This window comes from Dendrobates tinctorius, unplaced genomic scaffold (genome assembly GCF_039654945.1).
Source record: "Dendrobates tinctorius isolate UK_male_01 unplaced genomic scaffold, ASM3965494v1 ptg000022l, whole genome shotgun sequence".
NCBI classification, from domain to species: domain Eukaryota; kingdom Metazoa; phylum Chordata; class Amphibia; order Anura; family Dendrobatidae; genus Dendrobates; species Dendrobates tinctorius.
The window spans coordinates 98,814,862-98,886,950 of NW_027361690.1; the positions used below are offsets into that span (position 1 = coordinate 98,814,862).

The window sequence follows — 72,089 nt, forward strand, 5'->3', positions numbered from 1 at the left end:
GTCCCGCGCTCTCCCTCAGCAGCCCCACTGTCTCCCTCCGCAGCCCACCACTCCATCCACCATCATGCTCTCTCTTTCCTCTGCCCCACTCTCCAATCGCCGTCCCTCATTCTCCCTCCACAGCCCCGCTCTCTCCCTCAGCAGCCCCTGTCTCCACTGGCCGTCCCGCTCTCTCCCTCCTAAGCCCTGCTGTCCACTGGCCATTCCGCTCTATCCATCTGCAGCCCTGCACTCCACTCACCATCCCACTCGCCATCCCACTCTTTCCCTCCGCATCCCATCTCTCCACCCGAGTCCCACTCTCTCTCTTAACAGCCCTGCTCTCTCCCCACCCTCACGCTCGCTCTCCTTCCGCAGACCCGCTCTCCACCCGCCATCCCGTTCTCTCCCTCAGCAGCACAGCTCTCCACCAGCTTTCCACTCTCTCTCTTAACAGCCCGGATCTCTCCGTGATCATGCTGTCTCCTTCTGCATCCCTGCTCTTCACCCGCCATCCTGTTCTATCCCTCCACAGCCCCACTCTCCATCCATGTCCCACTCTCTCTCCAAAGGCCTGCTCTCTCCCTCCACAGCCCCACTCTCTCCCTTCACAGCCCTGCTCTCCACGTGCCGTCCCACTCTATCCCTCTGCAACCCCGCTCTCCATACGTGTCCCGCTCTTTCGCTCCCAGCTCCGCTCTCTACCTGCATCCCGCACTTTCCCTCTGCAACCCCACTCTCCAGCCGCTAGTGGGTGGGGCTATGTGGAGTGGGTGTGGCTTGATACATACACACACACACACACACACATACTTACACTCAGCTTTATTTATATAGATAGAATAGGCACTACAATAATAAAAATTGTTATGCTTGTGCATACATACCCAAAGGATATTAAGAAGATCTGTAAGTGGCTGTTGATTCGATTATCTCATACAATAAACATGCAAAACTAAAGAGCTGTCTTCTAACTGAACCTAAGCTTGGTAAAAGAACATAAGCTTGGCAGAATAATATCATACATTGAAAATACACATGTAGAATGCATAATTATGAAGTAAGCAAATATTAAAGTCTGCACTGCTCAGCTGATGAAGATGAATAATAGGGTAGATCAGGGGCGGACATACCGCATGTGCAGCTGGTGCGGCTGCACAGGGGCACGGAGATGCAGAGGAGCCCCTGCAGGGCAGCTAACACTGAGGGCAATCTGGCCTGTATATCTGGGCCCCTGGCCAGATTGCCCTCATGTATGCCAGGCAGGGAGCAATCCCTGCAGCTCTGCTGCCTACATGAGACTCCGCTGCATACAGGAGAAAATGACAGTGGAGCGGAGCTGCAAGGATCCATCCTGTTTCCTGCCTGCACTCCTGTCACAGTTGCACAGCTGGATGACGTCATCATTCAGCACGCTTCTGTGTCAGAGAGTGGAAGATGCCTGCGACGAAGATGCTGCTGCTGTGGGGAATGTGCTTAGAGGTGAGTTGTGCTCTGTGTGAGTGAGTGTGTATATGTGTGTGTGTGTGTGTGTGTGCGCGCTGCAGCTGGCGGGTATTGTGCAAAGAGGTTAGTGGTACTCTATGTGTGTCTGTGTGTGTGGAAGTGAACAGTGGTGTGTGTGTGTGTGTGTGTAGGTGGTGGAGAAGGCAATGATGAGGGTGGTGAGGGAGGAGGCAGTGACGGAAGTGGTAGAATGGGCAATGATGGGGTGGTGGAGGAGAAAGCAATGATGGTGGTGGTAGAAAGGACAATGATAGTGGTGGTGGAAAGGGCAATGATGGAGGTGGTGGAGAGAAGGCAATGATGGAGGTGGTGGGGAGGACAATTATGGGAGTGATGGGGAGAATAATGATTTGGATGTTGGAGATGGAAATGATTGGGTGGTGGAGAGGAAATGATGGAGGTGGAGAGGGCAATGATGGGGTGATGTGGGAGAAGGCAATGATGCAGGTGGTGGAATGGGAAATGATTGGGTGGTGGGGGAGAAGGCAATGATGGAAGTGGTGGAAAGGGCAATAATGGGGGTGGTGGAGGAGAAGGCAATGATGGAGGTGGTGGAAAGGACAAAGATTGGTGGGGGAGAACAATGATGGGGTGGGGGAGAGGATGATGATGGGAGTGGTGGGGGAGAACAATGATTGGGGTGTTGAAGAAGGCAATGATGGAGGTGGTGGGGAGAAGACAATGATGGAGGTGGTGGAAAGGGCAATGATGGGGGTGGTGGGGAGAAGGCAATGATGAAGGTATTGTATTATTATATAAGATAACAATGGTGTGGTGGGAGAGAGGACAATGATGGGAGCGGTAGGGAAAATCAATGTTTTTGGTGTTGGAGAGGGCAATGATGGAGATGGTGGGAGAACAATGATTGGGGTGGTGGAGAGGACAATGATGGAGGTCATAGAGAGGGCAATAATGAGAATGGTGGAGAGGAGAATGATGGATGTGGGGGATTGGAATTGGAGCAAGGGAGACTTATAATGGACTTATGAATAGGAAGGGGACATTAGATATGGATGTGAAATGAACTGAGTGGTGGAGGAGGGCGCTAAGCCCCTGATAGTGTCCTCCCCCATCTCACAATTCATTTTGATGCTATCGGGGAATTAAAATTTATTAGGGAGAGGAGGTGCTAAGGTGCATAGGACACTTTATAATGAATTGAAAGGTGGAAAAGACGCTGTCAGGGACTATGATACAGGAAAGATGTATATCTTTGCACCGTGTTAGCCAGTAGTAATGTATTGGAAGGTGGCAGAGGATGCTCAGTACCTGATTGCATCTGTTCCCACCCCCAAATTGATTATGATGTTATCAAGGACTTATACTGATTGGAGGGACACAGGACATGGACTAAGGCTATGTGCACACGTTCAGGTTTTGCAGGAGAAAATTCATATCCTAATGTGTTGGCAGGAAGGACAATGCATAAAACACATTTATTTTTTGGCAATGTTTTGTCATGCTTTTGTTACGTATTTTCCCCCATTAGTATGGGTAAAATACGCTGCAAGAAATGACATTATGCAGATGTGAATTTGCTGCAAATTTGCAAAGGAAAAAATAAGCAGCCCGTGCATGAGACTTCTAGGATCTAAATCACTTTGCATGTACTATAAGCCTTGCATATTTTCCATGTGCACATAGCCTTACATTTAAATAGTCAGAAACAGACTAATTTATATTATTGGGCGGAGGAGATTACAGTTAATGGGGAGCACATCGCTGCTTACCACTTTATATTTTTAAAAGTGAGGAACATATCTGTATTAAGGGGGAGGCACAAGTATGTATACAATGTATGTGACCTTGTTATTTTCAGGGCTGTGACGATCATTGTGACAAGACTGAGTCATGGCTGGGAGATGTCGACATGAAGGCCTGACCAGATGGAGAAGAAACAGGAGAAAGCTGCTCTAATTAGGTGAGATGTCAGCAGTAAGTGTCTGGATGTTGATATTATTCTGTATCTGCACTCTGTGATATGGAGAGATAATGTTATCTGTAAAATCCTTTATTCTACATTCTCATATTTGTGTGAAATGTCCATGTGCTTCTAGATTTTTTTATCAGATGGCACACGGACTCGTAGAGTTTTATAGGTCCACTCACACATACATGAAAATCACAGATCTGAGAATGTTATGTTCTGGTTTGATTTTGAGGATCAGCATAGGACATTCTTGCTGTGTCTATAAAAGTGGGTAGCACACAGACACTGCACATGGATACATAGAATCATAGAATCGTAGAGTTGGAAGGGACCTCCTGGGCCATCTGGTCCAACCCCCTGCTCAAAGCAGGATTCGCTAAATCATCCCTGTTAGATGTCTGTCCAGCCTCTGTTTGAAGACTTCCATTGAAGGAGAACTCACCACTTCTCGTGGCAGCCTGTTCCACTCATTGATCACTCTAACTGTCAAAAAGTTTTTTCTAATATCTAATCTGTGTCTCCTCCCATTCAGCTTCATCCCATTGCTTCTAGTCTTTCCTTGTGCAAATGAGAATAAAGTTGATCCTTCTACAATGTGACAGCCCTTTAGATATTTGTAGACAGCTATTAAGTCTCCTCTCAGTCTTCTCTTTTGCAAACTAAACATTCCCAAATCCTGCAACCTTTCCTCATAAGACAGGGTTTGCAGACCGGTCACCATTCTGGTCGCTCTTTTCTGAACTTGCTCCAGTTTGTTGATGTCTTTTTTAAAATGTGGTGCCCAAAATTGGACACAATATTCCAGATGAGGTCTGACCAAAGAGGAGTAGAGGGAAATAATTACTTCACGTGATCTAGACTGTATGCTTCTGTTAATACATCCTAGAATTGCATTTGCCTTTTTTGCTGCTGCATCACACTGTTGACTCATATTCAGTCTGTGATCTATTAGTATACCCAAGTCTTTTTCACATGTGCTGTCACTTAGCCCTATTCCTCCCATTCTATATATGCTTTTTTCATTTTTATTGCCCAGATGTAGTACTTTGCATTTCTCCCTGTTAAAAACCATTCTGTTAGTTGCTGCCCACTTCTCCAGTTTATTTAAATCTTTTTGAATCCTCTCTCTCTCTTCTCTAGTATTAGCTATCCCTACAGGAATGTAGCCTTATTATTTATAGCACAGTCCCTTAGTATATAGTGTACTCACTTATTATTTAATGCACAGTCCCTTAGTATATAGTGTACTCACTTATGTATAACACAGTCCCTTAGTATATAGTGTACTCACTTCTTATGTATAGCACAGTCCCTTAGTATATAGTGTACTCACATATTATGACATATTGTACTTCATGATAGTGGTAACATTTATTTGATATGACTTGCATTTATTTCTGAAAAAATGAAATTTGGCAAAAATTTAGAAATTTTTGCGATTTTCAAACTTTTAATTTTTGTGCCCTTAAATCAGAGTCATGTCACATAAAAAAAAGTTAATAAGTAATATTTCCCACATGTCTACTTTACATCAGCACAAATTTGGAAACATAATTTTTTTGTTAAGTTATAATGGTTAAAAGTTGACCAGCGATTTCTAATTTTTCCAACAAAATTTACAAAACCATTTAATTTAGGGACCACATCACATTTGAAATTACTTTGAAGGGTCTATATGATGGAAAATATCAAAAAAATCACACCATTCTAAAACCTGTACCCCTCAAGGTGCTCAAAACCACATGCAAGAAGTTTATTAACCCTTCATGTGCTTCAAGAGAACTAAAGCAATTTGGAAAGAAAACAATTAACATTTAACTTTTTTCACAAAAAAATTACTATAGAGCGAAACTTTTTTTTATTTTTACAATGGTAACAGGAGAAAATGGACCCCAAAATTTGTTCGACAATTTATCCTGAGTACACCAATACCCCATATGTGGGGGAAATCCACTGTTTAGGTGCATGGCAGGGCTCAGAAGGGAGAGAGCACCGTTTGACTTTTTTAACTCAAAATAGGCTGGAATTGATGGTGGGCACCATGTCGCATTTGGAGACCCCTGATGTGCCTAAACAGTGGAAACAGTTTCTAACTCCAACCCTAAAAAAGTCCTGAACCCAACTCTAACTGCACCACAACCCTACCCCTAATCCCAACCTTAACCCTAACCCTTACCCCAACACAACCCTAACCCCAACCACTAACCCTAACCCTAACACAACCCTAACCCCAGCTCTAACCCCAACTCTTACCCCAACCCTAACAATAACTGCAAAGAATGTGAAAAAAATGTAAAAATGTATTTTATTATTTTTATCTAACTAAGGGGTTGATAAAGGGGCTTGATTTTCTATTTTTACTTTATTTTGATCACTGTGATATGGTCTATCACAGTGATCAAAATAAACCAATAGGAAAAATCTATTTTGACCAGGTAATGGCTGGCAGATCTCAGCGGGAACAGTGAGCATGCTCCCGCCATTTTCATCCAGGCAGATGATGTGGTGGGGACAAAGCAGGAGGATCTGGGGATGGTGGAGGTACTGGATGGGCTCTGGAGACCCCATTTCTTTCTCCTTTTGTATGGTAGATCATATCAGAGGAGAGAAAAATGAATGGAAAATCTGACTTTTTTTGTGATTGCCGTTATTCAGTGAATAACAGAGATCATATAGATCATGTGACAGAGAACAGTAAAAACCAACCCGAATCATGTTCTCTGAGATCTCAGCTACCCTCAGTAGCTGAAACCTCAGAGATTTTCCGATGCTGGGGGTTGCTATCCACTTATTTCTCAGCCGTTAAAAAGCGGCAATGAGGAAGAAAGCCCTTAACTGCCACCATTAAAAGGCATATCGGCAATCGTTAAAGGGTTAAAATCAGTGAAGATTTAAGGCCCTTTAACACAGACAGATGATTGGCTGAACAGTCATTCATATAAATGCTTGTGCACGATCATTGGCTCAGGAAACATATAACTGATCAATTTATGAAAACGCAAACACTAGCTCGTAAACTGTGTGGTGTAGTGACCACTGTGTCCGCTAGGGGGCACTGTGTGGGTTCCCAGGACAGGCATATAAGCATTTCCAGTGTCCTGATAGGAGTAGGATGCTGAATGAGCGTAATGTATCTCAAGGTGGGTGGCCTTGAGATGAAGGCTTGATTATGTGCTGATCAGCAGAGCTGATCATTCGTGCCAATGTGTTAGGGAGAAGCCTTCAGGTGGTTGGTGTGACAGGCGAGACCAGCTACCTACAAATCCACCCAGGGGTGTGTTTAAGAATGCCATAGTAAAGTGTATATGAGTGTGTGAAAGACATGTGATGAGGTCATAGCCATGTGACCTGGTTGGCGTGGCTACGGACCATATAGCGTGGCCAGGGTAGGTCACATGGAGTGAATGCTGGGACCCGGTTGGTCCTGTTGTGGAAGGTCTCGTCTGGAGGACAGGGCTGCTTTCCTGACAGCACGTGAATGCTGTGAGTAATGGCTGCAAGTGTCTGACAGTTCCCGGGGAGAAGGAATGAACGTCTGCAGTGAGCTGAAGCAGCCATGAGGTAACCCTGACGGGGTGAGAACTGTGAGGCTAGAAAGCCTGCGTATTGGACACTGGATAACCTGTGTGAGTACAGGCTTAACAGAGTGGAGCTCTGTCATGGACGCTATGCTGTTGATATGAACTTTCTGTGGCTGTTTATGGTTTGTGATGCCTGAATAAACCGCATGAACTGATGATGATTTACGGAAAACCTGTGCTGGATCTGATTATTTTGCTGCTAAGCGAGTATCCCCTACCCGAATAACAAGCGCTACCTTACAACTGATTAGACCATTTACGCAGACCCTAAAATCATCATAGCTGGCAGAACATCTTCCAGTCTAAACAGAGGATATGTTGGTGACAAGATGCAAACTGTACAGCGATTGTTCAGTCCCTGAACTATCTGCATGGTCCCTCTGATCAACTTTTTTTATTCTTTATCCACAAACAAATCACTTTTGGAGCAAATTAATCCAGACAAATAACTCAAAGCAAGGATCACCAAGCTGCGACTTGCCAAATTTGGACACATCATACAAAGAGAGCAATCACTGGAAAAGGACATCATGGTCGGAAGAATAGAAGGATCATGATGAAGAGAAAGACCAGCAATCCGATGGCTTGATGCGATAAATATAGCTGAGGAGAAGACCCTGGTGGACCTAACTAGGATTGCACAAGATTGACCTTCCTACAGATCATTCATCCATGCCCAGAGATCTAGCCGATAGCCGTTAAATAATAATTCCTCATTACAGGTACACATCTGTGCATGCACACTAAGATGTGGAGCCACAAATTGTTATTAAGTACCGTAAATGATATAAATTGAGGTTGTAAGAAGTTTGACTGAACAGAACTTGATGACAGAAGGCAGCTTAGTACATCTTATGGCTCAAGGGAAATATTCTCAAAACGAGTAATTGGTTAGCGTGGTATCCAGATAAGATGAAGCTCTGAAAGGCAAAGAACTCTGAAAAAGTGGTTTTACACACTGAAGAAAGGAAAGGCAACAAGACCCAGTGGAATAAAATCCAGACTACATGGTAGGACGGGGAGTGAAATTTTCAATGTCAAGGACAAAGTAAATAGGCACATAAGAAGGATTAGGCCAAATACATACAGTAAATTGCTGCCATACTTGCCGTCTGGGCAGGATTGCTATACGCAAGATATGGACATTTTCCAATTAAATGTACAAAAACTCATATATCTGTTGTAGCAGTGTAATTTCACCTAGAAACTTTAGACATTTCTCCACTTGGACTGGAATAACAAATAATCCATGGAGTCACCTGACGCCTGCCTCGTTCTCTGAGTGTAGATGGTTTCCTCAATCTATCATACTGCAAGAAGACAAAATTACTTGTTCATTTGTGCAGAAATTTCTATTTGTAATACTGCGTTTTCACACAAACATGGCAATTAGATCGGTGCCCCCTGGGGCAGCCAGGTTCCACATTCAGTACTTCTGTCTCCTCAGAACCTTTTATCACCTTGTAGCAGAGGCAACAACTCTTTGCCTCCAAGTTCTGCCTGAATAATTGCACAAGCGTCTTTATCTCATATTGCCATGGACAGAGTAAAATCCCATAACTTGAACTATTTAATAAATCGCAATGAGAGTTCTGCTTACATTTTCAATATATTTGGATATGTCTTTTCTCTAAATTTATAGATGGCCTGTTGTAATAGTCAACTGATTTGCTGTGGAACAGCCTGATAGATGCGATATAGGGTAGGACTATAAAGGTGAAAATGACAATCATGGCTGGAAAAATAAAATCCGCATTATTCAGGATATATGTGTATTTATAAAGCTAAATTCTCATTTCCCATGTAAATTATCACCTATAACTGTAATTTCACTTGTACCTATACGTGTTGGCCTTATGTCCATCTGAATGGAAGAAGATCAACCAACAGTTCTTTATTTACTTATTAAAGCACTTTGCAATAGGAAAACTTTTTTTTCTTTTGCTTCTTCTTACTATTTATTACTATTTTTAAACAATATTTCTAACTTTTTTTTTATACTCTGGGTTGCTGTGTATTATACCTGTCAGGCTAAAAGCTGCATTAAGCACTGAAATAAAAGACTTTAGGGTGATTGTTAGGCCTCCAGTTGTCATGGAAATCCATCCGCAGTTCACAAATGCACCACGGGGGAGCCAATTATGTGACAGAAGGACCTTAGGTAAAATGGTCACTATTGATCTCAAAATCTAAGGGGTTAAATGGTCAGATTTTACTGTGAAGGTTGCCGGCTCGTCCAAGACACTTGTCATATATTTACAGTAGCTTGGGTTGCCGACACAGCACAAATGCCACATATACTGCATACAAAGGAGCCATAATATAGTACAAAATATCCAGCAACACATTCACAGGGAAAACGTAAGTTAAAACCAAAGATTTTATTGGATCATGCTAAAAATATGATGGAAAAAGTTTTTCCCGGAAACTGGTCTACGCATTTCGAACAGATTTGAGGTTCATCTGCAGGTTAATAGCATTTTTAGACGCCCGTCTGCTAGCCTGAAAGCCCTGCTACTAGGAAGAAATTAACTTTTTTCCCCCCGGCAGCCTATGGCTTTCAGTCATAAAGGCACGGCTAAGTACATAGTGAGCAATGAACTCGCATCGGGGACAGACTGGGACAGAGATTTAGCCCTGGCATTTGAAAGCACACAGGCCCATGCTGTCCCTGCACAAGATCCTTAAATGGGATTATCTATTAATATTACGTTGCCTGGAGGTAACCAAGATTTACTACAAGACCAATATACTACTATATAAGACTGAATAATAATGATAGAGCAACATATCAGACAAATACCAACAAGCCATAACCAAATATTACCAGCATATACAATATTGATAACCCCAGCATTCCATCTCAAAGCACCTTTTATAGTATGATGTTCCATCTAATAGCTCTCTCTATAGTATGATGTTAACCTCACAGACCCTTATGTAGTATGATGGTCCACCTCACAGCACTTCATATAATGTTATGGTCCAACTAACAGCCACATATAGTATGATGGTCCGCTTACAGTCACTTATATAGTTTGGTGAACAGCTTCTCCTTATATAGCATGATGGCCTGCCAACAATACTCTATATAGTATGATAATCTACCCCACAGACCCCTATATAGTTTGATGATCCCCTCTACAGCCCCTATACAGTATAATGGTCTCCCAATAGCCCCCTATCTAGTATGTTGGTCCACCTAACAGCCTCCTATATAATATTATGGTCTACCCAACAGTCCCCTATATAGTATAATGGTTTCTCTAAAATTCCCTTACATAGTTTGATGGTCCACCTCACAGCCCCTTATATAGCCTAATGGTCCACCCAACAGCCCCCTGTCTAGAAAGGTGGTCCCCCACACCCTCCCATTAATATAAATATATATCCTTATACTCACCTAATGTAGACTCCTTGTCCACTGTAGCCACCATGTCATCTTTTGTCTGGCCTCTAATTGGATGCTGGTGGTGTGATGCAGTCATGTTATTGTGCGGCCAATGTCCCCTGAGTGGCTCTAATCTCCAACAGACAGCAGTCAGAAACAAGGCCTGCATCCTGCCTGGTTAAATGATAGAGCACGGAGCTGGTGGCACACTGTTACTGTTAACAACATAGCAGACAATGCAGCCCATGGCCAGCCCATCTAGCATTTGCCAGATGGTCAGTCCAGCCCTGTTTGGCACTGACTGACAACCTGCTCAGCAGTGCATCAGTAGAGTGCTGGCTATCAGTCAGTGACGGGATGGGGTTGCAGGAGTCACTCACTACGTACAGAGAAGTGGCTGAAGCCGCACCTCTATTATTGAAAGCCAGAGGCTGTCGAGAGAAATAAAGTTAATTTCCTCTCAGTAGCTTAGCTTTCAGTGCAGTTGCTTGGGCAGATTTGGTACCCTACTAACTTGCAGATTAACTCCATATCTGTAGGTTAATAGCATTTTGGGACATGACAGGTTCCCATTAATTTGGAAACATGATCAATAGATATACATTAAATGTATACATTAAATCTTATTTTATATATCGATCTCCTCCCTGTTTCATCTAACAGGGGAAGATTTGTGGATATTTAAACTCGATAAAAAGACTCCAGTAGGAATGAATATAAAATTAGATTACATGTATATCTATTGGTCATATTTCAGAATTAAGCTCTTTTCATTATAGATATCTCATCTAAATTGTAATTTACAAAAATTAACTAGATGAGCATTTCCTGAAGGAAATACATGGTGCTTGAACAGCGCTGCCAGCTTTACAGCAGTGTATCAGGTGTTGACTGTAAGAAAGTAAAGGTAGAATATGAATAATCCCCACAATTTTAAGCGTGTCCTGAAAACGCATTTATTCAGACTGGCCTATCGCCTCAACACATTAACCTAACCTATCCCTGTGTGGCACAGCCAAAAGTTTTACCATAACCAGGTTCCCAGCATCATGTTCCCACATGCTTTATGCATCCATTAGCCCTCTGTGTCTGTACTGTTACACACTTAACATTATGGCAGGTCCATACAATCAGGGCAACTGTTACCACCCACCTTTCGTGTCTACCTCTTTCCTCATAGACTGTAAGCTTGCGAGCAGGGCCCTCACTCCTCTTGGTATTTGTTATAATCTACTTTATGTGATTATTGTTATGCTGTAATGTCTATTGTCTGTACAAATCCCCTCTGAAATGTAAAGTGCTGCGGAATATGTCGGCGCTATAAAAATAAAATTTATTATTATTATTATTATTATATGAATATGAACATTCGGAACCTCAGTAGCCACTTTGGCCACTTGGTAGCCACTTTGGCCACTTGGTAGCCACTTTGGCACATTCGGCACCTCGGTAGCCACTTTGGCCACTTGGTAGCCACTTTGGCACATTTGGCACCTCGGTAGCCACTTTGGTCACTTGGTAGCCACTTTGGCACCTTTGGCACCTCTGTAGCCACTTTGGCCACTTGGTAGCCACTTTGGCACATTCAGTACCTCGGTAGCCACTTTGGCCACTTGGTGGCCACTTTGGCACATTCCGCACCTCGGTAGCCACTTTGGCCACTTGGTAGCCAATTTGGCACATTCGGCACCTCTGTAGCCACTTTGGCCACTTGGTAGCCACTTTGGCACATTTGGCCCCTCGGTAGCCACTTTGTCCACTTGGTAGCCTCTTTGGCACATTCGGCACCTCAGTAGCCACTTTGGCCACTTGGTAGCAACTTTAACATAGTAACATAGTTATTAAGGTTGAAGGAAGACTTTAAGTCCATCTAGTTCAACCCATATCCTATCCTAACTTGCCCTAACATGTTGATCCAGAGGAAGGCAAAAACACCCCATGTGGCAAACAGTAAGCTTCACATTGGGGAAAAAAATTCCTTCAGGATGCTAATAAACGTCTCCCATTTTCTTTGTGTATTTTTATGTCTCAGGATATCGTCCCAGTTAATTGCACCAAGATCATCTCTCATCCGTTGGAAATTTGCCTTCTTGAAGTTTAGTGTCCTTGTAACCCCTCTACTACACATCTTATTATAGGATACATGAAAACTTATTAATTTGTGATCGCTATTACTCAAGTGACCCTCAACCCTTACATTTGATATGCGGTCTGGCCTGTTGGTTAATATTAGGTCTAGCAGTGCCCCCCCTCTTGTTGGGTCCTGAACCAGTTGGCCACTTGGTAGCCACACTGGCACATTCGGCACCTCGGTAGCCACTTTGGCTGCTTGGTAGCCAATTTGGCACTATCGGCCCCTTGGTAGCCACTTTGGCCACTTGGTAGCCACTTTAGCCATGTTGACTCATGCTGCCACTTTGCATCGGGGGCCACTTTGGCGCTCCGGGCCACTCAGGGTCCACTTGGGAACACTGGGTGTCAGGAACACCGCACTCTACTCGCTCACTGAGCCTCTGCGTGTGTCCTGAGTACAAAAACAGTGCACAAAGATGCAGGGAAACTCCTAGAAAGGTAACTACGGGACAAGTTACCAAGGGGCATAGACAGGGGCGGAAACCAGATCAAGCCGGGGTCAATGCACGAGATAGCAGGACAGTACCAAAGGGTTAGACAGAGCGGATAGTCAGGACGTAGCAATAGATCAGAAAACCAGAACGGGCAATAGACGGTACAATACGGGGCAAATGGCAGCGGAGTAACAATAGCCAAGCCAGGAGGTCAGAACCAGAGAAGACAATAGTACCTAAAACGTGAGACGGAGTTCAGAGTGAGGGGACAGGCCGGGTCATACACGGGAATCAAACAAGCAATGCAGTACACGCACACCAGGGGGGTCGGTCAGACACACAGCCAGAATAACAGTATAGCTGACAGAGAATTCTAGTCTGGAGTGAGTATAAATACCCCTCCCAGATCCAAAGAGAGGCCGGCAAAAGTTAACCCTGTGAGAACAGGACATTAACCATGTCCTAACCATGACACTGGGCTTCTAAAGCCACTTTGGCATACGACTGCAGTGATGGCGAACCTTGGCACTCCAGCTGTTGAACTACAACTTCCAGCATGCCTCAACTGCTGCCTCAACTGCTGCAGGTTGCAAGGTCATGCTGGGAGTTGTAGTTTTACAACAGCTGAAGTGCCAAGGCTTGCCATCACTGGGTGGGGCTTTTCAGAAGCCATTGGCGCACTGCGCCTTTAAGACCTTGAATCAGCGATCTGTCAGCTTCTATTAGTTAATACGGGTCATGTGTGGAAGCTGCATTTGCATAGCTGCCATCTTTGTAAGGTCACTGCACCTGCGCTGTGGCTTCAATCGATGTCAGTTGGGGGTCATGGAAAGGTCGCCATTAATTCCTATGGGAAAATTTTTGCTTAAAATGCGATTTTTTTTTAAAAAACTACAAATTGGATTGACTCCAAAAATACATAGCACACCTGTCCCCACCGAGGGCTTCAAAACGCCGCCTGAACGGGGTCGCATTAATTGCAGAAAACGTGGAGTAGAAGTACTGTAGAATAATAACTAGATGGGCATTTCCTGAAGGAAATACATAGTGCTTGAACAGCGCTGCCAGCTTTACAGCAGTGTATCAGGTGTCCGACTGTAAGAAAGTAAAGTTAGAATCTGAATGTTGTGTATAGCGATAGCACAACCTGGGATGGGTTGTATATGAAGTCAATGGGGGTGATGTAGTGATGTCACCATCATATAATATCGGGTGCAGGCTAAATTACCTGTGTGATGTCACCCCCATTTGCTTCAAGGGGATGCTGGGACCCACAATGATGAAATGAACGGGGTCCGGACACTTGTGAAGAACAGGCAGACTGTCCTAGGCAGTCTGTATGTAAGACATTGTGGCTGCTCAGTTTGATTTATTGATTTCACTAGAAATTCTGATTGCAACGAATAATCTCTCTTGCAGCAAGTTCTCACAGGTAGACTCTGCTAATGAAAAGTCTGTCTGCTTTTGGCAGATTTTAATAGAGACGGCCATAATGGAAACAAGCTATTTTTATGTAGCTAATGAAGTCACATTTAGGGCTAGTACACACAGTCAGAACAAATAATCGGTCGAATTCGGATGCAAAAATCGGACTGTGAGTACTAGCCCTTATAAAGCAGTGTATAAGTGTACACATACTACAGTAAGATTACTTACATTTAGCTTTACAATCAAAGGAAAGCGAATTAGAATGTTTTATGCCAAGTCAGAGAACAGGAAGCCTGGGCTAGTCCTGCACCACACACCAGATGCTTGTACGCTTCATGCCCCTTTGACAATATGAAGTAAAAACACAAACAACTTTGTAAATTGTAAATGGGTGGTGGTGGCCACAGCTTTTAATAAATCAGAAACTCTCACATTTTAAAAATTAAAACCATTGAAATGGAACAGGAAGCAGGGTGCCACACAGGCTTTTGGCGTGGACTAGTGCCTTCCCATATAATTGTATCCACTCTGTTAAAATATACCGTCAGCTGTGACTTAATAACAATACATCAAGAATAAACACCCAAAATGAAACAACATGTAAACTATATATATATATATTTATTTATTTTCTTTTTTATATTATCATATATTCTTTATATAATATATACTTTTTTTTTTCTTTTTTTTCTATAAAGGGCAGTTACAATAAAATCCATAAATACAGAGTTCATAACAATACAGGGGTTGGAGGGTAGGACAGAAAACACACCTGGTGGGAAGAGAAGAATTCTTATGCTGTACATGCTATATCCAATGTCGGGAGCGGTGTCAAAGGACGTGACAAGATCTGATTAGTCCTTAACCCCTTAACCCCCAAGGGTGGTTTGCACGTTCATGACCGGGCCAATTTTTACAATTCTGACCACTGTCCCTTTATGAGGTAATAATTCTGGAACGCTTCCATGCATCCTGGTGATTCTGACAATGTTTTCTCGTGACATATTGTGCTTCGTGTTACTGGTAAAATTTCATTTAAATAACTTGAGTTTATTTGTGAAAAAATGAAAATTTGGCGAAAATTTTTAAAATTTTGTAAATTTACAACTTTGAATTCTTATGCCCTTAAATCACAGAGATACGGCACACAAAAAACTTAATAAGTAACATTTCCCACATGTTTACTTTACATTGGCACAATTTTGGAACCAAATTTTTTTTTTGTTAGGAAGCTATAAGGGTTAAAAGTTGACCAGCGAATTCTCATTTTTGCAACACCATTTTATTTTTACGGACCACATCACATTTGAAGCCACTTTGAGGGGTCTATATGATAGAAAATACCCACAAGTGACACCATTCTAAAAACTGCACCCCTTAAGCTGCTCAAAACCACATTCAAGAAGTTTATTAACCCTTCAGGTGCGTCACAGGAATTTTTCGAATATTTAAAAAAAATGACCATTTAACTTTTTTCACACAAAAAATACTTCAGGTTCAATTTTTTTTATCTTACCAAGGGTAACAGGAGAAATTGGACTGCAAAAGTTATTGAGCAGTTTGTCCTGAGTACGCTGATACCTGATATGTGGGGGGAACCACTTTTTCGGTGCATGGCAGAGCTCAGAAGGGAAGGAGCGCCGTTTGACTTGTTCAATGCAAAATTGGCTGGAATTCAGATCGGACGCCATGTCACGTTTGGAGAGCCCCTGATGTACCAAAACAGTGGAAACCCCCCACAAATGACACCATTTTGGAAACTAGACCCCCCCAAGGAACTTATCTAGATATGTGGTGAGAACTTTGAACCCCCCGTGCTTCACAGAGCTTCATAACGCCCGGGCGTGAAAATAAAAAAATCGTATTTTTTCCACAAACATGATCTTTTAGGTACCAATTTTTTTATTTTCCCAAGGGTACCAATAGAAATTGGACCCCAAAAGTTGTTGTCCAATTTGCCCTGAGTACGCTGATACCCCATATCTGGGAGAAAACTACTGTATGGGCACACGTCAGGGCTCGGAAGGGAAGTAGTGACGTTTTGGAATGCAGACATTGATGGAATGCTCTGCGGGTGTCATGTTGCTTTTGGAGAGCCCCTGATGTACCTAAACAGTGGAAACCCCCCACAAGTGACCACATTTTGGAAACTAGACCCCCTAAGGAACTTATCTAGATGTGTGGTGAGCACTTTGAACCCCCCCGTGCTTCACAGAAGTTTATAACGCCCGGGCGTGAAAACAAAAAAAAACGTATTTTTTCCTCAAACATGATCTTTCAGTCACCAATTTTTTTTATTTTCCCAAGGGTACCAGGATAAATTGGACCCCAAAAGTTGTTGTCCAATTTGTCCTGAGTTTGCTGATACCCCATATCTGGGAGAAAACTATTGTATGGGCACACGTCAGGGCTCGGAAGGGAAGTAGTGACGTTTTGGAATGCAGACTTTGATGGAATGCTCTGCGGGTGTCATGTTGCTTTTGGAGAGCCCCTGATGTACCTAAACAGTGGAAACCCCACACAAGTGACCACATTTTGGAAACTAGACCCCCTAAGGAACTTATCTAGATGTGTGGTGAGCACTTTGAACCCCCAAGGGCTTCACAGAAGTTTATAACGCCCGGGCGTGAAATTAAAAAAATCGTATTTTTTCCACAAACATGATCTTTCAGTCACCAATTTTTTTTATTTTCCCAAGGGTAACAGGAGAAATTGGACCCCAAAAGTTGTTGTCCAATTTGTCCTGAGTACACTTATACCCCATATGTGGGAGAAAACTACTGTATGGGCACACGTCGGGGCTCGAAAGGGAAGTAGTGACGTTTTGGAATGCAGACTTTGATGGAATGCTCTGCGGGTGTCATGTTGCATTTGGAGAGCCCCTAATGTACCTAAACAGTGGAAACCCCCCACAAATGACACCATTTTGGAAACTAGATCCCCTAAGGAACTTATCTAGATGTGTGGTGAGCACTTTGAACCCCCAGGGGCTTCACAGAAGTTTATAACGCCCGGGCGTGAAAATAAAAAAATATTTTTTTTCCACAAAAATGATATTTTTGCCCCCAATTTTTTATTTTCCAAAATGTGACAGGAATAGTTGGACCCCAAAAGTTGTTTTGCAATTTGTCCTGAGTAGGCTGATACCCCATATGTGGGGGTAAAACACTGTTTGGGCGCATGGCAGAGCTTGGAAGGGAAGGAGCACCATTTGACTTTTTCAGAGCAGAATTGGCTGGAATTGAGATCAGATGCCATGTTGCATTTGGAGAGCACCTGATGTGCTGAAATAGTGGAAACCCCCCAATTATAACTCCAACCCCAACATACCCCTAACCCTAATCTTAGCCCTAACTCTAGCCCTAACCGTAGCCCTAACCCTAGCCCTAGCCCTAACCCTAGCCCTAGCCCTAATGGGAAAATGGAAATAAATACATTTTCTTTTAATTTTATTATTTTTCCCTAACTAAGGGGGTGATAACGGGGGGTTTGATTTACTATTTATGGCGGTTTTTATACTTGGCAGCTGTCACACGCTAAATGACGCTTTTTATTGTAAAAATAGTTTTCGCATCACCACATATTGAGAGCTATAATTTTTCCATATTTTGACCCACCGAGTCATGTGAGGTCTTATTTTTTGCGGGACGAGTTGACGTTTTTATTGGTATCATTTTCGGGTCACGTGACATCTTTTGATCGCTTTTTATTCCGATTCTTGGGACTGAGAATGAACAAAAACCAGCATTTCATGAATTTCTTTTGGGGGGTGCGTTTACACCGTTCCGCCTGCAGTAAAACTGATAAAGTGGTTTTATTCTTCGGGTCGGTACGGTTACAGTGATACTTCATTTAGGTTTTTTTTATGTTTTGGCTCTTTTATGCAACGAAAACAATTTTATATAAAAAATAATTATTTTTGCATCACTTTACTCTGCGAGATATAACTTTTTTATTTTTTCGCTGATGATGCTGTATGGTGGCTCGTTTTTTGTGGGACAAGATGACGTTTTCAGCGGTACCATTGATATTTATATGCATCTTTTTGATCGCGCGTTATTGCACTTTTTGTTTGGCGGTATGATAATAAATAATTATTTTTTGCTTAGTTTTTTATTTTTATATTTTAAGGGGTTCGCTAAAGGGGTTAACTAGTGGGACAGTTTTATAGGGCGGGTCGTTACGGACGCGGCGATACCAAATATGTGTACTTGTTTTCTTTTTATTTCCAAAAAATGAATTTATTAGGGAATATTGGGAATATTTTTTTTTCTTAATTTATTTAGCGATTTTTTAAAAATTATTTTTACACTTTTTTTTTTTTTTACTTTATTACATTGTCCCAGGGAGGACATATCTGTCATGTGACAGATCGCTGATCTGTCACATCACAGATCACTGTGACAGATCAGCGATCTGTCACAGGCAATGCACAGGCTTTCCTCATGCCTGTGCTTTGCAGGCAGTGAGGAAGCCAGCTCCCTGCAGGCCCCCGAAGGTCCCTGTCGCCATCTTGGATTCAGGGATCTGCAGGGATGGAGCCCCCCCGCAACAGCGTTGCACATTGCGCTGCTGTGTGGGGCTCAGGGAAGCACGGAGGGAGCCCCCTCCCTGCCGATGCTTCCCTTTAACCCCTGGTACACCGCGATCGTGTTTGATCGCGGTGTGCAAGGGGCTAACGTGTCAGGGGCGGTCCGTGAAGACCGCCCCTGACACATTGTGCGGGGTGTCAGCTGTTATAATCAGCTGACACCCGGCCGCGATCAGCGGCACTCACCACGTGGGCGCCGCTGATCGCTGTGATGTACTATCCCGTCCCTGGGAATTAAGTCCCAGGGCACATGAACGGGATAGTACGTCACATGACAGAAAGGGGTTAAGGGTACTCTCACACACATCAACAGTCTGCAGATACTCGGCCAAGCAGCTGCTGTCCGTGTCTGTACCCTCATAGACCGGACACTGAACAAGTGCTCGGTCAGTTGAAGAGATACTGCACCACTGTAAATTAGTCATTTCAGTATCATGCTCGGCCATTCATTGACGCTAGCACTCAACCACGGCAATGAAGGTCTATGGCCATGGCCACTCACTCAGTGGATGCAGCAGCCGCTCAGCGTAAGGGCGGCTTTCAATTGACAGCCACTCAGCCACAGCAGCGACCGACCACGGCTGAGCGGCTGTCAATTGACAAGTGTGAAGGTACTGTATGGGAATATACCAGGCCATGACAGCGGGAGGTAAGCTAGCCATATCAATTAAATTTAAATTAACGGAAAAGCATGCAAGGACACCCCAGCGATGAAAACGGCCGGGACTGGGATCTGCCATGCTCAGGAATGCCCCCTGCGATGTTGTATCCCACTGTCACACGCAGCAATTGCCGCCGTCACAGCGGGGTATTGCTGAAACGTCATGGATTGGATGCTCGTTCAATGTGATGGGGACCTTAGTAATGATAGCAACCATGTAATTGCAGCTGTACCCCTGAAAAATAAAAATGGACAAAAGCGCATGTCGCGTTTTCATGGAAATATTTTGTGGACATTCTTGTGGTGCGAATCATCTTAGGTTGGTAAAAGCCAGAGCGACTGGCATAGTACAGCCCCTCACAAGCCACTTTGGCATGGTGTGGCCCCTCAACAGTCACTATGATGTCGGAGCCTTTCAGGAGCCAGTCTGGCATGTGAGGCATCTCAGGGGCCACTTTAGTATGTGAAGCCCAAGACCCACTTTGTTGTGCGGGCCCCCTCAGGAGCCAGTCTGCTTCCCAGGGCCCCTCAGAAACCACTTTGGTGCCAATGGACCTCAGGAGCAAGTCTGGCATGCAGGGCCCTGCCCCTGGGTAGCCATTTTGGCCCCTTGGTAGCCACTTTGATGTCTGGGGCCCCTTGTTAGCCACTTTGGCTCCTTGGTAGCCATTTTGGCACATTCGGCACCTCGGTACCACTTTGGCCACTTGGTAGCCACTTTGGCATATTCAGCACCTTGGTAGCCACTTTGGCCACTTGGCAGCCACTTTGGCATATTTGGCACCTCGGTAGCCTCTTTGGCCACTTGGTAATCACTTTGGCACATTTGGCACCTCGGTAGCCACTTTGGCACATTCGGCACCTCTGTAGCCACTTTGGCCACTTGGTAGCCATTTTGGCACATTCGGCACCTCGGTAGCCACTTTGGCCACTTGGTAGCCACTTTGGCACATTCGGCACCTCGGTAGCCATTTTGGCCACTTGGTAGCCACTTTGGCCCATTCGGCACCTCGGTAGCCACTTTGGCCACTTGGTAGCCATTTAGCCACTTTGGCCACTTGGCAGCCACTTTGGCCACTTGGTAGCCACTTTGGCACATTCGGCACCTTGATAGCCATTTTGGCCACTTGGTAGCCACTTTGGCACATTTGGCACCTCGGTAGCCACTTTGGCCACTTGGTAGCCACTTTGGCCACTTGGTAGCCACTTTGGCACATTCGGCACCTCGGTAGCGACTTTGGCCACTTGGTAGAAACTTTGCCCACTTGGTAGCCACTTTGGTACATTCGGCACCTCGGTAGCCACTTTGGTCACTTGGTAGCCACTTTGGCACATTTGGCACCTGGGTAGCCACTTTTCCCACTTGGTAGCCACTTTGGAACATTTGGCACCTCGGTAGGCACTTTGGCCACTTGGTAGCCGCTTTGGCACATTCCGCACCTTGGTAGCCACTTTGGCCACTTGGTAGCCACTTTGGCACATTCGGCACCTCGGTAGCCACTTTGGCCACTTGGTAGCCACTTTGACCACTTAGTAGCCACTCTGGCACATTCAGCACCTCAGTAGCCACTTTGGCCACTTGGTAGCCACTTTGGCACATACGGCACCTCTGTAGCCACTTTGGCCACTTGGTAGCCACTTTGGCACATTCGGCCCCTAGGTAGAAACTTTGGCCACTTGGTAGCCACTTTGGCACATTCGGCACCTCGGTAGCCACTTTGGCCACTTCGTAGCCACTTTGAACACTTGGTAGCCACTTTGGCACATTCAGCACCTCGGTAGCCACTTTGGCCACTTGGTAGCCACTTTGGCACATTTGGTACCTCAGTAGCCACTTTGGCTACTTAATAGCCACTTTGGCACATTCAGCACCTCTGTAGCCACTTTGGCCACTTGGTAGCCACTTTGTAGCCACTTTCGCTCATTAGGCACCTTGGTAACCAGTTCAGCCACTTGGTAGCCTCTTTGGCACATTCGGCACCTCGGTAGCCACTTTGGCCAGTTGGTAGCCGCTTTACCACATTTAGCACCTCGGTAGCCACTTTGGCCACTTGGTAGCTACTTTGGCACATTTGGCACCTCTGTAGCCACTTTGGCCACTTGGTAGCCACTTTGGCACATTCGGCACCTTGGCAGCCACTTTCGCCACTTGGTATCTACTTTGGCATATTCGGCACCTCGGTAGCCATTTTGGCCACTTGGTAGCCACTTTGGCCCATTCAGCAACTCGGTAGCCACTTCGGCCACTTGGTAGCCATTTAGCCACTTTGGCCACTTTGTAGCCACTTTGGCCACTTGGTAGCCACTTTGGCACATTCGGCACCTCGGTAGCCATTTTGGCCACTTGGTAGCCACTTTGGCACATTTGGCACCTCGGTAGCCACTTTGGCCACTTGGTAGCCACTTTGGCACATTCGGCACCTCTGTAGCCACTTTGGCCACCTGGTAGCCACTTTGGCACATTCGGCACCTCGGTAGTCACTTTCGCCACTTGGTAGCCACTTTGGCACATTCGGCACCTCCGTAGCCACTTTGGCCATTTGGTAGCCACTTTGGCCTCTTGGTAGCCACTTTGGCACATTCAGCACCTCGGCAGCCACTTTGGCCACTTGGTAGCTTCTTTGGCACATTCGGCACCTCGGTAGCCACTTTGGCCACTTGGTAGCAACTTTGGCACATTCAGCACCTCGGTAGCCACTTTGGCCACTTGGTAGTCACTTTGGCACATTCAGCACCTCGGTAGCCACTTTGGCCACTTGGTAGCTACTTTGGCACATTCGGCACCTCCGTAGCCGCTTTGGCCATTTGGTAGCCACTTTGGCCACTTGGTAGCCACTTTGGCACATTCAGCACCTCGGTAGCCACTTGGTAGCCACTTTGGCACATTCGGCACCTCGGTAGCCACTTTGGCCACTTGGTAGCCACTTTGGCACATTCGGCACATAAGTATCCACTTTGGCCATTTGGTAGCCACTTTGGCCACTTGGTAGCCACTTTGGCACATTCAGCGCCTCGGTAGCCACTTTGGCCACTTGGTAGCTACTTTGGCACATTCAGCACCTCGGTAGCCACTTTGGCCACTTGGTAGCCACTTTGGCACATTCGGCACCTTGGCAGCCACTTTGGCCACTTGGTAGCTACTTTGGCACATTCGGCACCTCGGTAGCCATTTTGGCCACTTGGTAGCCACTTTGGCCCATTCTGCAACTCGGTAACCACTTCGGCCACTTGGTAGCCATTTAGCCACTTTGGCCACTTGGTAGCCACTTTGGCCACTTGGTAGCCACTTTGGCACATTCGGCACCTCGGTAGCCATTTTGGCCACTTGGTAGCTACTTTGGCACATTTGGCACCTCGGTAGCCACTTTGGCCACTTGGTAGCCACTTTGACACATTCGGCACCTCTGTAGCCACTTTGGCCACCTGGTAGCCACTTTGGCACATTCGGTACCTTGGTAGCCACTTTCCCCACTTGGTAGCCACTTTGGCACATTCGGCACCTCCGTAGCCACTTTGGCCATTTGGTAGCCACTTTGGCCTCTTGGTAGCCACTTTGGCACATTCAGCACCTCGGCAGCCACTTTGGCCACTTGGTAGCTTCTTTGGCACATTCGGCACCTCGGTAGCCACTTTGGCCACTTGGTAGCAACTTTGGCACATTCAGCACCTCGGTAGCCACTTTGGCCACTTGGTAGCCACTTTGGCACATTCAGCACCTCGGTAGCCATTTTGGCCACTTGGTAGCTACTTTGGCACATTCGGCACCTCCGTAGCCGCTTTGGCCATTTGGTAGCCACTTTGACCACTTGGTAGCCACTTTGGCACATTCAGCACCTCGGTAGCCACTTTGGCCACTTGGTAGCCACTTTGGCACATTCGGCACCTCGGTAGCCACTTTGGCCACTTGGTAGCCACTTTGGCACATTCGGCACATAAGTATCCACTTTGGCCATTTGGTAGCCACTTTGGCCACTTGGTAGCCACTTTGGCACATTCAGCACCTCGGTTGCCACTTTGGCCACTTGGTAGCTACTTTGGCACATTCAGCACCTCGGTAGCCACTTTGGCCACTTGGTAGCAACTTTGGCACATTCGGCATCTCGGTAGCCACTTTGGCCACTTGGTAGCAACTTTGGCACATTTGGCATCTCGGTAGCCACTTTGGCCACTTGGTAGCCACTTTAGCCATGTTGACACATGCTGCCACTTTGCCTCGAGGGCCACTTTGGTGCTCCGGGCCCCTCAGGGGTCACCTTGGCACACTGGGCCTCTAAAGCCACTTTGGCGTCTGACTGCAATGATGGCGAACCTTGGCACTCCAGCGGTTGGATAACTACATCTCCCAGCATGCCTCAACTGCTGCCTCAACTGCTGCAGGTTGCAAGGGCATGCTGGGAGTTGTAGTTTTACAACAGCTGTAGTGCCAAGGTTCGCCATCACTGGGTGGGGATTTTCAGAAGCCATTGGCGCGCTGCACCTTTAAGACCTTGAATCAGAGATCTGTCAGCTTCTATTAGATAATACGGGTCATGTGTGGAAGCTGCATTTGCTTAGCTGCCATCTTTGTAAGGTCACTGCATAGGAACCATGTTGACACTTGTCCAGTCTGTCCACCAGCAACTTGACTGTCTTGAATCTGACATACAGAGGCCTGCACATTATTTTTTAACGGCCATTGAACGGGACATGGCGGAAAAACGTATGCCTGAACTTCAGCTGAATGTGATGCAGGCCTGCAATGCTGCATCGTTCAGGCTACGCAGCAGACTCGGTTGTACTCGCTGGCACCGGTATTTCCCATTGTGCCATCAGTTACCCGGTTCACATCTCTACCGAGTTCTACTGCATATCCCTGTATGGCCACCACCATGCCCAGTCCTGCCGCACTCCACTACAGCGCCCCGCCAAAGCGCTGCCTTTTCGATCAGATCTGACTTACACTGGTATGAAAATGCCAAAAGCTGAAAAATATTGGTGCGACTGCCCATTGTGCAAACATTTTGTGACTTTTCAAAGCTTTCCCAACACTTTAGCATAAAAGCTTTGATGATTTGACCCCCATATGTCAAAATAATTGCATTTGGAAAAAAAGAAAAGTATAATTCCCTTCAAATCACCATGTCAATTGAGGCAAAGCTGTATTTGGAGACTGATGGCCCAATGACACTTTAACCAGTATTTGAAGGCAAAGTTTCGGCGTTTTCATAGTCGTTTCCAACAATATAACCTAAATTCTTTTAATAAAATGTGAAAAGTTGGAATTTTCTAAGCATATATTTGTAATGGATTCTCATTGATCAATTCCTGGAAAATGTCTCTGAGCAGGGTCATGGTTAAAATGGTATGATGAGGTCTTAACTAATGGGCCATGCGGGAGAAACAACCACTAATTTATAGTGTCTTGACTCTCCATGCCCTGGCCCAGGCTAACTGGATATACTGCCTAATGATAACCTGTCAAACCACTGTGATTATCTCCCAATAGGAAGTGACTCTTTTCTGCTTGTCTGGGGAATGAATGTTTCCAATGCATTGCAGTAATAAGGCTTACTCTCTAATGCCTGAGTCACTGATGAGTCACTAGTGGAAAGGACACACCAGCGATCACAAAGGAGCTTCTTGTATCGCTGAAGATTGATCTGTTTGATCATTTTGATTTTACTGAAGTGTTAGAAGAATACAAACACAAAAACAATTGACAGATGAAGAGATTCCTGTTATAGAGATATCTGTAATACGCAGATGAGCAGAATTATTTCTAGACAGATAATGTGAAGGTGTTAAGGTACTGTCACACTTAGCGATGTACCAGCGATCCCGACCAGCGATATGACGCGGTCAGGATCGCTGGTACATCGCTAAGTGGTCGCTAGTGAGCTGCCACACAGGCAGATCTCACTAGCGACATCGCTGGGGACGGGGATCGCTACTTACCTGTCACACCAGGCGATCCTGCGTCCTCCCGCCCGGCTCCACGCGTCGCTCGTCCTCACAGCAGGAAGCGCCACAGGAAGCTGACGACGAGAAACAGTCCAGGACGTTCTCGCACGATCAGCGATAACCAGCGGGGGAGCGGGTCGTAGGTAAGTATCAGACACAGAGATATCGCTAGCAATATCGCTATAACGTCACTAGTTATAGCGATATTGCTAGCGATATCTCTTAGTGTGACAGGCCCTTTACCTGCTATGCTCTCTAACATTACAGAAAACATAGTGATGACTCTTTGAGTACAGATAATACAATAGGTGTTAACTGCAGTCCTATCTAAGGCTGGATTCACATTTGCGGTTGTGTCCGCAGCATTTTTGCCGCATTCATTTGCATGCATCGGTTTTTCCTATCTATAACATTGTGGACGCAGGTATATGCGTTTGTATGCTTTCAGCCGCGTTTCACTACACATGCGTCGTTTTGGCTTTTGCGGCGGGGCACGGCTAACGCAACATGTTGCAATTTTGGAGGCTGCAATTTGCCGCCACCATACCCATGCGGCTGCTTGCGGAAGGAATGCGTTGAAACAATGCATTACAGTCTATGAGAACGCATGCTAATGCTAGTATCAGGATTCTGACAGCGCCGGCGTACAGCCTCCGCTGAGCAGGGACTCACCCACGCTCTAGGGACCCCTGAGGACAGGAACAGCCAGAAAGTACAGATGCACAGGACCTGAACGCTGAAGGTTAGCAAGCCGGCACAGGACCTACGGTCATGTGACTGCAAGGGGGCGGGGCTTAGCATCCAGCTTTCAGAGAAGATAGAAAACTCAGAGTCGGGCAAAACGGAGTTCATACACAGTACGGGCAGACGAGGTACAGGAGGGATAAACAGACGGGAGGTCAGACAAAGCCAAAGGTCATACACAAGAGGGCGGTGCGGTACCAAAGGGACGAGCAGAGAGTAGTCGAGTCACAAGCAGAGAGTCATACAAGAGAGAGCGGTGCGGTACAAGAGGGGCAGGCAGAACTCGTAACAGGGACAGAACTGGATCACAACCAAACAAGCAACAAGTTATCAGGCACAAGGCACACGTACACAAGAGGTCAACTAACTCAGCCAAGGGCAGGAGTATAACTGACACCGGACCTAGGTCCAGTGAGCATTAAATAGCCACCCTCTGCCAGAGAGAGACAGAACAATTAACCCCCAGACTGACCAGGATGGGTCAAAGCGAAACCCCGTCCTGGATCATGACAGCTATTACACGCATTCGCTAGCGTTTCCGTATGCATGTGTTTTTCCTGATTAAACCTGTCCAGACACTGGATAGCCACCCCCCACACAAGATAGATAAAAAGAGGGGCTGGCCAGTCATTGTCTATTACTCTGCTAGAGACAGCAAGACAAAAGAAATCACTGCGACAGCAAGACTTTAACATCACTGAATTCCAGGCAAATGTAAGTATAAAACCTAATGTCTCTGTGTCTTTTGTAATTTTACTCCGTGCAGTCTGTAATGTTCTGTCTCTTTCTTGCAGCATTCTTCATCATAGCCTCTAGCCCTGAGCAGGCAGGACAGGATTCTGAAGTGAGTACCTTTGCAACTATGGTTGGTAAGTATCACTGTACATATGTGCCAAAATCATGTTTTCTCTTTTACAGAGCACTTCATCAAGTGCCCAGGAACTAGACCAGCAGGAGCAGGACCAGCAGAGGGAGGCACAAGGACCGGTGGGCAGACAGCGTGTAAGTTTTTTTTTTTCTTTGAGTGTTGCTAGTTTTTCTTGCTTTTTTTTGGGGGGGGGATTTTCCTTATTTTATCTTGACAACAGTAATGTTTTTATTTCATTTCTTGGTTCCACAACAGGAGGAGGACTATGTTGATAATGACTTCCTCATCTCCCTCGCTGAGGAGAAAGTCGCCCTGTGGGACACCCGGCTTGGTGACCACTTGGACATGGGGATGTTTCAGCAGCAGTAGAATAAGGTGGCCAAACAGCTGATGGATGACTGGGACAACGCTACGCCAAGAGCCAGAAAGGACTTTCATAAGTATTGCAATGTTGTCTGACGCGGCAGTGAACCTGTAAAGGCTGGGATCACACAACCGTGCGTGATGTGATAAACTCCTGCGAGTTTCTCGCATCACACACGGTTGTGTGATCCCAGCCTATAGTGCATTGTTTAATTCTTTTTTTTTATCCCCCTTCACAGTGAACAAAGTCACCGGTGGCGTTCAATGAAGGATTGCTTCAATAAGGACCTCAGACAGAAGAATCAGGCTCGCAGTGGCAGTGGTAATGGTGCAGCAAGACTCAGGAAGTACAAGTATCACTGTATGCTGGCTTTCCTGAGGCCTGTCCTTGCTCAGAGAACGTAAGTATTTTTGTGTTGTATTCCATGGTGTTTTGTTCCCTAATCTGATTTTTTCTATTCCACAGGAGATGGCGCTTTTACAATTTATTGTTTTGTGGTACTAATGTTTGGCTTTTCTTTTCACAGCACCTGGAGCAGCACCCTGGAACCTGGTTTGTCCTCTGGAGCAGTCCTTCAATGAACAGCCTCGGAGCAGTCCCAGCCATCCACCAGCGACGCAGCAAGTAGGCCGGCGTCACAGGCTACAGAACAGGCAGCTGGCCCATCAGGTCTTCCCCTGTCCCAGACCTCCTCCACCTCTTTTTTAATGTTAGTTCTTCCCGACAGCGGCAGAAGGCCTCAGACAGGACACTCATGCCCAAGTTTCTACATTTGAGCTCGGTTTTCCAGGATGTCATGAATTCGATGGTAGATAGACTGGATAATGTTAGGAACCATGTTGACACACTTTTTCAGTGTGTCCACCAGTGACTTGACCGTCTGAAATCTGACATACAGAGGCCTGCACATCATTTTTTTATGGCCATTGAACGGGGCATTGCAGAAAAACTTATGCCTGAACTTCAGCTGAATGTGATGCAGGCCTGCAATGCTGCATATGTTCAGGCTATGCAGCAGACTCGGTTGTACCCGCTGGCACTGGTATTTCCCATTGAGCCATCAGTTACCCGGTTCACATCTCTACTGAGTTCTGCTACATATCCCTGTATGGCCACCACCATGCCCAGTCCTGCCGCACTCCACTACAGCACCACCACCATGCCGAGTGCAGCTGACAGCCACTCCGCCACTATGCCTAGTCCTGCTCCTGCATGGATTCCCACCTGCCACAAGAACGCAGGTTCCTGCTACATCAAGGCCATCCACCAGCTCACAGATTGCAGGTCCTACTGGGTCCACCTCCACCACGCCTTCTAAACCCACCACTCCAAGGAGAAGAAGGTCAAACAGCCACTCAACACATGGGAGACAGAAAAAAAGAAAAGGTAACAGAGGTGGGACAGGACAGTCGTGCTCCCTCCACCACCCTCACCTCCCAATGTGTCTGTTATGTCAAATTTGTCTATCCCTTCTAATGTGTCTCTCCCGTCCTATGTTTCCACTCCTAATGTGTCCACCTCCATCATTGATCTCCCAGACACCACAAATCTATTAAGCCCTTCCCCTGGAACCACTTCAGCATCCATCCCAAGCCAATCCTCCCATCTGCACACAACCCTGGTCCGTAACATTTCCCCCACAGTATGTATTAAAAAATATTATTTTTTTGTAAATAAAATTTTTTGTTGTTTGCCCCTTACCACTGTTTGTTCTTTGTCTCTTTCGTCACCGGCAACATACACCGTGCGCCGTCACCACACACAAATCGCCGTATACATATGGGTCGCCCTCCCAGGGCTGTGGGGTACTCGGTACCGGGCCGGTCTCTCTCAGAGGGAGGTGTCACAGCAGCAGTGACCCGGTCCATGGCCCTGGGCGCCCATCTAAAAGGGTGAATGTTGAGTGATGGAATAAAGTTTATTAATGAATGTTTCGTGACGCCACCTGTGGTATTCGGCAATGAAGATGATAAGCCGACGCTGCAGACAGATCCTCTGGGACAGATGGTGTGGTGCAGCAATGATAGTGTAGCCCTCCACAGGCAGGGCTGTAGTCCCAGGGCAGTGTAGATCGGTGTTGGGGAAGAGGGTGCAGTGTCTGGCACAGAGATGTAGCAGTGCTGGAGAAGTTGCAGAAAGAAGGCAAGGACACAGCGGAATGTAGTTTCTTTACCTTTACTTTGTAAGTGCAGTCCAGGGTCCAGATTACAGATGGCACAGGAGCTGATTAGCCTGGAAGCAACTCAGGAATCTCTCTATGCAGATATGTTGTGTAGTCTTCTTTCTAGCGCTTACTTGAGATACATGCAGTACTGTATTACAATGAAGTTCCTCCTTCCTGTTCCCTCTCAGATCTACCTGGTATGGCAGACAGCGGTAGCCTTCTATCTCTTCTCTTGGCTCACACTTTGCTGTTGTGCCTCCGAGTGTTAGATGGGAATAAAGCATTTACAGCTTCCTATTCCTCTGGTTTCTGTTGCAGTACCTTCCGTATCCATACAACCGTGGAGACCAGGATCCAGTTCATGCGCTCCAGCTGGGAACGAGCCTCAACTCTGCTCAGTCCCCCAGCTTCTCTCTCCACATCTACACACTTCGGCCTCCTCACAGTAACTGACTAATTTCCCTTCCTGGCCCTCAGAGAGCACTCCTCCCCCAAATTCTGGTTCAGAGCTCCCGCTGCTGGCCCAGAGTGGGAACTGTGTTGCATGTTATGGTTAACTGCTAGAGAGACCCTTCATTGCTTCCAAGCCTGACATCATCCTTCCTGGAGGAAGGCAATGACACTGTGGCGACCATACTCCTACGGGCTCCACATTCCCCCCTAGTGCAATTCAGTACCCCTGGTCTGATAAAAAAAACATATGAACATATAAACAAATGAACAATTATAAATGTGCAAGATTTAAATAAAAAAATGAAAAATACAAAAACCAAAAGCTCCAAAAATAGTCCTGTGACGATTAGTCCATGTGTCAATGTCCATGGTCCATTCCTGGGCAAATGGTGAACTACATACAAAAGAAGTTTTTGACCACACCTAGTCCTGTGGCCAATTGTCCATCAAAACAAACTGGAAAATTCAAAAAAAGGAGATTTCTTACAGAGTCTCTGTAGGCACAAATCTTAAACATTACATATATACATACAATTTAACATTTACATGAACTAATTTATACACGATATCTGAAGGGTGGAAAAGCTGGGGTACTACGGACAGACCTACGTAGCACTGGTGTTGTTGGGGATCTCACAGGTTGTCTGGTGCTAACCACTGGGGTAGTGTGTACTGTACTGGCTACAATACTGGTGGTTCTGCGTAGCACAGGGATACTAGATTTCCTAGGACCACTTCTACTCACTGTGGGTAAACTGGGTAGTAGCTGTCTGCAAACTCTTAGACTCACCATGGGCATGACAGATTCACCACTGGCAAGGCGAGGATTCTCTGGCTCCACTGCCGGTGTGGCATCTGCTACCTGAACTTCCTGATTTTCAGAGTTCTCTTGAGTCATATTTTCTTGTACTACCAGTTGGGGAAAGGTCAAAACTGGCACCACTATGGCATATCTAGTCCAATTTGCAGGGAATTCTCCAAGTACAGTGCTGACCTTTTCTTCTTCCTCTATGGGTTGGATGTTGTTTTGCTCTTCCATTCTTTCATTTAACTGGTCAGGGCACAATTTCAAATATTCCCTTTATACTTCTGCTGAGGTTTCTCCCCCATCCTTACTGATAAGGCACACCTTGGTGTTATCGAAGTTTGATGGTAAGATGGTGTAGGGTTCAGCTTCCCATTGGTCATTTAATTTATGCATCCTCCTCTTCCTTTTTAGGACTTGTTCTCCTGGTGACAAGGGAACTACAGGTGCATGGTGATTGTAGTGCCTTTCTTGTTTTTGTCTTGCCTGAGCTAGACTCTTTTCTACACACTCTTGTACTCTTCGATACTGTTGCTGCCGTTCTGTATCCCAGTTGGCATCTGCTGATGTTACCTCAGGTGTAAGGACTCCCATATCCAAATCAATAGGCAACTTACCAGGCCTCGCTCTCATTAGGTAGGCTGGAGTGCAGTTGGTGGAATTCACAGGAATGTGGTTGTAGAGGTCTACCAGATCTGGCAACTTTTCTGGCCACAGATTCCTCTCTTCCAAAGGCAAGGTCTTCAGTAGGTCGATCACCAGCTGGTTCATCTTTTCACACATGCCATTGGTCTGTGGATGGTATGGTGTTGTCCTGATCTTCTTGCAACCGTACAAGTTACAGAATTCCTGGAACACTTCCGCCTTGAAGGCTGGACCTTGATCTGTAAGCACTCACTCAGGGTATCCGTGTGGTCGACAAAAGTGCTGTTGGAAGGCTCTGGCTGCTGTCCTGGCTGTTTGATCCTTGACAGGCACAACTACCAAGAATCTTGAGTAGTGGTCAACAATGGTAAGAGCATAAATGTAGCCTGAATGGCTTGGGACCAGCTTCACATGGTCCAGGGCGACCAACTGGAGTGGCTGTTTGGTTACTATTGGCTGCAAAGGAGCTCGCAGGCTGTTACGGTCCTTCCTGCGCAGGTTACATTGTCCACACTCCCGGCACCACTTTTCAATGGCTTTCCTCATACCAGCCCAGTAGAATCTCTCTCGAAGCAAGGCCTCCAACTTCTTCCATCTGAAGTGTCCAGCTCAATTGTGGTATGCTTCCAAGACCATTGATGCTTCCCTCTTTGGGACTACCACCTGCCAGACCAGCTCATGAGTGCGGGCATTGATACTCCTCCGGCACAGCTTTCCCTCATAGATGAACAGCCTGCCTCTCTCCTTCCACAACTGCTGGGTTTCTTCAGGAGCATCCAACTTTGGGCGTGAGTCAGCTTGTGACAGTAGCTCCTTCACCAGGCGGACTGCGGGGTCGCTATCCTGTGCTTCTGCCCAGTCATGATGAGGCAATGGGTTTAGGGTGGCCTCTTTCAAGAGAGACCGTCTGTTTCTCACTCCTTGGGCTTGTTGGGCCGCAATTGGCCGGTAGATGGCAGGTAACTCTATTTCTTCAAGTGCCTCAGGGTCTTCTCCTGTATCTGGCAGATTAGGCATTCTGGACAGTGCATCAGCATTGGCATTCTTGTGCCCTGCTCGGTACTTGATGGTGAATTCATTGTTAGACAGCCGAGCCATCCATCGCTGCTCCAGTGCACCTAGCTTGGCAGTTTCCAAGTGAGTCAACGGGTTGTTGTCCGTGAAGATGGTAAACTTGGCTGAAGCTAGGTAATGCTTGAATCATTCAGTCACAGCCCAGACTATGGCAAGGAACTCCAGCTTGAAGGAACTGTAGTTGTCAGGGTTCCTTTCAGTAGGACGAAGCTTCCTGCTGGCATAGGAGATTATTCTTTCTTTGCCATTCTGTACCTGTGACAGTACTGCTCCAAGTCCCACGTTGCTGGCATCAGTATACAACACAAAGGGTTGGTCATAATCTGGGTAGGCCAAAACTTCATCTCCTCTGAGAGCCACTGTGACGTCTTTGGTAAGAGCTACGTTGGAGAGTGGAGCCTCAGGATCGCGGATCTGGAGCCCCTGGGCCGAGCACACCAGGTGAAGACCGACCCCTATACAGGGATTGTTTGGGGCAGGACCACAGGGGACGGAAGCGCGACAGCCGGAACCAAGAGGGACGGCTCCATGGACAAATAAGGACTAGGGAGGAGGTTGGCTTAGACACGGGCCCGGGACTGACGGACAGAGGAATGTGACACAGGGCAAGGCAGTGAGTCAGAGCGTGGACAAGAGGCACTACAGTGGCATGTAACACAGGGCACGGAAGGGAGACAGAGCATGGACAGGGGGAACTACAGAGGCATGAAACACAGGGCACGGCAGGGAGAAAGAGCATGGACAAGAGAAACTACAGATGCATGTAACACAGGGCACGGCAGGGAGACAGAGCATGGACAAGAGGAACTACAGAGGCATGTAACACAGGGCACGGCAGGGAGACAGAGCATGGACAAGAGGAACTACAGAGGCATGTAACACAGGGCACGGCAGGGAGACAGAGCATGGACAAGAGGAACTACAGAGGCATGTAACACAGGGCACGGCAGGGAGACAGAGCATGGACAAGAGGAACTACAGAGGCATGTAACACAGGGCACGGCAGGGAGACAGAGCATGGACAAGAGGAACTACAGAGGACTGTAGCGGCCAGAGGGTGCAGGAGACTATGCGATCATCAGGCGTCCTCCTCACAGCGAGGACGCCTGAAGTATCCTAGCACCCGGAAGTGCGTCCCCCTGTCCTGCCCCTCAGCGCCACCCACCGCTGGAGGGAGAGAGCGGGAGGGGGCGCGCGACAGAGAGCGGGTACCAGGAGCTGCAGTGAGGAGGAACGCAGGACGAGCGCGCCTGGACGGGGGCGCGTAGGTAAGGAGACGCTGCGGCGTGCACTGCTGCTGGAGGTGCATCGGCGGGCATAGCCGTCGATGTCACAGTACCCCCCTCCTTGGGGTGTGGCTTGAGCTCTGCCCATGTGAGCAGCAAGAGCTCAAAGCTCCTGCATGGATCCACACAAAGCGACACTAAGCTTATTAGAGGAATTTTGTTCCTGTCCAAATTTTATTGGATCACCTTCCTGAAGCTGGTCTCAACATTTTGACACCAGGATTGCTTATTTTGGGTGAGGGAAACCCATTTTTTCAGCCTTTTACATGCTGTGACTGGGAAGGAGTGGAGAGGAGGCGGAGGGATCTCTCACTTTCTTTGTCCTCTCACTGCCCTGGCTTGAGAGCCTGATACAGGATTTTTACCTAGAAGACCACTTTGAAATACCTCTGGATTACCAAGAAGTGCCCCCCAGATTGATTTGGTGCCTGTGCTGCTGCTTGGAGGTGAGACACACTGAAGATTTGCTGGCAGGGGCTGATGGTGCAGAGAAGGTCATAGCTACACTTCACTCAGCTGTTTGGGAAAAGAAGTTCCAGCTGTCCACCCTGCTTTGCACTGTTATACTATTGCAGTGGTGGTCCTGGTCTCAGGAGTGTAACTGGGTGCAATGGAGACTCCAGCATTGCTCATATCCTGACTGCTTTGCCGCTGAGACATGAGCCTGGAGGACAGTTGTTCTGAGACTGCTAGGTCCTGGCTCGAGGGAGTCCCCAAGGGAGTTGTGCTGGTCACTATACTGTACTTGATGTGGCCCACTTTATGAACAGTGACACTGTGCGTGGTCTAGCTCTGAGAGCAGACTGAAGTGAAGTGTATGTTAGCTGACTGGCAAAAGTTGTCCAGGCTGCTCTTGTAGCACCTCACTAGCTTCCCTGCTACAGCTGATTGACACCTTAAGATTGCTGTGACCTGGTCTGGGAGGAACTCTCTGGGGAGCTACACCGGCTCCTGCATTGTTGAACCTGCGGTCTGCATGAGGAAGCGTGACATCCGGTGCTAACGTGGACTGAGCATGGGCTGGAGAGACATACATACCAGCTGATTGTTGAAAGTAGTCCCGGCCTATCTCTGCTTTCTATTGCCACCCAGCCTCAGCTGTGAAGTCAGTCTGAGGGAAATACCTGGTGCCACGCCTGCTCCTACCTTCTCCTGTACTACTGAGGCTGCGCTCATCTTACAGAGCAGAATAGCGGGAGCTGACATATATCTGGAGAGTGACGGGGGGTTACCCGGAACTGTCTGAGATTATACACCCCCAGTCACATCAGAAGCACCTGTATTGTTCCTGTGTTGTAGCAGAGGACCCTGTTTAAGGGAATCTCTGGTGGGTCAGACACGTTGTTACTAGTGCTGCAGTTTATAATTCAAAGGGACATAGGTGGTGACTGACGGCTATCACTTACAGTCTTCAAGAGATTGGTTTGTTAAGTGCGGTGCTGCTGTATTTGCAAACCATTCGTAAGCAACACTTGTACAATGCTTCCTGGGAGATGTGACTCCTTTCTAATTATGCAACTTTTTATTGAACTTGGTCTCCAAAACACGTGTCAATCTGACAACTAGATATTCCTGTTGAACCGGTCTTATTTTTACAAAACATGCTGAACTGATAGGGGTCCAGGGTGCAATATTACTATAGCTATAAATAGTGTGTGTAATTTGTTACTAGTATTAGTTTATATACCTCCTCCTTCTCAGAGGAGTGGCTATATTCTGCATTTCATGTAGATTTTATTTGCTGGCATCTTTTATACCTCACAAAAGTTAAATCATGTTCACAGAAGGGAAATCAAGCTATAAATCACAGAAGGGTAGACTCACATCCCAATACAGCTCAAAATCTTGGGGGGATGTTGCTAATTTGGTAAGTCCAGTGAAGTCAAGGTCCCCTTTAAAGAAAGACCCACCCAAAAGTGACCCTGCAAAAAAATCCCTCTCCACAACTTATAGCAATGTTGCTAAAGGGGGGGCCATTTCCAAGGTGACCCCCTCCTCATCTCAGTTAGCTGGTGGTAATCAGAGGGAGACCCCCATCACAGCTCTTGGGGAAAATTTTGATGTGACTGAAGAAATGGACATAACAAAATCAGCTAAGAGGGGGGGCCCGGAAAATAAAGATAATAGGACACATTCGACCGCAGAAGACTCGGACTGCCCTTCTGATGACTATTCCCCTAATGTAAGTCCAGATAGGCAGAGAGCTAAAAGAATACACACAGAACTCTCTCTTCCAACAGTAACTCCACACCCTGCTATTAATTATGAGGAATTTGTGGGTTCCTCTAAGCAGACCACGGAGGGTTTTATGGCCAACCTTTTTAAAGCTTTCAACGATTCCATCAGATTAGGTTTCGAGGCACAGAACAAAACCCTTAAAGATACGTGTGATGCAATAAACAGGAGACTTGATAAAGTTGAGAAAAGGGTAGAGGCAATGGAAAAAAATACAGGATTTCTTTCTAAACAAAACTCATTACTACAGGCAGAAATCAGCACTCTTAAATCAAAGTTAACCGATTTAGAGGACCGCAACAGGAGAAATAACCTAAAGATTAGGGGGATCCCTGAAAGTGTATCCCAGAATGAATTCTGGATACGCAAAAGATATGTTTAAAAAGGCAGTACCGTCACTTTCAGATTTGGAGTTAAATATTGACAGGATTCATCGTCTTCCTCGTCCCAAGGGTTTATCTCAAGATAAACCTAGGGACACAATACTACGCATTCACTTTTTTGAAGCCAAAGAGAGGATTTTACAAAATATCAGAGAAAAATGCTCTTTTCCAGAACCTTACAGAGACATCAAAATCTTCTCGGATTTTTCGAAGGAGACGATGGATGCCAGGAGATCTTTTAGAGATGTTACTGCCAAACTAAGAGACCTTAAAGTGCCTTACCATTGGGGTTTTCCAACAAAGCTGTTAGTTTGGTACAATAATAGAAACCACGTAATTAATACAGCTCAGGAAGGTTCCAGATTTGTAAAATTCCTTCTAGAAGAACCTGAGTTTAAGGACAGAGATTGAAACAATTGTTCATAATCTATGTATGTTTGCTTACATACTTAAACTAGTGGGGATCCATGGGGGAACTTTGCCACAATTTTAAATTTTTTTACCCCGCAAATAGGTGAGACTCCAATTTTGGAAGTCCGCCAGGAGGACTCTTACAGTCTTCACTTTTGTTTAATAGACCTTGTTAGGCCAATTGTTGCTTGACTGCTTGATTACTTTTTTACTCGTTTTCTTTCCCTTTCATTGTGCTTAATGAAAATTCTATCATACAATGTTAGGGGTCTTAACAGTCCCAATAAAAGATATGCTTTACTGAAAGAAATTTCCGGTACACATGCTGAATTGATATGCCTGCAAGAAGTCAAGCTGGCGAAGGATAACCAACCGACTTTTAAACATAAATCTTTTCCACACTTGTTTAAAGCACTTTCTCCATCAAAGAAGGCAGGAGTGATTACAATGATCGGTGGCGCTGTCCCATTTCAATTTGTCAATGAGGTAGCAGACCCATTGTGCAGATTTCATATTCTCATCTGTGTATTAAATAATTCGCCTTGCACAGTAGTGAACATTTATGCTCCAAACAAAAACCACATCTCCTTTCTGAATAAGTTACTAAAAAAAGTTAATGAGGTTAAATCAGGAGATGTCATTTTGTTGGGTGATTTTAACATCATTCCTGACAGTACAATTGACTCATCCTCTACAGTCCGTTACAAAGCTCCGGTGCTGAATAAATGGCTAAAACAAAATGAGCTTTTTGATGTTTTTAGGTGTCTGAATTCTTCCTCTCGAGAATACTCACATCACTCGGATGTCCATGGCACAGCCTCACGCATTGACTTAATCCTTACGAATGTCTTTACGTTGAGCAAATTTAAGAGCTTTAAGTTCCTCAAAAAAACATTATCAGATCATTGCCCTGTTTTGGCAGATTTCTCTTTAGGCCCGATTTCCGAAAATACACACCTTTGGAAATATAATCCAAATTTACTTAAGACTCCAGAATACAGGCAGGAAATTGAGGACCTAATTACTAATTATTTTAGAGAGAATGCTTCCCCCGAAATAGACGCTTTCACTTTATGGAACGCGCATAAGGCAGTTATCAGAGGTGGCCTTATTCAGATTGTGTCCAGAAATAAGAAGAAAAGTAGAGAAAATATCTTTAATCTTCAGGCCCAAATCAGTAAGAAAGAACAACAACAGATCAGTTTACAAACTCCTTCCTCCTCTATCCAAGCGGAGATTTTGGGACTTAGGCAAAAACTGAGGTCTGAAATTACACTGGAATACGACGCTATGATTAGGGCCTCTAAATTCAAGTTTTACACATCCCTTAATAGACCTACTAAATTCATAATGGCTAGATTAAAGAAGGAGAGAATCAATAGGAGAATTAACAAAATTATTACACCTGCAGGTAAAACCCTAATACACCCTAAGGATATAGTCAACTCCTTTGCAGAGTTCTTTCATAATTTGAACAACTTAAAGGAAGACCCTAGTACTCCCAGTGTGGACACAGGATCTATTAATGCTTTTCTTTCTAGCATTAATTTGCCCAAGATATCTTCGGCAGATCTTGACTTTGTTAATGGCTCTTTTAATGAAAAAGAAGTGCTTGACACCATTAACAGACTCAAGACCCAGAAAGCTCCAGGACCAGATGGTTTTTCTAATGAATATTTTAGGTCATTTTCAGGTCTTCTCGCTCCCCATTTGGTGTCGGTCTTTGAAGCTGCATCCTCTCGGGGCTCGTTCCCAAAAGAAATGTTGGAAGCGACAATTATCATGATTCCCAAGGGGGGGGATCCTGAGAGGATTCGGAGTTATAGGCCAATATCATTGATCAATAGCGATGTCAAAATTTACTCTAAAATTTTAGCAGACCGTTTAAAGAATATCTTACCATCTCTACTTTCAGATGATCAGATCGGCTTCATAAAGGGGCGTCAGGCTTCGGATGGGACAAGGAGAGTGATAAATCTGATAAATAAAATTGAGTTATCTGGCTCTCAAGCGGTTTTTTTGACACTGGACGCTGAAAAAGCATTTGACAGGCTGAATTGGTCATATCTCAAAGCCACCCTTGAAAAATTCGGTTTCGACCATAGGTTTCTGTCTTCAATTTTTGCACTTTATTCGGCGTCCAGTGCAAGAATATACGCCAATAATTTCCTGTCTGTAAAATTTGCCATTTCTAACGGCACAAGGCAGGGCTGCCGTTTGTCACCTCTTCTGTTCGTCCTGGCCATTGAACCCCTTGCTGAGAGAATCAGATCTAATACTGATATTCAGGGTTTTACAACTCAACATCGTGAGTATAAAATTGGTTTATTTGCAGATGACCTGTTTTTGACTCTACTCGATCCTGGAAAATCCATCGCTGCATTGACTTTGGAATTGGAGCTCTTTACTAAGGCCTCCTATTTTAAGGTCAGCAAAATAAATCTAATTATCTGACTTTTAATTTGGACAACCTGGAGATTGAAGAGCTTAGGAAGGAGAATGAGTTCACCTGGGAGGAAAAAGGGGTAAAATACCTGGGGATAACTATAACTAGTAATCTACCGAATATTATTAAAACAAACTAGAATGAGATCCTCAGGATTGTCTCTCTCGACACTTCTTTCCATGCTCGACTAGCTCTTTCTTTATTTGGAAGAATATTAACTATTAAAACTATTACTTTGACGAAGATTCTCTACTTCTTTAGGGCTTTGCCTTTGACTATCCCTCATAAATTCATCAATAAGATTCAAAATTTGATTAATTCTTTTATTTGGGGAGGGAAAAAGGCTAGAATCTCGAGAGACTTACTGTATAAAAACAAACGTAATGGAGGCTCAGGTTTGCCAAATATACATGCGTATTATCAGGCGCTCTTAATCAAACAAAGCTGGTTCTGGTTTTGTGACAAGATTCGACCTGCCTGGACTGACTTGGAAGATGATGTGGGTAGACATGTATCAGCAAAAGAGCATTTCTTTAATTTTATATTCCTTTACCCGAGGCTGATCTCATCCCACCCAATTTTTAAGCCAATCATACTTGCATGGAGAATATTCTTAAAGCCTTCAAAAATGTACAACAATCGGGTCCAATTCAGGAAATTGCCTTTACACCTAGTTGTCTCTGTATACAACATTTTTCTGTCGGAGTCTTGGCTTAGTTCAGATATTAAAAGAGTTGGAAGCCTCTACGAGGGAGACGAATTTCTCACCTTTAGTAATGTTAAATCTAAATATAACTTGCCATCTTCTGAATTAGTGCCCTTTTTAATCCTAAAGGAGTACATTCAGAAACTTAAAAAAATCAAAAATATTAACCTGGAGATATTGGTATCATTGCTGTGCAATGCTAATAACAAAAATATTTTGAGTTTAAAAAATTTATATAACTTCTTCATTGGTGATGTGGTTAGCTCCAAAAATGCATACATGAGGAGGTGGGAGTCTGAATTGAATGTGGCTATAGAAGACGGGCAATGGGATAGCGCCATCAAATATACCTACCAGTCTAATATTTCAATGACTCTTCATGAATCATATTTCAAGATTCTAACCAGGTGGTATTTCACCCCTATTAGATTATCGCATATAAACCAGGAGCATTCTCCCCTTTGTTGGAGGAACTGTGGTCAACAAGGAAACCTTTTTCACCTGTTCTGGGGCTGCCCGAAGATTAAAGATCTTTGGAACAGAGTGTCACTGCATATCAATTCCTTTTTCCAAAATTTCAAAATCACTCCCCAAAGAGCTTTGCTGTCTCTAGACTTGGAACTTGTTGACCCGTCAGTTAAATTTGTTATCATACATATCTTTCTAGTAGTAAAGAATACAATTGCTTACTGGTGGAAAAAATCTGACCCACCATTATTTTGTGAAATTTTGGACAGACTTCATCAGCATAGTTCCATAGAAAAGAGATTTGCAACCGTTAATGATGGATTAATCAGATATTCCAACAAATGGAAGGTTTGGAACACTAAATTCTGTAACACTTAATTATACTTGGTGCGGTTTGAATTCGCTAACTTGGCTTCAAATATATGTGCATTGTATAGGTTTTGATACATTACTTATGTATATTCATGTACTTGTATGGCATTGTTAAAAAGACTTGAGTTCTCTACTTTTTATTACCTTAATCCTCTTTCCCACCCTTTTCCCTTTGTTAATTCCTTTTCTTTCCCTTCTTTCCCTCCCCTTTTCCCAACCCTTGTTATTTACTAAAATCCAATAAAAATGTTTGAAAACAGTACCCCCCTCCTTACGTCCTCCCCTACTGAGATTGGCCAAAAACCTTTTCAGAATCAGGGGGGCATTGATATTCTCTCGAGGCTCCCAGGACCTTTCCTCGGGACCAAAGCCCTTCCAATCGATAAGAAAATGGGTCTTTCCCTTGACTCTTTTCATAGCCAAGATGTCTTTGACCTCAAAGACGTCGTCCGAGCCAACTGGTGAAGGAGAGGCGATGGAAACTGGTTGGAACCGATTCAGGACTACGGGTTTCAAGAGCGAGACATGGAAGGCGTTGGGAACCCGGAGCGAAGCAGGCAACCTCAGCTTATAAGCCACTTCATTAATGCGTCCGATCACTTCAAATGGCCCAATGTACCGAGGGCTCAACTTGTAAGAGGGAACTCTCAGACGGATATGTCTGGTTGAAAGCCAGACTTTGTCACCCGGATGGTACGGAGGCACGTCCTTTCGTCTTTTGTCCGCATGTTTCTTGATTCGGTTATTGGCACTCTTGAGCGCTTCCCTGGTCTCCCTCCAAATCTGCGAGAATTCCATTGCGAGTGAATCTGCTGCAGGCACTCCCGTAGACATGGAAAAGGGTAGCGGAATACCTGGATTCTGACCGGTTACAACAAATAATGGTGACTTGGCGGTAGATTCGCTGGGATGGTTATTGTGCGAGAATTCAGCCCAAGGTAGGAGCGCGACCCAATTGTCCTGATGGGCGTTGGAGAAGTGACGTAAGAAGGTAGTTAACACCTGATTAATTCGCTCCACTTGCCCGTTGGTCTGAGGATGGTATGCAGAGGAAAAGTCGAGAGATGTACCCATAAGCCGGCAGAGAGCCCTCCAGAAGCGAGAGGTAAACTGGACCCCCCGATCCGACACAATCCACTGAGGAAGACCATGCAGCCTGAAGATCTGGTGGATGAAAATCTCGGCCAACTTCGGGGTGGACGGCAGTCCCGGTAAGGGAACAAAATGGGCCATCTTGGAAAAACGATCTGCTACGACTAAAATGGTGGTACATCCAGCTGAGCGGGGTAAATCAGTCACAAAATCCATAGCAATTTGCTGCCAGGGTGCCTCTGGAACTGGTAATGAGTGAAGAAGACCGGAGGGCAAAGCCCTAGCCACCTTGTTCTGGGCACAGGTTGTGCACGAGGCTACATAGTCCATCACATCCTGGCGAAGCGTGGGCCACCAGTAATACCGGGAAAGCAGCAAGAGAGTCTTCTTAGTCCCAACGTGCCCAGCAACTTTGGAGGAATGCCCCCAGCACAGCACCTCCGAACGTCTGCCTTGAGGGCCGAAAGTTTTACCTGGCGGAGGAGTGGAAAAATTCACAGGAGCCACTGTGATCATCTTAGCAGGCTCGATAATATAGGATGGGTCTTCATCCTTCTCTGGTGACTGTAACGACCTGTAAAGGGCATCGGCCTTGATGTTCCTATTACCAGGTCGAAAGTGAAGTTGAAAGTCAAAGCGGGAGAAATACAGGGCCCACCCGGCTTGCTGGGCATTGAGTCTTTGGGCAGACTGCAGGTAAGCCAGATTCTTGTGGTCTGTAAGGATGGTGAAGGGATGTACAGCCCCCTCGAGTAAATATCGCCATTCAGCCAAGGCCATCTTAATGGCAAGTAATTCCCGGTCTCCAATGGAGTAGTTGCACTCCGCAGGCAAAAATGTTTTAGTGAAAAAACCACAAGGGACCAGATGCCCGGATGAGGTCTGCTGGGACAGGACCGCCCCAGCTCCGGTGGAGGAGGCGTCCACCTCTAGGACGAAGGGCCTGCTGGCCACTGGCCGATGCAAGATGGGTGCAGATGCAAAAGAACGTTTCAGAGCCAGGAAGGCGTCTTCAGCTTCGGGGGATCAGCTGTTGGATTTCGTTCCCTTATGGGTCAAGGCCGTGATGGGTTTGGTAACCGTAGAAAAATGAGGCACAAATTGACAGTAATAGTTTGCGAACCCAAGGAACCGCTGGATGGCCTTTATCCCCACTGGACGGGGCCACTTGAGTACCGCACTGAGTTTTTTGGGATCCATCTTCAGACCGGAATCGGTGACGATATATCCCAAGAAGGGCAACGACGTCTGCTCAAAAAGGCATTTCTCAATCTTGGCGTAGAGTCGATTCTCTTGAAGGCGATGCAAGACCAAGCGTACGCTCTTGCGATGGGAAGACAGATCGGGCGAGAAAACGAGAATGTCGTCTAAATACACCACCACACAGGAATAGAGCAGATCCCGGAACACCTCGTTAATAAATTCTTGAAATACAGCTGGTGCATTGCAAAGACCAAATGGCATGACTAAGTATTCATAATGCCTGTCAAGGGTATTGAAGGCCGTTTTCCACTCATCCCCTGCGCGGATCCCGATCAGGTTGTAAGCTCCCCGCAGATCTAACTTCGTGAAGATCCGAGCTCCTCTCAGCCGGTCAAAGAGCTCAGGAATCAACGGAAGGGGATATCAGTTTTTAACGGTGATATTGTTTAGGCCCCGGTAATCTATGCAAGGTCGCAGTGATCCATCCTTCTTCCGGACGAAGAAAAAACCCGCGCCCGCAGGGGAAGAGGACTTCCGGATAAACCCCTTGGTCAGGTTTTCCTGAATGTATTCCGTCATGGCAGAGGTCTCGGCTGGGGAAAGAGGGTACGTTCTTCCTCTGGGAGGGACAGCTCCGGGAATCAGGTCGATAGGGCAGTCATAGGACCGATGTGGTGGCAGGGAATCTGCTTCTTTCTTGCAGAAAACATCAGCGTACGTGTGATATGGAACAGGAAGGCCCGGGAGATCGGTTGGCCTAGGCAGAGAATGGGGACGAACAAGGGTCCGCAAACAGCGTGCATGGCAGGCGTGCCCCCAGCGCAAGATCTCCCCGGAGTGCCAGTCGACAACTGGCTCATGCCGCCTGAGCCAGGGTAACCCTAAGAGAATGGCGTGGGATATTTGAGGCAGGACATAAAAGGCAATCTTCTCGAAGTGAATTGCACCAATTTGTAGCTCAACTTCGGTGGTAACCGTGGTGATGAGTCCGGGCAGAGGTTTGCCATCGACGGAGGTGATTGCTCGCGGGTTTCTTAGGATGACCACAGGAATCTGGAGTTTGTCCACCTCTTCCTGGCGGATGAAGTTGCCTGCTGCGCCCGAGTCCACATACGCCTCCACGGAGCCACGCCCCGACCTGTAATAAGCAGAGCTGAAAGAGTAAGTGGAATAGAGGAGGTCTGATCACCTAGGAGGCCCTCTCCTTCCTGGACTAGGTGGATGCATTTCCCGGTCTCTCAGGACAAGTGCGTACGAAGTGGTTGGCCCCTCCGCAATATAAACAGAGTCCATTAGTCATCCTCTCCCTGCGCTGTTGTGCGGACAGCTTGACGCGATCCACCTGCATAGACTCAGGAGCAGAGTTACTAGAGGGTGCAACAGAGCGCGGAGTGGGGGCTTGGTATAACCTAAAGGGCCTTCTCTCCCTGGCTGACTCTCTGGCGCGTTCCTGAAAACGCAGATCAATACGAGTAGCCAGAGAGATGAGATCTTCCAGGGTGGTTGGAGAGTCACGCCCGGCCAACTCATCCTTGATTTTACTAGAAAGACCTCTCCAGAAGGCACCTACAAGAGCTTCATTATTCCACCCCAGCTCTGAGGTCAGGGTCCGGAAATGGATGGCGTATTGCCCTACCGTCAGGGATCCCTGGCGAAGGTTAAAGAGGGCCTCCGTAGTGGAAGCAAGGCGCCCGGGTTCATCAAATACCTTGCGAAATGTTTCCAAAAAACTCCGGATACTGGTGACCACCGGGTCATCCCTCTCCCATAAGGGATTCACCCAAGCCAGCGCCTCTCCCTCTAGATGGGACACTATAAAGGCCACCTTAGCGCGGTCCGTGGGATATTGTTGGGGCTGAAGCTCAAAGTGCAGTCTGCACTGGTTTAAAAATCCCCTACACAACTTCGGGTCCCCACTATACCTGGGTGGCTTTCCAAGGCGGGGAGGGGGAGATGGGACAGCGTCCCAGGGTTGGGTAGCAGCGGACGCGGAGGACTGTAGAGCAAGCAGTCGATCATCCACGGACGCCATGTACCCCAGAATGTGAGATTGAGCGTCGCGCTGCTGCGCGAGCTCCTGCTGGAGACTGGCTAAGAGAGGGGCGTGCCCAGGGTCAGCGGTTTGCAGGGCGGAAAGCCGGGTTTCCATGGATTTCAAGAAGGACATAATCCGGGTCTGATTCTCCCTTAAGAACAGCAGTTCCTTTTGAGTGGCAGCCGCGGCACTGGCGGGGTCCATGGCCTGATGATACTGTGACGTTTTTGGTAAGAGCTACGTTGGAGAGTGGACCCTCTGGATCGCGGATCTGGAGCCCCTGTGCCAAGCACACCAGGTGAAGACCGACCCCTATACAGGGATCGTTTGGGGCAGGACCACAGGGGACAGAAGCACGACAGCCGGAACTAAGAGGGACGGCTCCACGGAAAATAAGGACTAGGGAGGAGGTTGGCTTAGATACAGACCCGGGACTGACGGACAGAGGAATGTGACACAGGGCAAGGCAGTGAGACAGAGCGTGGACAAAAGGAACTACAGCGGCATGTAACACAGGGCACGGCAGGGAGACAGAGCATGGACAGGGGGAACTACAGAGGCATGAAACACAGGGCACGGCAGGGAGACAGAGCATGGACAAGAGGAACTACAGAGGCATGTAACACAGGGCACGGCAGGGAGACAGAGCATGGACAAGAGGAACTACAGAGGCATGTAACACAGGGCACGGCAGGGAGACGGAGCATGGACAAGAGAAATTACAGAGGCATGTAACACAGGGCACGGCAAGGAGACAGAGTATGGACAAGAATAACTACAGAGGCATGTAACACAGGGCACGACAGGGAGACAGAGCATGGACAAGAGGAACTACAGAGGACGGTAGCGGCCAGAGGGTGCAGGAGACTACACGATCATCAGGCGTCCTCCTCACAGCGAGGACGCCTGAAGTATCCTAGCACCCGGTAGTGCGTCCCCCTGTCCTGCCTCTCAGCACCGCCCACCGCTGGAGGGAGAGAGCGGAAGGGGGCGCGCGCGCGACAGAGAGCGGGTACCAAGAGCTGCAGTGAGGAGGAACGCAGGACGAGCGCGCGCCTGGACGGGAGCGCGTAGGTAAGGAGACGCTGCGGCGTGCGCTGCTGCTGGAGGGGCATCGGCGGGCACAGCCGTCGATGTCACAGCCATCTTCAGTTGAGTGAAGGACCTCTCCAGCTCCTCATTCCATTCGAATGAATGTTTACTGAATACCCGCTCATACTCCTGAGTCACTCGGTAAACCCCATTCTTTTGGTATGAAGGGGTGGAGTCAGTCCCTACCTGCAGTTGCTGGCACCATTCCTCCAGCTGCTTTACAGAGCCATTGTCCTCCACCTGGTCGGATGAGACCAAGGGCTCTGCTGCCTGCATTGCATTGTTACTGACAGTGAGCAGCTTAGCAACTGTGGCATACCGAGGTATTGTGGCCTCCTCCTCCCCACAATTCAAGAGGCGTGCAGGTACCCTCCCTTTACGGACATCAACTACCCCTCTGGCTGTCAGGACAGTGGGCCTGCTATCAGAGTACACTGGTTCTACCATTGCCTGGTAATCTTTTCCTCTGAGGCCTATGGCTGCCCGACACCAAATCAACAATTCACATCTGGGGGGTATTGCAACTGGGAAAGAATAACTCACTCTGATGCTGCCAATTTCTCCGCCAGAGAGTTCTACCTGCTGTCTTTGCATCAGGGCTCTGATCTCCTTGTGCAGGACTCATTGTTCACTGGAACCAGCAGTCTCAGCCACCTGCTGCAACAAGACAATAACCTCGGAAAGACAATTTTGAATCACATTGGTACCAAGAGTCATCATTGGGTTACATTTTCATCGATCAATATCCACAACTATCAGACCTTGAGATTTTAACTCTACTCGACCTACTTTAACAGTAATTTCTTTACATCCCACTTGCGGTAAAGACTGACCATTACTGGCAACTACTGTGAGTTCATAATTTGGGCCGCGAGTAAGTTCAGAATCAGCCCAATATCGCTTGTAAAGGATATAGGGCATAGTTGTCACCTGGGAGCCAATGTCCAGCAAAGCGTTCATGGGGATACCGTCAATCACCACAGGGAGGACCGGTCGCCCTCCAACATACTTGGCTCGCCAATTCTTTGGGCCTTGTGGTCCTACTCCTGGGGGTTGGCCCTCTGCCCCAGGGGTTGCTCGTTTAAATAACAGAATCTTGCGATATGGCCTGCCTTGTGGCAGTGACGACAGATGGGACATCCGTCCTGGTCATAGCAATCATTGTTCCTTCCTTGGAGTGGCGGGATCCTCTTCTTCATTAGCCACGGGACAGCCTCTGGACTGGAGGCGAGCTGGATGTTCTCCTTGGAGGATACCTGCAGGGACTGCACGGTTTTAGCAAGTGCAGCCATACCCTTGGTCAACTCCTCAACCTGAAGACACAGTTCTGCAGATGGATCTTTGTCCAGAGTCTGTGCATCAGCCTCCACAGGGATGGAAGGGAAAGATGTTGCTTCCTGGTGGTATGTAATCGCTGGGCGCCTAGGGGACGCTGGACGGCTGACATTTGGTTCATGCAGCACCCGGATAGCCCTGTCTTTGAAATCAGCAAAGTCTAGGTCAGGGTTTTGTAGGGCTATGATGCGCAGCTGTGCTCTGTGGGTACTGGATAGGAGTCCCTCAATGAATTGCTCCTTTAACAGTCCGTCTCCATCTTTCACACTGTCTGGGTCAATCTGCTTGACGGCTCGCACCGCCTCCTGCAGGTTAAGAGCATAGTCCAGTATACTGTCCTGCACTTTCTGCTTACACCCAAAGAATCTCATCTTGATTTCAGCGGCAAGACGGGTGTCAAAGGTGCTTCTTAGCTTAGCCAGGATCTTTTTAACAGTCTCCTTATCAGTGTCCAGCCAGGCTTTTACTTCTCTCTGTGCTGCACCTGTTAGCTTCCCAATAAGGATGTTCACCTTCTGGCTTTCGGACAGAGGATACACTTCAAACAAACTGCACAGTCTCTCTTTGAAGTCACTCAGGGTATGTGACTCCCCTGAATACTGCCGTAACCATGCTGCTCCCGGTATGTAAGGCATAGACAGCGGCATCATGGGGACCGCTGCGGTGGGTGCTATTGGAGCCGCAGCCACGTTGGGCCCTGCATCTTGCGGCACTGAGGGGTTGGCGTGGGCGTCCGCCGCTGCATCGGCGCATGCCTCCGACATTCTCTTCCCACCTAGTTAACGTTAGCCAGGCCCCGGGGTTGAGCAGGCTTACCGGCTGCAGCGTTGCAGGCTGGATGATCGGAGCTCAAGGCCTCTGCTCCTCCCACCTCTCGCGCGCTGGCCTCTTCCCGTGCAGCACTTCACTTCTTCATGCTCTTCGGCTGGCTCCGCCCATGACAGCCCGCCTCTTTGGGTTCCTGCGCACGCCAAGCAGCGGGATAATGGCGGCAATGATACAAACAGTCGAGTGCACACAACACAGTCTCTGGCACACAGGACCCGGTGACCTCGGGCTCCGTAAACCCTGTTCTTGACGCCAAAATGGGTCGCCTTCCCAGGGCTGTGGGGTACTCCATACCGGGCCGGTCTCTCTCAGAGGGAGGTGTCACAGCAGCGGTGACCCGGTCCGTGGCTCTGGGCGCCCATGTAAAAGGGTGAAGGTTGAGTGATGGAATAAAGTTTATTAATGAATGATTCGTGACCCCACCTGTGGTGTTCGGCAATGAAGATGTTAATCCAATGCTGCAGACAGATCCTCTGGGACAGATGGTGTGGTACAGCAATGATGGTGTAGCCCTCCACAGGCAGGGCTGTAGTCCCAGGGCAGTGTAGATCGATGTTGGGGAAGAGGGTGTAGTGTCTAGCACAGAGATGTAGCAGTGCTGGAGAAGTTGCAGAAAGAAGGCAAGGACACAGCGGAAAGTAGTTTCTTTACCTTTACTTTGTAAGTGCAGTCCAGGGTCCAGATTACAGATGGCACAGGAGCTGATTAGCCTGGAAGTAACTCAGGAATCTCTCTATGCAGATAGGTTGTGTAGTCTCCTTTCTAGCGCTTACTTGAGGTACATGCACTACTGTATTACACTGAAGTTCCTCCTTCTTGTTCCCTCTCAGATCTACCTCGTATGGCAGACAGCTGTAGCCTTCTATCCCTTCTCTTGGCTCACCCGTTGCTGTTGTGCCTCCGAGTCTTAGGTGGGAATAGAGCATTTACAGTATCCTATTCCTCTGGTTTCTGTTGCAGGACCTTCAGTATCCATACAACCCTGGAGACCAGGCTCCAGATCATGTGCTCCAGCTGGGAGCAAGCCTCAACTCTGCTCAGTCCCCCAGCTTCTCTCTCCACGTCTACACACTTTGGCCTCCTCACACTAACTGACTAATTTCCCTTCCTGGCCCTCAGAGAGCACTCTTCCCCCAAATTCTGGTTCAGAGCTCCCTCTGCTGGCCCAGAGTGGGAACTGTGTTGCATGTTATGGTTAACTGCTAGAGAGAACCTTCATTTCTTCCAAGCCTGACATCACCCTCCCTGGAGGAGGACAATGCCACTGTGGCGACCATACTCCTGGTGGCGCCACATTTACACACTCTGTTTTCTTCCACCTCATAGCTTCATGAAACACAATTTTTTTGTTGTTGTTGGGTTATCATCTCTCTCTGTCATGGAAAAACTATGAGGTGGGAAAAAAACAAAGAGGCCTGATACTCCTCACCCCCCAGAAAAGGTAAACAACAGAAATGACCAGGGGACTGTAATACTCACCTGCCTAGGTGTCAGTACTATTACACTCAGGATGCTGTTTTTTGCATCCTGAGTGCAGTAATTCTGACACACGGGTTGGTGAGTAAACATATGAGGTACATTTCCTCCATCATCTCTTCAGTGTGCATTAATCTATTGGACTATAGATTAATGCAAACTGAAGAGATGATGGAGCTCATGAGAACCAACCATAGCACTGACACATAGAACAAGTGAAGTGTAAAGCATGGGGACATAAACAAAGTAAACAGGTGTTGTACAAATTATTTTTATGTAACATAAAACATTTAAAATACAGGTAAACATTCAAAGGCCATAACTTTACATACAATTTAAACATTAAACCATTGCATCTTGCCATGCCACACGTCCAACCTCAGAAATAAAGTAGTCCTCAAAGGTATCCCTCATTTCGCCAACTACCCTTGTTGTCCTCAGAGGGTGATGCTGGTAATCGGGCAATGGGTTAGCAACTGGTTTGTCTAGTTCAAAGGATGGTCGCTCTTTAGCCATTATGTAATTATGGAGAATCACACACGCCTTGACCACCTCATCGACTGTTTGAATTTTTAAATTAATTGCTGTCCCTATAATGCGCAATTTTGAGACCAGAATACCAAAGGCACACTCAACAGTTCTATGGGTCCTTGTCAGTCGGTAATTAAAAATCCTTTTTGTGTGGTTCAAGTCCTGACTGGAGTATGGCTGGGTAGGTTTCCAAACATCTGAAAGGCCTCATCCCCTACCACAACAAATGGTATTGGCAGGCCTTAAGTGTTGTGAAGAGGTCGTGGGAGGGGGAAATTAAAAGTGTTGGTATACAACCGTTGGCCCATGTCTGAGTTTTTAAAGGTTTGGGAGTCAGTTCCACAGCCAAAAGAACCTATGTCGACAGCAATGAAACTATAGTCTGCAGCTGCTATGGCCATGAGCACTATAGAGAAGTATTTTTTATAGTTAAAGTACTCTGATCCAGTTTGAGCCGATTTTGTTATCCTAATATGTTTCCCATCCATTGCTCCCACACAGTTGGGGAAATTACAAATTTACCAGAATTTTTCAGCATTTTCCTGCCATATTTCCGTGGTGGGTAGAGGGAAAAATTCATGACGACGCACGTCCCACAAAGCCTGGCAAGTGTCTACAATAATCCCAGAAAGGGTGGAAAGGCCTATCCGGAATTGGAAATGCGGTGATGATAGGCTCTCTCCAGTAGCCAGGAATCTGCCAAACAGAGAAAGAAATTTTTTTTAGGAATAATAATATTAACGACAGGGGTTTTGCCCCCCCAAAAAAGGGACATTGCAGAACAATACTAATTATGACAGGTGTGCCTTTATTTTTAAATATTACGTACCTTAGTGTCACCAGCAGACGTTCCTCAGCTGGAATTGCTCTACGGAGCTGGGTGTCCTGCCTGCTGATGGCTCCTTCTACACGACCCGTCAATTCCTGGAAGCTCTCTTGAGACATCCTCATGTAATCAAAATATTTGTCCGAGTTTTCACGGAGCTCACTAAATAAGGAGTGATAGGCTCCACAGCTCTCCCGGACTTCAAGAATGGGGTGTTGCCAAAAGTGCCGACGCCGTCTTCTTCTCCGTCTTTCTCTTTCCCTTTCTTGTTCACAAGTAAATGAAAAGGCAAGAGCCGAAATCCCATGAGACACGCCCATTGGGTGTGGCTTGTGTCCCAGAATATCTCTTGTAAAAATTATTCCAAATGGGAAGCATGCGCATAAAAAACGCAAACGCATGCAAAAATGCATACAAACGCATAAAAATGCAGCGTTTTTTTGACGTGTAGAGTAAGATGATGTGGCTAAAAACCGCTGCGCTTTTAGGGATTTGCATGCGTTTTTGCATGCGTCCATGGTTGCGGACAATACGCTGCAGACTTAACCGCAAATGTGAACCTAGCCTAAAATCACCGATAAAACACAATGATAGCACTTAGTACAGATAATGAAGATGTATTTGTATTCCTTCATGTAACATGGGTGGGCATTGACCCACTGTGCCATGGGTAGAACTTACTCTGGAGGAGCATAACTAAGTGACTACCTGGTATTCACTAAAGCCTCTGATGGTGAGGATAGGCTTGACCGCAGGATGTACTACTCCAGGGCAGTCCCCAAGTCTGCATGGGCATGAGTTACTGGGGGATAAAGGCAAAGATGTGGTCAGATAGGTTCAGTATACATAACTGTAAGAAAGTGAGACAAGACGGAGTCAGTGGTGTGTGGTGAACTTTAAGGCCGGAACTAACAGGGCTGTCACCACTGTTGGCGGGAGTTGTCCTATGAGAGGGAGAGACCTTTCTGTTGGACAGCAGGGGGTGTGGGGCATAAAAGGAGGCCTGAGCATGGGAACGGGGAAGACTTGGCGGGAAGGACGACAGGAGATGGTTGACTCCCTCTCCACTGTGCCTACTGATGACTCCTCTGCTTCCAGACCTCCGAGTCTTGACTCTGAGATTTCTCTTTATGCTATTCAGTTACTGTCTGTACCCACACTGTTGAATACCCCTGCTTCACCAGAAAATCCGTAACAACTGCTTAGAGACTACTCCGAAAGACCGCAGATTGTTGCGGCTTGTGCACGTGCTTGCGACCTGTGCCCTGCGCCATTTCTGAGGCATTCACACAAAGGACTGTTTCTACATTCCAGCATACCCAAGACAAAGAGAACTGAATCCTTCAGCACTGTCAGGAGGCAGTATTACTCGTTTCTTTGTAGCAGAGCCAGAGACTTTGTGGATCCTTTGAGACGCCGCCGGGAGATATTCCAGCCTTCCCCTTGCCAGAACTGCAACCGATAAGTGTACCGTTTATCTTGTATATTATTTTGCCATTGCCTTTACCCCCTGCGTGGAGTATTACTGTTATTGATAGTTCAGTAAATTCTTTTTAACCCCTTCTCTGTCTCCAGTTACTCACTGCATCCGATGAACTGTTCCTCCCTTACGTAGCCAAAGTCAGGAGTGAAGAGATCAGGATAAATGGTAAAGAAGCCAGGTTAATAGCAGGACAGGCAGATCAAACATGCATGCACAGGATCCAGAGGCAAGCCACTGGGAACCAATGATTGGGCAAGGAGTGGTAGAGGAGCTGCCTAATAAACCATATGCTGCCTAGGAATAGGTTGGCGAAGGCAAACTCTGCAGGAAACAGCAGGGATGAATTCATAATCTGCAATGAACGCTTACATCGGGGTTTCCATGAAAATCTCTGAAATATGTGATTCAAACATAACCCCAGGCAGAAAGTTCCCTATAATGAGGCAGATGAAGTCACTGTGGATGCCATAGGACCTGTGATCTGGCGGTGTCCGTCTTTTTAGGATTGCATAAAAGTGCCGACGGCCACAGTTTTGTGCACTTTTGAAAAGGACACCGCTGAACAGAGGCCAAACGGAGTCCAGAGTAAATCTGCTGCTTAATATAGTGAATGGATCCCTCGGGGGTTTCCCCAAAGTAAGTGGTCAGCGTAGAGCGCCAGATAAATGTGATCTCAAACGTTATGTAAAATGTTCCCAATAAAAGCTTCAACTCAATCCACAAGAAAAGCAAACCCTAACTCAGGTTTGTCATCTGTTAACGGAAATATAGGGGCTTTCACGTTACTAGTAGTACTGGTAGCGCAAAGGCTCTGGAAAAGCAAAATGGCTCTTCGCTCCCCAAAAGTAATCCAGCAAATTCTCCGCTCCCAAATCAAATGTCCCCGTCCCTTCTGAGCCCCATGTGCCTAACCAACATTTAGCGCCCACATGTTTGGCATTTCTGTAGTGATGAGAGCCAGCCTAATTTACAGGTGCGTGTCTCCAGAAGCACGGACTGAGCAAAATGAACTGGTGACTGCAACATACTGGTCACTACAGCGTACTGGTCACTACAACGGCAATTTGCAGTTTTCACTCAAAAAAAAATCTGCGCTCCTGGAGGCAAATAGCCTCGAGTCACGCCATATAGCCAATTAGTACTGTACAGCTGCATATGAGATATTTCTACATTCAGCAGACATTGCAGGACAAATTCTGGTGCCATTTTTACCCATTTCCAAGTGTGAAAATGTAAAACTTGGGGCTAACACACAATCTTGATGGTAAAACTGGAAATTATTTTTTCTTCACTGCCCAATGGTATAAAAGTCTGTGACACACCTGTGGGGTCAATATAATCACTGAAACCCTAGATGAATTCATTGAGAGGTTTAATTGGTATAATGGGATCACTTATGGGGGATTCTGCTGTTCTGGCACCTCAGGGGCTCTGCCAATGTAACATGACACCCTCAAACAAGTCCAGCAAAATCTCCTCTGTGAAATGGGGCTACTTCCCTTCTTTGCACTGTGCCTCAAAAGCAGTTTTTGACCACATATGGGGTATCGGTGAAATCAGGAAAAATTGCACAACAAACTTTGGGGTCCAATTTCTCCTTTTGCCCTTGTGAAAATACAAAATTTGTAGCTAAAAAAGATTTTTGCTGAAAAAATGTGTTCTTTTTTCTTTTCACTGTTTAATGTTATAAACATCTGTGAAGCATCTGGGGCTTCAAGGTGCTCAGTACACATCTAGGTAAGGTTCCAAAGGGGTCTAGTTTCCAAAATGATGTCATTTGTGGGGGGTTTCCACTGTTTAAGCACATCAGGGGCTCTTTAAATGCTCTTTAAACGCAACATGGCGTCTGCTAAATATTCCATAAAATTTTGAATTTAAAAAGTTAAATGGAGCTCCTTCCCTTCCAAGCCCTGCCGTGCACACAAACAGTTGTTTTCCTCCACATATTTGGTATCTGCGCATTCAGGAGAAATTGTACAACAAATTGTATGGAACAAATTCTCTTGTTACCCTAATGAAAATGCAAAATTTGGAGCTAAAAAAGATTTATCTGGGAAAAATGTGATTTTTCCTAATTCCATGGCTCTACGTTAAAAACTTCTGTGAAGCACCTGGGGGTTCAAAGTACTGAATACACATCTAGATAAGTTCCATAAGGGGTCTAGTTTCCAAAATAGTGTCACTTGTTGGGGGGTTGCACATCAGGGGCTCTTTAAACACAACAAGGCAACCGGTAATTATTCCAGCATATTTTACATTAAAAAAGTCAAATGGAGCTCCTTTCCTTCCAAGCCCTGCTGTGTGCCCAAACAGTAGATTTCCTCCACATATTGGGTATCTGCGCACTCAGAAGAAATTGCACAACAAATTGTATGGAGCAATTTCTCTTGTTACCCTTATGAAAATGCAAAATTTGTAGCTAAAAAGATTTAGCTGGGAAAAATAAGATTTTTTTTATTTTTACGGCTTAACATTATAAACTTCTGTGAGGCACCTGGGGGTTCAAGGTGCTCAATACACATCTAGATAAGTTTCCTATGGGGTATAGTTTCGAAAATGGTGTGACTATTTGGGGTTTTCCACTGTTTAGGCACATCAGGGGCACTCCAAACATGACATGGCATCCACTCATTATGCCAGCAAATTTTACATTCAAAAATTGAAATGGCGCTCCTTCCCTTCCGAGCCCTGCCGTGCGCCCAAACAGTAGAATTCCCCCACATATGGGGTATCGGTATGCTCAGGAGAAATTACACAACAAAATGCATGGTCCATTTTCTCCTGTTACTCTTGCGAAAGTTAAAAAAAAATAGGTCTAAAGGAAAATTTTTGTGAAAGAAAAGTAAATTATTTTATTCTTCCACATTCCAAAAATTCCTGTGAAGCACCTGAAGGGTTAATAAACTTCTTGAATGTGGATTTGAGTACTCTGAGGGGTGCAGTTTTTAAAATGGTGTCATTTGTGGGTATTTTCTGTCATATAGGCCCCTCAAAGTCACTTCAAATGTGAGGTGGTCCCTAAAAAATGATTTTGCAAATTTTGCTGTAAAAATGAGATATCGCTGGTCAAATTTTAATCCTTATAACTTCCTAACAAAAAATGCTTCCAAAATTGTGCTGATGTTAAGTAGACATGAGGAAAATGTTATTTACTAACTATTTTGTGTGATATGATTCTTGGATTTAAGTGCATAAAAATTAAAAGTTTGCAAATTGTGAAATTTTCGCCAAATTTCCATTTTTTCACAAATAAACGCAAGTCATATCAAAGAAATATTACCACTATCATAAAGTGCAATATGTCATGAGAAAACAATCTCAGAATCACCAGGATCCGTTGAAGCGTTCCAGGGTTGTGACCTCATAAAATGAGAGCGGTCAGAATTGTAAAAATTGGCCTGGTCAGGAAGGTGAAAACAGGCTTCAGGGTGAAGGGGCTAAGAATAACAATACCATAGCACTTACCTATAAATTCAGCCTTACCAATTAAAAAAGTTATGTAATACAGATCAGTTCAGTGTAATGCCAGCAACTTCATCCACCTGAGTCCTGACGGCAGTCAGTCAGTAAAGTAATCACAAGAAACTAGTCCATGACAAAGGCAGTGACCATCGCCACATACAGTGCACCAAACCAGCTCTCTTGTCAGGGTAAACTGAACCTGCCTCACCAACCAGGTGTCCATTAAGGACATGTACAGTGGATGTCGTGCCCCTCCCTTTGATGTGGGCTCCGGCGCTGAGCCCTCATCTTTCCCAACACATGTCGCGATCCACCCACGGCTGTTAACCCGTTAAATACCACTGTCAATCTCTGTCACATGACCGTGAGTTGCTGATCGATTGGCTTGACAACCTGGGGTCTGCATTTGGTGCATTTGAACTCAGCTTTCCAAAGATGTGATAAACCACAGTTAATTTATGTTTTAAGGGTGAGGGGGCAATCATTTTTTCCCACAGGGTCCTGTAGGTTTGGATTTCTTGTTCCCTAAATAATAAAGACCTTTATTTTAAAACTGCATTTTGTGTTTACTTCTGTTATCTTGGCCTAATATTTAAATTAGTTTGGTGATCACATTTAAGTGTGGCAAACATGCAAAAGAATAGGAAATCGGGAAGGGGCAAACACTTTTTCACATAACTGCATATATATATTTTGCCTAAAATACAAAGGAAATGTGTCATCTTTAACTTTAGGCCTTTTTTGGGAAAATTTATTCTTCAAATTGCTTAACTGTTCACAATAACAGTAATTTTGAGCACGGGTGTCCAAACTTTTAAATGCCACTGAATATGAAAAACACAGATATCACTTGTATGTGAAAATTGAATAGATTTAATCTAGTGGAAAACCTTGAAAAACAGCAAAAGTGATAATAAATAGCATATTTTGCAGATTATAAGACACACCAGGCAATAAGACGCACCCCAGATTTTTGGGAGGAAAATGGGAAAAAATGTTTGAAATAAAATGCTGGTGCATTTTATGGCCCACTTAGGTTATCGGGGAAAGGGGTGGCTGAGATGGAGCAGGGTCACAGGAGGCAGGGTCACTTCTACGGGGGAAGGGGGGAGATGCTGCAGGCTTCTTGCTGGGAGGTGGGGGTTAGGCAAAGGGCCATGAGCTTTCATAAAATTTTGGCTGTGCCAAATTGTCCAGCTTGAATACCCAATAGCTGTATGGCACAGAGGAATCATGGCGGATGGTGGTTGGTCGACCAGGTGCTCCTTCATCATCTTTAAAAACTTTTCCTTCCTTGTCAGACTACTCTATGCATCAGGGCCTGGGCACTAGGAGGGTCTAATAAAACTGTCCCAGACCTTTGATAGTGATCCCCTGCCTTTGTTGAACCTTGTGTATTTCTCCCTCAACTCTCCTCTTTGGTTACCCAAGGATCTATGTCACCAGCATTGTCAGATGAGAATTTTTGTACTAATTGTTAAACTAGGGCCTTCTGGTATTGCACCATTTTACTAATCTTCTCCGCAAGAGGAAGGTGAGATGGAAAGTTCTCCTTGTACCGTTGGTCAGGAAAGGTGAACAACCAGTAATCAATGCTGGCCAAAATGTGTATAAGGCAAGGGTCATGGGAAAGGCAGAGAGACATAAGGTCAACCAGACTCTCAACACGCAAGACTTCCCTGTCACCACCATAAGGAAGTCTCTCTATCTCATCCTCCTCCTCCTCAATCTCTTCCTCCTCTTCAGCCTAACCATGCTGAACAGATGGGTTGAGATGGTGTGGATTAGTACCCTCTGTAGCACAAGCAGCTGTGTCCTGTTCCTCAATTTCAGCCTCCTTTTCATTATCAGCCAATCTGGGTTGAGAAGATGAGATGAGGTTGGGCTGGGTAGTATCACCCTGTGTACTTTCTTCTTCCATCTCAACCTTTTTCTGATGCAAATCTTCCTCTCTAACTGTGAGCAGTGAGCATTTGAGTAGTCACAGAAGCAAGATGGTACGCTGATTATGGTGTCATCGCTACTCACGATATTGTTTAATTCCTGAAAGTTTTGGAGAACCTCACAGATGTAAGACATTCATGCCAACTCATCGATTATTATGTTCCATGGCATGTTGAAGCTGGTATACAAAGTCTTGCCAACATATGTAATGTGGATTTCCAGCATGTAGTCACGTCACACACCATTCAGTGATCTGGCACTTGCTGACGTGCAAAAATTGGCATGGAGTACCTTCACAAGTAGCTCAGGATAATCTGGGTAAGTTTTAAGAAACCACTGAACCACTAAGTTGAGCATGTGGGCCAGGCATGGTATTTATGAGAGCTTGCCAAGCTTCAGAGTTGTCACCAGGTTATGGACATTATCACACAGTCCATACCTAGTTATAGGTTCAGCGGTGAGAGCCACAGATCTGTCTGGTCTGTTATGCTTTGCAACAACTCTACTGTGGTGTGTAGTGATGAGCAAGTATACTCGTTGCTCGGGTTTTCCAGAGCATGCTCGGGTGTCCTCCGAGTATTTGGCGTGCTCGGAGATTTAGTTTCTGTCGACGCAGCTGCATGATTTGCAACTGCTTGACAGCCTGAATACATGTGAGGAATGCTTGTTTGTTAGGGAATCTCAACATGTATTCAGCCTGTCCAGCATCCACAAATCATGCAGCTGCGTCGACAGAAACTAAATCTCTGAGCTCGCCAAAATACTGGGAGGACAACCGAGCATACTCAGGAAATCCTGAGCAACAGTATACTCGCTCATCACTAGCGGTGTGCTGTTTGTCACCTAAATAAATTAGTTTCAGTAGACCCTGTTGCCTCTTCACCGAGGCAGTGCTTCTAGCTTGCTACTGACATGGATGACAATTCGGAGATGGAGGATGAGGAGGGGGTGCAGGAACTGGTGTAGGAACTGGAGGGATCATTGATAAAACTAGGGCTCACAATCCTCAGTGTCATTAAAACGTGTGCTGTCTGAGGGTCTGACCCAGTCCCGGCCTCCACTAGGTTCACACAGTGTGCTGTGAGGGAAATGTAGCATCCCTGGCCACGAGCACATGTCTACATATCGGACATTAAGTGAACCTTCCCAATAACTGTGTTGGTCAGGGCATGGATGATGTTATTGGACATGTGAGGGTATAAGGCAGGAATGGCACACAGAGAAAAATAGCATGCAGCTGGAAACCGAGTGCCGAGGGACGGCTGCCGCCAATGAGGTTGCGAAAAGCTTCTGTGTCCAGAAGCTTAAACGGCAAAATTTTCAGAGCACGCAGTCTGGAAATGTGACTATTTAGGCTGCGTTCACACGTTCAGGTTTTTTCGCATTTTTGCGGCGGTTTTTACCACGAAAACACAAAAAAAAGCATCCCATGCAATCCTATGGGATTCCGCAATGCTGTGCTAATGCTGCGGATTTTCCCGCGGTGGAATCGCATCGCAGAAAAATCCGCAGCATGCTCATTAATTTGCGGAATCGCGGCAATTCCGCCCACATAGGAATGCATTGTTCTGCTCACTTTCCGCATGTGGCTGTGCCCACCATGCGAAAAGTAAGCTGAACATTTGCGGATGGTACACACGGTCCGGAGGAGAGGAGACTGTCCTCCAGGCTCTGGGTACCATATCCCTGTAAAAAATAGAATGAAAATAAAAAAATCGGGTTTTATTCACCTTCCGATGTACCGCGCAGCGTCCCCAGGCTTCAGCGATACACGCGGCAGCTCCCGTTCCCAGTGATGCATTGCGATGACCTTTGCTGATGTCGCGTCTCGCGATGCTGGAGCAGTCTCGCGAGACCGCGACGTCATCAAAGGTCATTGCCGCAATGCATCACTGGGAACGGGACCTGCTGTAGCATCGCGGAGGCCTGGGGACGCTGTGCGGGACGTTGGAAGGTGAATATAACCCGATTTTTTATTCTTTTAATTATTTTTAACATTAGATCTTTTTACAACTGATGCTGCATAGGCAGCCTCAATAGTAAAAAGTTGGTCACACTCATCAAACACTATGTTTGACGAGTGTGACCAACCTGTCAATCAGTTCTCCAAGCGATGCTACAGATCGCTTGGAAAACGCTAGCATTCTGCAAACTAATTACGCTTGCAAAACGCTAGTTCTTCCGCAGGAAATCGCAGGAATTTAAAATGCGATTTTCCCACGGAATGGAATTCCGAAATTCTCGCGGTAACTTCCTCGGGAATTCCGCTACGTGTGAACCCAACCTTAGTGTTTGGGGCTGTGGATGGCTGAGTATTTACGCTTGTGTCCCAAGGTCTGGAATAGGAATAGGCTCTCATGACATCCTCTGTGCTGCTGTGGCAGCCTCTCCTTACATCCTCTGTGTTGCTATGGCTTGGTCTCTGGAGGGGGCTGTGTACATATGATTGGTTGATGTAGATCAGAGAGAGCTCACAAAGAGTCTGGCTGACAGAGGAATTCCTGCGCTTGCAGAAGGGGAATTCCTGGCTTCAGTGCTGCGCACAGCTCACATTCAAATGAGGTTATTATAGGATCCTGAGCACTCGAGCACCACTCGATACTTGGCACTGCTCGATATTCGATTGAACACCCAAATGCTCACTCATGTATTCGCATACTCGTCAAGTAGTCATATGATACTGATTCAACTTTCTAGAGAACTGAAGCAGAATTCCTAAGCAAATTGCTAGTATTTGTTATAACATTATAAATATGTGGATCTGATATCTAATAAAAAAAATAATATTCTTTTGAATTTGGATTTTTTTTTATTAGATCCTAAAGAATATTTGTTTTACCTGTTGCAATTAGATTTGTTGAGCGTAACAGAAAGGCTTCAGTTTAAGGGCTTCCTCACCTGATCGTATAACATGCTGAATGCTACAGTATGCAATGCTTTATCGGATAGCACTCTGCCCAATGTTATACTGTGGGGCAGTACTGACTAGAGCTTTTTTACTCATGCCAATTTGGTGTAACGTTGCACGGGGCGGTAGCTGTGGGCAAGGCACTGGTCTTCTCCTGTCGCGCCCCGGCACTCTTCATGAAACAGTGAGTCCTGACTGGGTGTCAGTGTTAGTGTTGTGTGGTCCTTGCACCCGTGCAGGCCATCTTTAGCCAATGGTGTTGGTTGGCCAGGACTACAAATTCCATAGAAGCCTTTTCATTCCCACTGTATCCTTCCTCTGTAGCCTATTTCAGGGCTCTGCAGCTTATCTTTCATGTCTCAACATTGCCACCACTCAGCTTCTAGACCACAGTCCTGATCAGCGAGTTAGGGTACCGTCACATTAAGCGATGCACCAGCGATCCCTTCAACGATACGACCCGGTTAGGATCGCTGGTGCATAGCTAAATGGTCACTAGTGAGCTGTCAAACAGGCTGATCTCACCAGCGATGCAGCAGCGGTCGGCAGTCGTTACTTACCTGTCAGACGCGGCGATGAAGACGTCCTCCCGCCCGTGCCCACGTGTCGCTTGTCGGCACCAGCAGGAAGCCCAGCAGGAAGTGGCCGATGAGAAACGGCCCAGGACATTCTCGCGTGATCAGCGATAGACAGCAGGGGAGCCGGTCGGAGGTAAGTGTGATGTGGCGCCCCCAGGAGTACGGTCGCCACACTGGCTTTGCCTTCCTCCAGGGGATGGTAATGCCAGGCTTGAAGGCAATGATGGGACTCTCTCACAGTCAATCCATGCATACAACACAGTTTCACTCCTGACCAGCAGGGGGAGCTCTGACCCAGGTTTGAGGGGAGGAGTGATCCCTGAGGGCCAGGAGGAAGGAGAGTTAGTTAGTCTGCGGAGGGTGAAGTGTGCAGACGGGAGAATACGAAGCTGGAGGTTGAGCTGCACCAGGCGAGCTCCCTCAGCTTGAGAGCGCACAGAACTGGAGTCGGGTCTCCACGGTGGTACGGGTACTAACGGCCCTGCCACAGATACCCGAGGAGTAGGAGGCTGTAGATGCCCTGCTCCCAACAAAGTCTTGAGGCACAACAGCGAAACGGATAGAGAGCCGGGGATTCAGAGAGTGAGAGGAGTCCCAGAGAGAGAGGCTACAGCTGTCTGCCATGCAAGGAGAGTTCTAGGAACATCTGATAGGAGGAACTTCTGAGTAACTAAGGACTGGAGTACTTCACACACACAGCGCTATTAAGGACACTGCACAGCCCATCTGTGAGAGAGAATTCCTGAGTTGCTTCCAGGCTAGCCTGCTCAATACCATCTGTAATCAGGACCCTGGACTGCAGTTACCAAGTAAAGCTACTGAAATTGCACCCCGATGTGTTGTGTCTGCTTCCTAACCTGTCGGCACTGCTACATCACCGTGCCCATCACTTATACACTCACTGGCCACTTTATTAGGTACACCATGCTAGTAAGGGGTTGGACCCCCTTTTGCCTTCAGAACTGCCTCAATTCTTCGTGGCAGAGATTCAACAAGGTGCTGGAAGCATTCCTCAGAGATTTTGGACCATATTGACATGATGGCATCACACAGTTGGCGCAGATTTGTGGGCTGCACATCCCTGATGCGAATCTCCCGTTCCACCACATCCCAAAGATGCTCTATTGGATTGAGATCTGGTGACTGAGGAGGCCATTTGAGTACAGTAAACTCATTGTCATGTTCAAGAAACCAATCTGAGATGATTCGAGCTTTATGACATGGCGCATTATCCTGCTGAAAGTAGCCATCAGATGTTGGGTACATTGTGGTCATAAAGGGATGGACATGGTCAGCAACAATACTCAGGTAGGCTGTGGCGTTGCAACGATGCTCAATTGGTACCAAGGGGCCCAAAGAGTGCCCAGAAAAAATTCCCCACACCATGACACCACCACCACCAGCCTGAACCGTTGATACAAGGCAGGATGGATCCATGCTTTCATGTTGTTTACGCCAAATTCTGACCCTACCATCCGAATGTCGCAGCAGAAATCGAGACTCATCAGACCAGGCAACGTTTTTCCAATCTTCTACTGTCCAATTTCGATGAGCTTGTGCAAATTGTAGCCTCAGTTTCCTGTTCTTAGCTGAGAGGAGTGGTACCCAGTGTGGTCTTCTGCTGCTGTAGCCCATCTGCCTCAAAGTTCGACGCACTGTGCGTTCAGAGATGCTCTTCTGCCTACCTTGGTTGTAACGGGTGGCAATTTGAGTCACTGTTGCCTTTCTATCAGCTCGAACCAGTCTGCCCATTCTCCTCTGACCTCTGGCATCAACATGGCATTTCCGGCCACAGAACTGCCGCTCACTGGATTTTTTTTCTTTTTCGGACCATTCTCTATAAACCCTAGAGATGGTTGTGCGTGAAAATCCCAGTAGATCAGCAGTTTCTGAAATTCTCAGACCAGCCCTTCTGGCACCAACAATCATGCCACGTTCAAAGGCACTCAAATCACCTTTCTTCCCCATACTGATGCTCGGTTTGAACTGCAGGAGATTGTCTTGACCATGTCTACATGCCTAAATGCACTGAGTTGCCGCCATGTGATTGGCTGATTAGAAATTAAGTCTTAACACACAGTTGGACAGGTGTACCTAATAAAGTGGCCAGTGAGTGTACACTGCCCTGGGGTTACAGCTTCACCTGTGGGGAGCTACACCATATAAGCTGCAACACACCATAAGCCCCAGAGGATCTGCACGCAGCATTGGCTAACATCTCACTTGCCAAATACCACGGGTGGCGTCACAAACTTTACATTACAAACAAACACCACCGCCATTGATATTGGGCGCCCAGGGCCACGGACCAGGTCACCGCTGCTGGGACATACCATCCCCCTGACACCTGCCCAGTACCGAGTACCCCACAGCCCTGGGAGGGTGACCCAATTTGGCGTCACGAACAGGATTACGGAGCCTGGTATCCCCGGGTCCTGTGTGCCATAGACTGTGTTAAAAGAATGTGTGAAATTTGGCGCCAGTTGCCGCCATTGCCGCACTGCTTGGCGTGCGCGGGAAGAAAAGAGGCAGGCCTTCGTGGGCGGAGCCTGCCACAGAGCGTGAAGCGGTGAAGTGCCGCGCGGGAAGAGGGAAGAGCGCGCGAGAGGAGGAGGAGCTGAGACCTGCAGCCCGGAGCATCGGGCCTGCGAAGCGGCTGCCGGTGAGCTCCTGTAACCCCCGGCCCTGGCTAACGTTCACTAGGGGGGGAGAAGATGTCCGCACCACAAGCCAATGCAGTGGCGGACGCCACCGCCAACCCCGCGGTCCCGCCAGTAGATGCACCCGCCGCAGTGGTGCCCATTATGCCGCTGTCTATACCCTACATACCGGGAGCGACCTGACTACCGCAGTACTCGGGTGTGTCGCACACCTTGAGTGAGTTCAAAGAGAGACTGTGCAGCCTGTTTAAAGTTTACCCCCTGTCTGAAAGCCAGAAAGTAAATATCCTGATTGGACAGTTAATGGGTGCCGTGCTGAGAGAAGTGAAAGCCTGGCAGGACACGGATAAAGAGACTGTTGCAAAGGTCCTGGCCAAGCTGAAGAGCACTTTTGACACCCACACTGCTGCTGAGATTAAAATGAGGTTCTTTCGCTGTAAGCAGAAAGCACAGGACAGTATCAGAGACTATGCTCTAAACCTGCAGGAGGAGCTGCGAGCAGTTAGACAAGTGGATCCTGACAGAGTAAAGGAAGAAGATAAACTGTTGAAGGAGCAGTTCATTGCAGGAATCCTGTCCAGTACCCACAGAGGACAGTTGCGAATCATAACCCTGCAAGACCCTCAGAATCAGCGCTGCAGGAGCCATCAGGGTCTACCTCCACATGGACCCGTGAACCCTTACCTGTTACGACCGATAGGAGCACAGCCGTGGCCAAACGTCAACAGGCCGTACTGAAAGTAATTTCTTTGGGGAATCGAAGCCACACAGCATAGGAGCTCTGGAATGCCATCAAGCAGGAGAGCGACGTGTGGTTTGTGCCAGCGAATCTCCAGCCAGGCTTGGTAGTGTGTGACAATGGCCGAAATCTGGTGGCAGCTCTGGGCCTAGGCAACCTCACTCACATCCCATGTCTGGCACATGTGCTCAACTTGGTCATGCAGAGTTTTTTGAGGGAATATCCGGATCTTGATGCACTGCTGCACAAGGTCCGCATAGAGTGCGCTCACTTGCGGCGTTCCAGCATGGCAAGATCGCGCATTGCAGCTCTGCAGCGCCGATTCCGCCTTCCGGAACATCGCATCATATGTGACCTACCCACCAGGTGGAATTCAACGTTACATATTTTGGAGCGGTTGTGTGAGCAGTAGGCAGCAGTAATGGAGTACCAGCTGCATCAGGCGCAAACAAGTCGCACTGCTCGCCGCTCACACTTCACCACCACTGAGTGGGCCTCTATGAAGGACATCTGCCACGTTTTGCATGCCTTCGATTATTCCACGCAGATGGCGAGTGCAGATGATGCACTAGTCAGCATAACTGTCCCCCTTATCTGCCTGCTTCAAAAAACACTGCAAGCACTAAGGGAGGAGGTTTTGGAAGAGGTGGAGGATGAGGAGTCACAAATGCCATCTGCTTCTGGACAGTCTGCGCAACGTGGTTCCTCACAAAGGCCTAGGCAGGGGACACTTTGTGAGAAGGATGAGGAGGAGTCAATGGAGGAGGAAGACATCTATCCAGAGGAGGGAGGTACACAATGCTCTAATAGTCAGTATGTAAAGCGAGGGTGGGGTGATGCAGATCAGGCAGAGATGACGCCTCAAGCAGGAGACAGCGTTTCTTGGCCAGTTGGGAGTCTGCAGCACATGGTTGATTTCATGCTGAAGTGCCTGAGAAACGACCGCCACATCGCACACATTCTCAACACGGTTGATGATTGGGTGTACACTCTCCTAGATCCTTGCTACTGGGACAACTTACAAAGCCTCATAACACCGTTGAACCGGGAGCGTAAAATGCGGGAGTACTAAGATACACTGGTGCATTCCATCATGTTCTCCATTCCATCCGAGAGCAGTGCTGCTAGTGCTTTACAAAGCAGCTCTGTGCGTCGAGGCAGTGGAGGAAGCTCTGCACAAAGAGGGAGCAGAGGCAGCACCTCAGCACAAGGCAAGACCAGTATGGCCCAAATGTGGCAAAGTTTTGTGTGCCCGCCACAAATGTCTACACCATCACAGACGGCTCCAGTCAGCAAGAGACAACGATTCCGTCAAATGGTGACAGACTACATGTCTTGCCCTCTCAGTGTGCTCCCAGACGGATCTTCCCCCTTCAAGATTTGGGTCTCTAAGCTGGATACATAGCCAGAGCTTAGCCAGTATGCATTGGAGGTGCTTGCTTGCCCTGCTGCTATTGTATTATCGGAACGCGTCTTTAGTGCCACAGGTGGTGTACTAACAGACCGTCGCATGCGTCTATCCTCCAATAACGTTGACCGTAGAGATGAGCGACTTTACCTTCTTTCGGGTCGAGTCGGGTTTCATGAAACCCGACTTTCGCAAATGTCGGGTCGAACGAAATCGGACGATTTTTGTGAATAGTCGAAGGCCGACTGAAACACGAAACCCAATGCAAGTCAATGGGGAAGCAAAGTCGGCAGAGAGTGGAGGACAGGAAACACACCTACAGTGCTCTTTTGAATGCCAAAAACATCAATTCTTATTATTGAAGCATTTCAACCTTAATTTACTTCATAATACTAGTCACACACTGAAAAATGGGGGTTATTTGGCTAAATTTGTGGGGGGTAGGGCTGGCTCCAGGTTTTCATGTGCCCTGGGCCAAAGAGCACCCCTTTAACACATACCACAACTCTTGATGCTCTGATACGGCAGAGAAATAGCGGTATAGTACAATGAAAAATACTTTTTACATCTCATGACTGATATCCATTTTAAATTCTCCAATAGCTCCAAAAACAGACAGTATATTACTCCATACAGTATGAGGCCCATATATTTCTCCATACAGAATCATTGGTCCCATATAAAGTTTGAAACAGTATATGATGAGCTCCACATAATGCTACAGCATATGTTGGTCCCCATGGATGAAGCTGCACTGTCTTATGGGCCCAAATAATGCTCCATATATAATGGGCCCCATTTCTAATGCTCTAGTGTATAATGGGCCCTGTAAATGCTGCTCCAGTGTCAGATGTCCACCTTTGGAATGCTTCAGTGTATGGTGGGCCCCATATATCATTCTCCAGAGTATAGTGCTCCCCAAAAATTGCTGTCCCAACATTGAAAACAATCAAATAAGTCTCCTCAAATAAGTCTCCTCGCTAGGGAATCCCTGTACTAGTCTGGGCGTACAGACGTGATGTCATTGCGCTCTCTGATCAGAATATCACTGACAGGAAACGCGGAAGACGTCATGGCGGTGGAGCAGGGAGAGGTAAGTATTTCAACTTTGCAAGTGCTGTGATCCTGAGCAAGCAGGTGGGGCCCACTCGTTGGCGACGGCACTGGCACAGGGCCCCTCATAGTATGGCGGTGTGTCTGACGGCGGGTGGGCCGAACCTGCACTTTCATCTGCACCTTCCTCTTTGTCACCGTGTAAGGTGGTACAGTATATGGGAAGGGTAACCTGAGTTTCATCAGGGTCAGATTCTGGCTGTGTAGAGTGCGAGGGGAATGTAGTGGTTTGGGGCAATGTACCAGCAGAATCATCTAGCAGTGGCTGGGCATCAGTGCACTTGTGGCGCCCCCAGGAGTACGGTCACCACAGTGGCATTACCTTCCACCTAGGGAGTGTGATGTCATGCTTGGGAGCAATGAAGGATCTCTCTAGCAGTTAAAACCAACACACAACACATTTCCCACTGCAGGCCAGCAGGGAGACCTCTGAACCTGACAGCTGAGGAGCTGCTCTCTGTTGTCGGGAGGAGGTAAGTTAGGGCAGTCTGTGAAGGGAAAGGGAAGTGTGTGGATGTGAGAAGGGGAGCTGGAGGATGAGCAGAGATAAGGCTCACTCCTAGCTGGAGCGCATGGTCTGGATTCCGGTCTCCGAGTTTGTAGGGACACTGACGTTCCTGCAGCCGAAACCGGAGGAAGTAGCAGTTGTAAAAGCTGTGTACCCAACTAAGGCTCGGAGGCCCCAGCAGCGACGTGCGGGAGCCAGACGAAAAAGGCTATGGCTGCCTGCCATACGAGAAAGTTCCAAAAGAAAGTCAACAGGGGGAACTTCATTGAACTCAGCACTGCGAGTACCTCAGATAAGCGCTAGAACGGAGGCCACACTACCTATCTGCAGAGAGAGAATTCCAAATTGGCTTCCAGGCTGACCAACTCCTTCTCCATCTGTACTCTGGGTCCTGGACGGCACTTACCAAGTAGAGGTAAAGGAACTGCACGACTGTGTCTGTCATCTTTCTCCTGCACCTAGCACACGGCTCTGCTACATCCTGCACTGCACACTATCTACCAACTCTTTCATCTGCCCTGCAACTACTGCCCTACCTGGGCAGGGCTTCTACATCTTAGCTGCACCACAACATCTGTCCCAGAGAAGCGACACTGCAGCGCTGGTCAATCTAATCATAAACCACAGGTGGCGTCACGTATCATTCACCTATAAACGTAATTCACCCCTTTGCATGGATGCCCAGGGCCACGGAACGGGTCACCACCACCGTGACACATCCCTGTGAGACACCGGCCCGATACCAATTAACCCCACTGCCCTGGCTGGCCACCCACACTCCATGTCAAATTCATCTTGGACTGGGGAATTCAAGATTTGACTTGATAACCTAGGCATGGTATGATAGAAAGAGCTACATGGACTAATGTGAAGTGTGGCCTGCTGCATCATTCACTTTGGGTGGGGATGCAGGACACAAGGAAAGGGGTTCTTCCTGACCAGGAGCCAGCACTTGATGACTCAGTGCTTGCACTTTGTGAAACTTCAGAAGAGGAGGGCATATTTGCTGGAGTCTGTTTCGGCAATGTAAGCCAAAACCAGTTCCTCATGCTCCGGCTTTAAAAGCGGTTAACCTACTCCCAGAAAAGGTAGCCTTCCAGGCGTTTCAGAGCCTTTACCATGACGCAGGCTCAACACCTCCTGCCTTAGCTGCTATTGTGCTTTTGCCACTGCCAGCAGATGCACCACCACCATTAGCACCAGCTGGCACCCCCCACGCCCACGACCGTGGCCTTTTCCACCAAACTTCAAAATTTAGCACAAAATAGACACAAAATAACATCAGATATATGGCACTGTATCAGAAGCGTACAGCTATATTCAGTCAAAGGATAATTGTCAATCTCCATATATATTCCATCAGTCACACAGAGACGCTCACAGGCTCAGTATGGATTAGACAAGAATATAAAAAGTAGACAAAGTGTACAGTATCATCAGATAGCAGGTATATATAGCATAGTTTAAACATTAATAATGTACGTTTATATATCAGGAGTAGTGTTGAGCCACCCCGCTAGTGTTTTGGTTCGTCGCACAGGAGGCAAGTTCGTCGAATGTTCGTCGAACCACATTGAAAACAATGGCAGGCAAGCACAAACACATACAAACACATAGAAAACAATTACAAAACACCTTAAAAGGTGTCCCAAAGCCGAAAAAATGCTCAGAAGACAAAAATTAACATATGGAAAAGGGCAACTACATTTAGAAAAGAGGTGGAGGAGTAAATGGAGGAGGTGGAGTAGACACAGATATAGGCTTGTCATGCCCTTATGAAGGCAAGAAAGGCTGGAATAAAAATGTAAATTACAAACCAAAAAAAAAAAAATTCTGAAATCGAACACGATCACATACCGTCGGACTTCCCACCAATAAGTTATGCCAACTGGCGATCGGGCTGCGTTATTCCCACGAACCTCCAAACAGCGTCCATGAAGGCAAGGTGTTTGCTTTCCGGGGGCAGTATGATTGCAAAGCTGAACCTTAAAGGAATGTCCAAAAGGGCACCACCAGGAGTGGAGCCTGCGGCTTATTTGGACTCCACCCGGGAAACCACAACCATGCCATCTCAAGAAAAGATGCACACATTAAAAGTTTTGTCGATTCTATGTGTGGTGTGGTATGTCCGTTTGTAGTTGTGCTAGCGATTTGTCAGCTTTATTCTGTTAACGAACGAGACTCCGGCATGCCCCCGCGGTACGCGTCAAGCTTACTAGAGGGATACGCAAGGCTCTGGCACGCGAGATCGAGCAATAACAGGTCTATCATGGCCTTACATGTCCGGGAATGCATGCGTGCTACACTGAAAGGACCAGCTTTTGTCGCTTACAGGTGCAGATAACCGGCTGAACACCGTTAGTGATGGGGATCTGTAATTCCAATTATTCCCCACGAACGATGATTTCCCAGTAAGTGCAGGCCAACCTCAATTCCTGAATTAGGCCTAACCAGCATTCCTGAAAAAATGCAAAAAATTACGTGTCCAAACCACAGGTGCTGTAGCTTGCTTAACAGCTCGGCAGCCATTCTCAGGCCCAGTATAGATTCGACAAGATTCTAGAAAGTTAATAAAGGGTACAGTTTCACCGGATAACACGTATATATGTAGCATAGTTTACACATTAAAAACCTATGTCTATATATCAGGAGACAGGTCTCAGGCCCAGTATGGATTAGACGTGATTGGACAAAGGTGAGAAAGGGTACATTATCAATGGATAGCAGGTATATATAGCATAGTTTAAACATTTAAAATCTCTGTGTTCTCAGTATGGATTAGACAACAATCTAAAAAGTAGAAAAAAGGAAATGTATTTGAAGCGTACACCAGTATACACTTTTGGTGGTATTTTTTAATCTTCATATATACAGTATTTCTGTCTCAGTAAGACAGTCCAGACTCTCCGGAATAGGAAATGAGATGCATACAATTACTGACATAAAGTCTAGTGATTGCAAAAATCTAGGAATTACTATTCACGGGAAAAACTTCCGTCACAATTCTCAGAGGCGATGCTGACCCTCAATTAATTAGTGTGTGGAGACAGCAAAAACCTTTCTTTGTGAAGAAAGTGTTGCTGTATCGCAGTACCGTTGATCCCATCGCCGTTACTCATATCCATCCAATTTTGATCACAGGGAGAGATGTAAACATGGTGCTCACTGCCTATCATGATCTGTCACGTAACTTTGGAGTGCAAAACACAGAAGCCACAGGCCGTAGGTGATTCAATTGGATTGGCATGAGAGGGCACATTTAAAAATGTGCGCTGGAATGTCACACGTTTGTGAGTAGGAAAACTGTGAAAGCTGATGATAAACCACCACTGCATGTCATTGTGAGTCGACGTCCATAAGAAATGGAAGCCATTGATCATCTGGAGCTAGAGCCCGGCCAGCAGGACAGGGCATAGCTACATCTGAACCATCATCTTTCAGTTCAATCAATTTGTAGTGGCACTCCCAGTGAAGGATTTGACAGCCCAGACTACACAGCGGAGGAGCAGGGAGAGGTAAACATTGCAAATGCTGGGGCCCTGCCCAAGCAAGGGGGGCACACTCGTGGGCGTCGGTATTGGCACTGGGCCCCTCATAGTACGGCGGTGTGTCTGACGGCGCGTGTGCACCCCCACCATCAGAGACACTTGATTGCACTATGAGGGACCCTGTGCTAGTGCCCGCGCCCAAGAGTCGGCCTACCCACTTGTCCAGGGCAACGGCACTCGCACGGTTTCGTGCGCTAGGTGGTGACCCCGGCCATGGGGGGGGGCAACCCAGTTAGGGCGGTTTACAAAGTGGCATATGTTGATGTGGGACATTCAGCTGCTGCAAAAGGCGAAATAGGTCAAGTTCGCGGAAAAGGAGGAG

General features: G+C 46.7%; 1 long non-coding RNA gene across 1 annotated transcript; it reads left to right on the plus strand.

The window, feature by feature from the left end:
• Positions 1-3,312: 3,312 nt before the first annotated feature.
• Positions 3,313-52,979, plus strand: LOC141083991 (uncharacterized). The gene is made up of 2 exons (XR_012230893.1): positions 3,313-3,406; positions 52,731-52,979. It is a non-coding gene; the product is annotated as an uncharacterized lncRNA (long non-coding RNA).
• Positions 52,980-72,089: the final 19,110 nt, after the last annotated feature.